A 56,947-nucleotide genomic window follows, 5' to 3' on the forward strand; every position below is an offset into this window, starting at 1 on the left:
ATCTTCAGCTATTAGTTGATACCATGTGGAGTAAATCAAAATGGCCAAAGACTACCAGTTGTGATGGTAGGGACCTCAGGAAGAGTTCAAGATGGATCAGCCACTCATGCCATTGATTATCACAATATTTACAACAAATGCCAACTATTTCCAAGTTCTCTTTTTCTCCCCCTTGTGTTTGGCTCCAAATTCCTCACTAAGATCTAACTCTGTATTCATTTGACAACACTCCACAGCAAGCGGAGTGTGATCAGAATTTAAGCAAAGTTTCACAGGTCATTATAACTCTCAGGTCAAATATACAATATAATTTCTCTGGTTGTATAATATTACTGAAGGGTTTTAACAAATCTAATAAATGATTAGATGTGCTGCAAGACGTAAACAAATTCAGTCAAAGTAGGATAGGCAGTTTTACTTCACATTTTCTCTGCAATGAATGCAGTTACAGTAAACCAGGCTGCTTTTCAGAACTGAAATTACAAGTTTTAGACAATGCATTAAAAATAAAACCATGTCTCCTGTATTATAATCAGAAACTTGATCTTAGTTCCACAAGACATAATGCATCTTAATGTAGTACTCAATAACAGATGCTCGTCAAAGAAATTACAATATTCCAGCAATTTGACTGTCTAAATTAATCGGTACCAAGCAAACTTGAAGTTAAAGAAATAATTCCTGATATTCCATTCAAAAATACAGCGCTGGACTTCTCATTTACTAGTTTATTTTGGCAGCAAGATGAACTTGTGTGCTCACTGATGTGAGGAAGGATAGTAGTTGTGACGAAAATACTTTTCCACTTTGAACACCCAGGAATTAATCTCAGGTTTAGCAGTCAGGCACAATATAAAAGCTGCTTTTATTTGTTTTTTACTCTTGCCTCATCCCAACTCCTAGCCATTCCTTAAAAAAAAATTAGAGTACCCAATTACCTTTTTCAATGCAGGGCAATTTAGCGTGGCCAATCCACCTACTCTGCACATCTTTGGGTTGTGAGCCACGCAGACACTGGGACCCCAGCCACTCCTGTGATCAGCCTGAGACTGTCACATTAATGCAAATTATGGTTGGTTTTGGGCCATTAGCTGGGTACAACTACTTAAATTCACATAATATAGGAACCACAGCTAGAGAGGGAGCTTTGGCTCATTAATCAAGTGTTCAGTTCAGAAGTGGAGAGACAGACTCCATTGTTTCACCCAGTCCCAGTGACCTTTGCAGCAGAGTGGTCATTTTATTGGGTTCAAGGATACATTGCAGGAAAAGGGGCAGATTATTCTCTACTTCCAGCCCCCCATTTGCACACAAAAATATATTCAGGATTGTATTTTCAAACACTGCAGAAGTATTTGAAGTGCCTCATCCAGGAACATTCCTTAATTTACAAAAAGAAAATGTATTGTAACAAGGCTCCATCAATCATTACCAACCTAGGAATGACTTAAAGCTTAATGGTAACAAAGATCTTAATATATGACATTTTCATTTATATCTAAATTGTTTTATAAAATTAATAAACCTCTTTTGAAATCAGCAATTCCCAGGTAAAGAATGTTGTACAATAATTGTCCCCTTAATAACAGTCACATATTTATCTATCATTATGTCAGCCATTCTGCCATACTAAGGCCTCACATAAGTTTTATAAAACTGCTTTTAAAATTTGGCAGCCCTTTTTGTGTCTTTTATTTAGAGTAAAAAAATAAAAAGCATATTTCTTTTCTCTTCTATGAAGCTCTACTGCAATTTCATTGTTGCATTGTTTTTTAAAAAAAAACTTTATTGCAGTGGTCTCTTCACAGGCTGCCCCTGTTCAAAATCAACCTGAGAACATAGAGTTTGGCTTTCAAGTTATAAAACTGAATAGTCAAGAAGTTAAATGGAGAAGAATACTGCAGTTCCAATTACAACAAATTAAGGCATAGAAATTAATCTGCTATTATTAGCCCATCATAACAACTTGCATTTATTTTAACCCGGTAGCCTGGAATATCTATTTAGCTTTCAAAATACACATACCTCCTAATTGATAATTTCACTTTCAAAATCATTTCCCTTAAGTGTCAGTAACAACTTTGAACAATATTTATAGATTCTTGGAGAATGCGACAATGTTTCTCAATTTATAGCATTTAAAATTAGAATTTAGGTGACGTGGAGTTGTAATACAATTTGTAATTGGGAAAAATAACTTCCTTTGGGTTGGAATGGTTTCCAAAATATAGCCCAGCACACACCACAGGTGAAAATAAGTGGAATGTTAAAAATAATAATTTGATTTTTCATATGGTGTCCTTGCCTGAATTCTACCTCTGCAGTCCATCAGTTTAGCGTGATGTTTGCAAAATATTTATTATTTTATTGGTAAATAGCACCTGTCACTTCCCATTAAAATAGCTTCTGGCACTCTCAATGGGCAGATCACAGCAACTTGGGGTCCTTCGCAATGTCTGTAGATGTGTCCCTGCGAGTGCCACTCCTCACAGGGAGAGCCAGATTGCTGATGTAAATTGATCAAAGTTTCAGCAGAAGAGTTTTTTTCCTCCGACACATTGGCACAATCATGTTTCTTACTAGCACAGAAATCCTTAGTTGTGCAAGCAGTCCTCCATGCAGAAAGCCATCAATCACACTGTCTCCTGAAGTTCAATAGAAAAATAAATCAGGGAGTGTGGCTCTCCAATGAGTCACAACAGAGCTGTCCAAACATGAGAAACAACACAATAGGTTAGGAAGGCTGAACCCTAGCTATCATGTGGTTTCTCAAGGATAGCAGCTCTGTGCCAGATCAAGATCAGTTTTGAATTGCTTCCCCTCCATATGTTCTATGGTGCTGCTCTTTAAGGCAAGATCTTACTAAAATGTCAAAAATAAAAGGATCTGTTCAAGCTACTATTTCTTTCTATAAAACAGGGGAATTATTTGAATAATGAATGAGCTCCCAACCTCAGCTATTCTTTCCCTTCAGCCTTATTGGATTTTAAATGCACAGCATTACACAAATACTTAGAAGTAAATGTTGCTTGTTGCAGTGAATTAAATAACAATTAAGGGGAATTGTTAAAGGGGAAACAAATGATGAAACTGGCAATTTATGTACCGATGTAGTCTAACTTTCAAGAAGATTTGACTTTTCTTGCATGTGGAGAGTCTCTATCTTCAGAAGTGACGATCCCGTTTACTCCATTAGCTGTAAAACAGGAAGACCAGTTAGAATTGTTTTTTTCCTGTGGAGATCAGGGATTGAAAAATGATATTTGCAATTTCAAACAATTACAGTTCTGGACTGCATCAATGGGGAATACAAATAGAAATCTGATCCAGTATAAAGTGGTAATGAAATACAGGCTAAACAACGCAGGGCAGGACTTTCGACTTCAATGGGAACAAATTGGCGGTATCAGATGGAATCAACATCAAGGTGAATAATGGGCAGCCGATCAGACATCGCAAGCTTACTCTTCAACTGAAGTCCTGCTACAAATTAGAATGGTTCAAATAAGAAACTAAGCTGCAAGGGGGAAAAAAAGAGAGATCTTAGAACACATTTCAGAAATAGCATGGTATCATTGGATAAGAAATTGGCTGAGTGACAGGAAACAGGAGTCATGATAAATGGTTGATTTTCAGATTGGAGGAAGGTTTGCAGTGGAGTTCCCAAGGGTAGTGTTGACACCCTAGCTCTTCCAGATATGTATTAATAACCTGGACGGTGTTGTTCAAGACATGATTTCAAAATTTGCAGATGATACGAAGTTTGGAAATGTTGTCAACTGTGGCGAAGTCTTTTTGAAAAAATAAACAATTTTATTGAGGTATATGTGGCATATAAAACAATGACATTGTATAGTACCGTACAAAAAGAAAAGCAAATAACGCATAGTGCAAACCACTCCTCCATTCTCGCAAGGACCTGCCTAAACCACCCCCTACTCTACTCTCTCCTAGCCCTCTTCCCCCCGACGATTAATTCTCCGCAAAGAAGTTAATGAATGGCTGCCACCTCTGGGCGAACCCCGATAGTGAACCTCTCAAGGCGAACTTAACTTTCTCTAGACCGAGAAAGCTCGCCATGTACAATAGCCATGCTTCGATCTTCGGGGGCTTTGTGTCCCTCCATGACAAAAGTATTCGTCGCCGGGCTACCAGGGAAGCAAAGGCCAAGGCGTTGGCCTTCTTCTCCTCCTGGACTCTCAGGTCCTCCGACACCTCGAGACTCATTACCACCCCAGTTTTCAATACCCGGGACATGATGTCCGCGAATCCCTGCCAGTACCCCCTGAGTTTAGGGCACAACCAGAACAGGTGCACATGATTAGCCGGCCAACCGGCGCATCTGGCACACTTGTCCCCCAGCCCGAAAAATTTACTCATCCGGGCCACCGTCCTGTGGGCCCGATGCATGACCTGAAACTGGATCAAACTGAGCCTGGCGCATGTTGCGGTCGTGTTTACACTGCTCAGAGCTTCTGCCCAAATAACATCCCCCCCCGGCCGAGCTCAGTCTGTGTTTCCTCTGCTCCCATTAGTTCTTTGTAAATATCTGAGACTCTACCCTCACCGTATCAGCCTCCCCGGACAGGTGCCGGAATGTGGCGACTAGGGGCTTTTCACAGTAACTTCATTGAAGCCTACTCGTGACAATAAGCGTTTTTCATTTTACCTACCTCTTCCATCAATACTACCCTGTCCTACCTCCCCTTTGGCAGGAGGTGCGGGAAGAACGGCACCAGCCTGCGCATAAAATCTCGCACCTGTAAGTATCAAAAGTCATTCCCTCCCGCCAGCCCGAACGTCTCCTCCAATGCCCTCATGCTCGCGAAGCTCCTTTCCAAGAACAGATCACCCAACTTCGCAATCCCCGCCCTCCGCCACAGTCGATACCCACCGTCCATTTTCCCCGGGGCAAATCGGTGATTGCCGCAGATTGGAGTCCACACCGATGCTCTCACTTCCCCTATATGCCACCTCCACTGGCCCCAGATCCGAAGAGGTGCTACCACTAAAGGGTCGGTGGAGTACCGCGCCGGTGCAAGTGGCAGAGGCGCCGTAACCAGGTCTGCCAAACTAGTGCCCCTGCACAAAGCAGCCTCCATCCGCTCCCAAACCGACCCCGTACCCACCACCCATTTCCTTATCATCGCAATGTTGGCCGCCCAGTCGTAGCAGCGGCGAGGTAGCAGCGGCAACGGTCTGGGAGGCTCTGAAGGCAGTTGTCAGAGGGGAACTCATCTCAATTCGATCCCATAGGGAAAAAAGAGAAAGAGTCAAGAGGTGGAGGAGATACTCCGAGTGGACAGGAGATACGCGGAGGCCCCCCCAAGGCCACGAAAAGAAACAAGAAAAACACATCGCAACCAAAATACATCAACCTAAAAAGGTCGAAAAAATGAAAAGAACGGATCTAAGCATGCAGGCATCCCTCACAGAGAGAGAGAAACAAAATAGACTTAAAAGTTCTACCATGAGTCCAAGAGTCCTCAGCTCAGGGCCGGCCCTTGCTCCTTAACAAAGTCCATCACCTCCTCGGGTTCCTTGAAATAGTGGTGCTGGCTCTCATACGTAACCTACAGTCGTGCCGGAAAAAGCAGCCCAAACTTCACCTTGTTCTTGTACAAAATCTCCTTCTGTAGCCTCCCCTCCTCCTGGCCACTTCAGCACTCGGGTCTTGGTAAACACGCAGGGTGGTATTGTCCCAGGTACAGCTTTGTGTGCTCTTGGCACATTGCAGAACCCGCTCCTTGTCCAGGTACCTGTGGAACCGGACCACCATCGCTCATGTGGGGACCCCCCTCGTCGCGGCTGCCTCACGTGCGCTCTGTGTGCCCCGTCCACCACCGGCGGGCGAGGGAACACCTCGTTACCCAGCAGCTTCTGAAACATACCCTCCACATACGCGGCAGCATCCAGCCCCCTCCGGGAGGCCACGATTCTTACATTCTGCAGGCGAGATCTGTTGTCCAGGTCCTCCAACCTTTCCAGGAGCATTTTCTGCTGATCCCTCGACCTCCGAATCTCCACGTCTGCCACCATTTGAAAGTCTCCCTGCTCCACCACCGTCTTGTCCAGCTTCTGTAGCTTCTCAGCCTGATCATCCAGCCTTTTTTCCCCCCAATCGGTCAATCGACTTCTGGAGCGGCTCCAAATTATCGCGCTTCAGAGCTAAAAAGCCCTCCTGCATGGCCTGTAGCAGCTGCTCCATTGTAGGCTGGGCTGTCGGCGCCTTGCTCTGGACACCGGCCATATTTGTCTCTCTCACAGCCTCCACCGTGCTCTTGCTTGACCACTTCTGCTGTTTATGGTCTCTCCGGCTTCTTAAGCCCACACAACTCTGTATGGGTTCAGCGCCCAAGTACTATTGCTTTCCAGTTCCGCGCTCAAAAGCGCAAAAAAGTCAGGGGAAAGGTCCAAAAGTCTGACCGAAAGGGGAGCCACCAAATGAGCGACCTACTCCCTCATAGCCGCCACCGGAAGTCCGGCGAAGAAAATCTTGAACTTCAAAAGGATGTAGACATGTTGATGGATTGGGCGGACAAAGTTTAATGCAGAGAAGTGTGAGGTGCTTCATTTTGGCAAGATGAATATGGAGAGACAGTAGGAAACAAAGGGCCTCACGGTAGCATGGTGGTTAGCATCAATGCTTCACAGCTCCAGGGTCCCAGGTTCGATTCCCTGCTGGGTCACTGTCTGTGTGGAGTCTGCACGTCCTCCCCGTGTGTGCGTGGGTTTCCTCCGGGTGCTCCGGTTTCCTCCCACAGTCCAAAGATGTGCGGGTTAGGTGGATTGGCCATGCTAAATTGCCAGTAGTGTAAGGTTAATGGGGGGATTGTTGGGTTACGGGTATACGGGTTACGTGGGTTTAAGTAGGGTGATCATTGCTCGGCACAACATCGAGGGCCGAAGGGCCTGTTCTTTGCTGTACTGTTCTATGTTCTAAAGGAAGAAACTCTAGAGGTGGTGCAGCAACAAAGGGACCTAGATGTATATGCACACAAGTCATTGAAGATGGTGGGGCAGGTTGAGAGAGCAGTTAATAAGCATCTTAGGCTTGGTGGGGGCAGGTTCGATCAAGGGAATTGGATTGCTACCTGGAAAAAAAGAATGTACTAGATTATAAAAATTAAGCAGGATGAGATAGAATGCTCTTTCAGAGAGCCAGTGCAGACTCAATGGCTTTCTCCTGCACTGTAAAGATGTGGTGATTATTCTTAATAAAGTTGCAGTCAGAGTCAAGATGAGAATACAGTTGCCCATAAAAGTACATATGGTGCCTAACTAGGAATAGACTAAAGAAAAGATAGGGCAGGACAGAGGCTATAAAAAAACCCTCAACAGTGGTGCAGATCTGATATGAAAACATATAATTCTGTAAATTTGCTGACCAGTCAGTATCTGTAAGAGAAATAATAGATAAAGGAGCTCGACCCAAAACATACATCTATCTTTTCCCTTGCACATGCCAATTGATTGGCTATGAATTTCTATTTTCACCACAGTGAGAGAACCATTGCAACATGTTAGAGAGACAAAATTCAACAGGTTAAACATTACAGCATCATTTGCATTTCTAGTGTGGTATCAATATTTGCATTGTTTTAAATGAATGAACTAACCTTTATTTTCGCCTTTTTTAGCTGCTTTGCTCTTTGTATTGGTAGCTTTCTTTTTTAGAGCCTGAATTTGTGCATGCTCTTTCCACCTCTTAAGCTGGAAATTAATGAATTTCCACATCATATATGCTTGTGTCAGGCAAATGGTAGCCAGGGCACTAATTCTGTAATCAATGGTAGAATTATATTTGTGGTTAAATTGCTTCAGCTTTAATTTTATAAGTTTCATATAAAATGGGCAGAACTCTCCCAAAAAAATGACTAAGTGTTATTCTGGGCAAGAAAAATCGGCGTGAATTGCACAGGCTGTTCTGATGTGATCTTCCTGCACTTAATCACTCTTGGGAGGGGGCATGATTTGCATTGGCACTGAGAGGGGCAGGGTCTAAACACACCAGCAAGCCAAAAGGCACCCTGATCTCAAAGTGACAGTAAAGCCCCCCACCTCAGATCACTGGCATCAGTTCCCTCCCAATGAGTCTTCATTCAGACCATCCACTCCCACCCCTGGCATCAGGCCACCCTCCCAAATGTCAGTACCAGTGGCCCCACCCTTCCAGGTGAGCAATATGTTATGGGTTCACCAAATGCTCCCCCTTCATACCACACCCTCACTCAGAGAGGGTGTGAAACAGGTTAGATCAGCTGCAGTGGGCCGGCGCAAATCTCATTTAGAGGCATGTGCAGGGTGGGTGAATTGGCCACACTAAATTGCCTCTTAATTGGAAAAAAATAATTGGGTACTCTAAATTTATTTTTTTAAAAATCCATTTAGGGTCTCCTGCTGTTCTCCCTACATTGTGTGATTTATGCTGGGCACAACATAATAATAAAAATTAAAAAAAAAAAGAGTACCCAATTATTTTTTCCAATTAAGGGGAAATTTAGCGTGTCCAATACACCTACCCCTGCACATCTTTGGGTTGTGGGAGCGAAACCCACGCAGACACAGGGAGAATGTGCAAACTCCACAGAGACAGTGACCTGGAGCCAGGATCGAACCTGGGACCTCAGCACCGTAAGGCAGCAGTACTAACCACTGCACCACCATGCTGCCCAGCTGCCCATGCGTAAAATAATAATCTTTATTATTGGATTAAGTAGGCTTACATTAACACTGCAATGAAGTTATTGTGAAATGAAGTTACTGTGAAAAGCCCCTGGTCGCCACACGTCTTTTGGGACTTGATGGAATAAACTGGAGCCCCCAGAGGAAACCCACACAGACACGGTGAGTAACGTGCAGACTCCGCATAGACAGTGACGCAAGCAGGAATAAAACCTGGGACCCTGATGCTGTGAAGCGACAGTGCTAACCACTGTGCTACCGTGCCATACAGAGATTCGTCCCCATTGTTTACTAAAAACAAAAGTCTGACTGACACACATGCGCATGAGTATATTCATTTACTGGTATACAATCTGTGACTCAAACAACTTTAAAAGTCACTAATTTTCTTCCCTCCTGCTCATAAAATCTGCTGTTCCTGCTGGAGCGCAGTTCCAAAGGTAAGCCAGTACTTATCTCTTCATGCCTGAGCCTGTTGAACTACAGAAGGCATCACAGTTGGTTCTATTTTGACGTGGTATACATACAAATCCACAGCCAAGGACGTGAACTCTGGTTGGTTGTTGTTTTTTTTTAAAAAAAGAGAGCTGTGTCCAATTTTACAAGAGCAGCTCATCTAAAAATATATTGGCATAAGCTCCTAACATAGCTCTGGCTTTGCATTAGCAGGTAACACAGATAATTCAACATTTGGTTAGCAGTTATAGGCAAGTGTTGTTTCAGCATTTGAAAAGGTTTAAAATGGACTTGAAATATGTCACTCTTTGCCAAGGCTCAAAAGTTGGTGTGTGGAAGCAGTATTGGGCACAAATGGATTTGGATGGATTTGTTTGTCACGTGTACAGAGGTACAGTGAAAACTACGTTTCTGCGAGCAGCTCAACAGATCATTAAGTACATGAAAATAAAGTAAAAAATAGAACACAAGGTACAAAATGTAACTATAACGGAATCGGGTGAAGCATACAGGGGTGTAGTGTTAATCAGGTCACTCCATAAAGAGGGTTATTTAGGAGTCTGGTAACAGCGGGGAAGAAGCTGTTTTTGAGTCTGTTTGTGCGTGTTCTCAGACTTCTGTATCTCCTGCCCGATGGAAGAAGTCCTGCCCGATGAAAGAAGTTTGGCAAAATGAAGTGATAAAAAGTTCTGTTGAAGTATAACAGAGTCTATGGGTAAGTGACCAAGTGGGGAAGCGCTGGCAATGTGAACTTGCTATACGAGATGGATCAGGAGTCCAACCCTGTTTGGCAATTCAGGACACACTTCTCAGTGCATAATTCCCGTTAGACAGCGAGCCAGATGGAACGATCTGTCCGATGTGTGGGTCAGCAATGTGTACTCCCACAATCACAGCACTTGGGGAAATGTTCTGTAACCGCTGAAACAGATGCCTATTTTTCGAAGAGAAGGGGTAATTGTATTGCCTCTTGAAAGGAGGCTTCCTTCACTTAATTGATGCACCAGGGACAAAGACTGACTGATTGGAATAAGTCATCAGTTATAATTTGGAAGCTTCAACTAGGAAGGATCTGCTGAATTCGAAATGTAATTCATACTCAGATAGCACGCTCTTCCTAAGTAGGCTGCAGGTAGCTTCCAAGAGTCAGCATAATAGTACATCAAGTAAATGCACTAAAAAAAAGTCTCCCTCGTGTCTAGACTAGTAAACGTAGGTATATATAAAACTAATGAAGTACTATCAACATTTCCTGTGTTCACCTTGTAAGTATTATTTATTGTGAACATTTTCTGTATGTTTCTCCCTACTTCAACGGGTACAGAACATTTCCGAGTGCTGGGATTCTGGGAGTACACATTGTTGACCCACATATCGTACACATCGTTCCATCTGGCTCGCTGTCTAACTTCTTTAAGAGGTACCAGGACTGACTGTGATAATAGTTATAATCACAGACAGAACTCCAGTACCCTGTGCAACTAGTAGTTTTTCTTGTACGTGCTTACAAAGGGAGAGTTGGTTGGTTATTAATGCTGTACCAATTTCTGATTGGTGGGCATCAGAATTGTAGTCTGATTCAATCCTCATCCAACATCCACACAGTCTCCTTCTTAGATGAGGGATGGTGAAAGTGTCCAAACACACACCAACCAGGATCAGCTGGCTCAACACAGGCCAATTGGACAGACCCTTGACCACATGGCACTTTGACACTGTTGTTGCTTCAGAGCGCCAGGGACCCGGGTTTGATTCCGGGCTTAGGTCACTGTCTGTGCAGAGTCTGCACGTTCTCCCTGTGTCTGCATGGGTTTCCTCCGGGTGCTCTGGTTTCCTCCCACAAGTCCCGAAAGTTGTGCTTGTTAGGTGAATTGGACATTCTGAATTCTCCCTCGTGTCCCCAAACAGGCGCCGGAGTGTGGCGACTAGGCTTTAACTTCATTGCACAGTAACTTCATTGCAGTGTTAATGTAAGCCTACTTGTGACACTAATAAAGATTATTATTAAAATGCAATTATCCAGAAAGTCGTGAGGGAGCTATGGAGGAAGACAGCATTTCTGGCACAGTCGCACCAGCTTAACACTGAAACATTCTTCCATGTTAAATGACACCATCTAAATCTCTCACTGCCATTAATTGCATTGCTGAATTTGATACAAACGCCCACCACGGGCCCTTACCAGTGCCAGATACCAGAGACACACACACACAAAGTACCGTTGATTGAGGCACATAAATCGACTTTTGAAGAATTGGAAAATTCTTGCAAAAACAGGGGTGACTTATATGGCAAGTAGAAAGTGTGAACCACAGGTGTTGGTGTAGGCATTTGCCATTTTAAAATGAGAAACAAAATGTAATGCTGGTAATTCAAATTAAACCAATGTGACATGGTTTTATTTAATTAATTGATTAATTCAACAAGATACCTTTATCCAAAAAAAAGGGGCTGGTTTTAGCACACTGGGCTAAATCGCTGGCTTTTAAAGCAGACCAAGGCAGGCCAGCAGCACGGTTCAATTCCCGTACCAGCCTCCCCGAACAGGCGCCGGAATGTGGCGACTAGGGGCTTTTCGCAGTAACTTCATTGAAGCCTACTCGTGACAATAAGCGATTTTCATTTCATTCACAAAAAAAATAATTATTGCATAGATGCACCTGTCACTGCCCAGGGGAGCATTTTTTGCCCATCTCTAATTGCCCTTGAACGGAGTCTCTTGCTGGAGCATTTCAGAGAGCAATTAAAAGTCAATCACATTCTGGACAAGGTGAAAATAGATAAGTCCCCGGGGCCTGATGGGATTTATCCTAGGATTCTCTGGGAAGCCAGGGAAGAGATTGCTGAGCCTTTGGCGTTGATTTTTATGTCATCATTGGCTACAGGAATAGTGCCAGAGGACTGGAGGATAGCAAATGTGGTCCCTTTGTTCAAGAAGGGGAGTAGAAATAACCCCGGTAACTATAGGCCGGTGAGCCTCACGTCTGTTGTGGGTAAAGTCTTGGAGAGGATTATAAGAGATACGATTTATAATCATCTAGATAGGAATAATATGATTAGGGATAGTCAGCATGGTTTTGTGAAGGGTAGGTCATGCCTCACATACCATATCGAGTTCTTTGAGAAGGTGACTGAACAGGTAGACGAGGGTAGAGCAGTTGATGTGGTGTATATGGATTTCAGTAAAGCGTTTGATAAGGTTCCCCACGGTCGGCTATTGCAGAAAATACGGAGGCTGGGGATTGAGGGTGATTTAGAGATGTGGATCAGAAATTGGCTAGTTGAAAGAAGACAGAGGGTGGTGGTTGATGGCAAATGTTCAGAATGGAGTTCAGTTATGAGTGGCGTACCACAAGGATCTGTTCTGGGGCCGTTGCTGTTTGTCATTTTTATAAATGACCTAGAGGAGGGCACAGAAGGTTGGGTGAGTAAATTTGCAGACGACACTAAAGTCGGTGGAGTTGTAGACAGTGTGGAAGGATGCTGCAGGTTACAGAGGGACATAGATAAGCTGCACAGCTGGGCTGAGAGGTGGCAAATGGAGTTTAATGTAGAGAAGTGTGAGGTGATTCACTTTGGAAAGAATAACAGGAATGCGGACTATTTGGCTAATGGTAAAATTATTGGTAGTGTGGATGAACAGAGGGATCTCGGTGTCCATGTACATAGATCCCTGAAAGTTGCCACCCAGGTTGATAGGGTTGTGAAGAAGACCTATGGTGTGTTGGCCTTTATTGGTAGAGGGATCGAGTTCCAGAGCCATGAGGTCATGTTGCAGCTGTACAAAACTCTGGTACGGCCGCATTTGGAGTATTGCGTACAGTTCTGGTCGCCTCATTATAGGAAGGACGTGGAAGCTTTGGAACGGGTGCAGAGGAGATTTACCAGGATGTTGCCTGGTATGGAGGGAAAATCTTATGAGGAAAGGCTGATGGACTTGAGGTTGTTTTCGTTAGAGAGAAGAAGGTTAAGAGGTGACTTAATAGAGGCATATAAAATGATCAGAGGGTTAGATAGGGTGGACAGTGAGAGCCTTCTCCCGCGGATGGAGGTGGCTAGCACGAGGGGACATAGCCTTAAATTGAGGGGTAATAGATATAGGACAGAGGTCAGAGGTAGGTTTTTTACGCAAAGAGTGGTGAGGCCGTGGAATGCCCTACCTGCAACAGTAGTGCACTCGCCAACATTGAGGGCATTTAAAAGTTTATTGGATAAGCATATGGATGATAATGGCATAGTGTAGGTTAGATGGCCTTTAGTTTTTGACTTCCCATGTCGGTGCAACATCGCGGGCCGAAGGGCCTGTACTGCGCTGTATCGTTCTATGTTCTATGTACTCTTCAGTAGAAGGATGCGAGGGCCCAAGCGTGGAGGCCTGGGTCAACGATATGGCGGGGTTTATTAAATTGGAGAGGGTCAAATTTGCCCTGAGAGGATCAATACAAGGGTTCTATAAACAATGGCAGCCTTTTCTGGACTTCCTTTCTCAAAGATAGGTATCTTGGTCAATAGCAGCAGCAACCCAGGGAAGGGGGGGGAGAAGAGGGTAGGGGGGGGGGGGGGGGGGTGTTCCTTATTGTAGTTTCTATTATGTAACTCAAAATTGTGTTAATTTGCGCTGTTGTTAATATGCTGTGTTGTTCATGGAGGTGGGGTGAATGTTTATGATTGCTAATATTATTGTTATTTTTGGTATTTTATTATGGTTCGTTGTTGTTGTATAAATTCAAAAATTTTCAATAAAAATTATTTAAAAAAAAGGAATATGGAGGCAACTTTCTTCTAAAATATGTCAGTTTTATTTTCCATGTTCTATCTCTGATGGATCATGATTCTCTTTTCGTATTTATCTCCCTTGTTTGGAACAATTCAGGTAAAAGGTTGAACAGTAAGTGAAATCAAACGGACATGCAAAGATCAGTTTTGGTACATTTGTATTTAAAAATTATCCAAAAATGCCAAGTAAAACCTATTCTTCTATCTTGACCAACAAAAGTTCAAGGGAACAATATATTTTTCAATACAAATAGATGCAAAATGTTTACCTGACAGCCAGTATGTTAAAATTCCCTGAAGCTAAATCCAGACTTTGATTTTGAGCTCCGGCAAGGCCAAATCCAAAGGTGAGGACTGACAGGGAGAGAGTAAGCAGTCGTGCCACTACAAACAAGAAGGCCCAAAGGGTAAATCTAGAATTTAAAAAATAGATTAGTGCAAGATATTGAATTCAATATGCAGAACTGAGAAAAAAAAAAGAGTAATGTCAGATGGCTGTAAAATTAATTTTAAAAGTCAAGTGAATTTTAACATGCTTTTATTTCTTCAACATTTTTTTTGCTCCTTTGCATTAAGTTTCCACCTCCCGCTCAAGAGTTTAGAAATAATTTCTATTTATATAGCATCTTTTGTGATCTCAGGACATCCCAATGTATTATACAATTAACGGTTTTTAAAAATGTTTGCGTATTCAAATTCGTTCATAATAATCAACATAAACCAGAACAAAAGAGAATACAAGTAAACACAAGCCAACATAAAAGTAGGAAGAACAAAACCCACAATACAAACTCAATTTTGATTAACTCAAAAACTAAAGTTAAACTCAACCCTCACAACAACTGACGGTGATTAACTCTTTAAAAAAGGAAATAAATGGTTGCCATCTCAGGTAGAATCTCTCCACCGACCCCCCTGATGGTGAATTTGACTTTCTCCAAGTGTAGGAATAACATTAAGTCACCCAACCAAGCAGAGGCACTGGGCGGAGTTGGCACCTCTAACCAAGCAATATCCACATCCGCACTATCAACGAGGCAAAGGCGACAACACCCACAGACTGAATCCACAGGAGAATCCACCACCCCAAATATGGCCAACAACGGACACTGGTCTAAATCCACATGGTGTTTCTCAGACATGATGCTAAAGAAGGAAGTCTAGAAGCCTACAGGTTTGGGCAGGACCAGAACATGTACATGTGGTTAGCCGGGCCAAGAAAACAGCGATCACACCTATCCTCAACATTTGGGAAAAACCCATTCAATTCTTGGCCTAGTTACATGCATCCTGTGTAACACCCTAAACTGAGGCTCATCGCAGCACACGAGGACATGGAGTTGACCCCACGAAAGGCCACACTCCTGACCTTACCAGTAAGAATGGGACCCAAACTAATTTTCCCACCTCGCCTTCACACCGCTTAACGGAGCAGTGAAAGAATATGGTCATATAAATCTGAAATAAACCCCTCACCAGGGACAGAATCCAACTCATCAAAGGAGGTAGCGCCAAACAAAGGAAGAAAAAGCCTTTTGCAAGAACTTGAAAACTGGAATGAAAAATCTACCCAAGACACACCTTGCACAACCACGTCTGATCCCTGACATGCAAAAGGGTCTCCTGCAAAATTACATTGGAATTTAAGCTAGAGATGGACAAATGCCCTCGACCACTTCAGTGGGCCGTTCAAACCCCTAACGTTCCAGGTGACCAAACAAATACTAGGTCTTCCACCACCTCTTAATCTGGAGTCAGCCATTCCCACAAAGAGAGATCAACCAACCGACACTGAAAAGGCAAAGCAAAATGATTCACCTGTGGTGAACTTTGGGAGGTGACTTCAGGATAGAAAGTGTAGTGTTCACAAACTTGAAGCTATGTTCATCAACAAAGCTAAATTTATTTACACTACTTAAATTAAAGTTCAACAAGTAAACAAATAGATTATATTAAACTAACGCTATCTCTATACTCTAACTATATTCAACCTCACAAGCTCTACTGTGCACTCCATTCCAGTCTCTCTATTCCACTCTCCACCAGAAGCCCAAGAGCCAATGCCTTATAGTTCTGCCCCTCGCTGCATCTAGGTGGCTAATTGTAACATTTTAAAAAAAATTCAGAGTATCCAATTCATTTTTTTTCCAATTAAGGGGCAATTTAGCATGGCCAATCCACCTACTTTGCACATCTTTAGGTTGTGGGGGCGAAACCCACGCAAACACAGGGGGATGTGCGAACTCCACACGGGCAGTGACCCAAAGCCGGGATCGGTGCCGTGAGGCAACAGGGTTAACCCACTGCGCCACTGAGCTGTCTCCAACCCCCACCCAAAAATGCCAACGCATTGACTGTGACCATACCTCAAAGCAAATAAAAGCGAGGCAAACAAAGATTTATCCGAAAACTAAAACCTGCCTTTAACAAAACCAAACAAAACAAAAACTCTTAAGCTCGTGTAAAAAACTACTATATTGAGCTGCAGCAAACCCTCCAAATCCACTCCCTTTAACTCACTCCTGAGTTAGCAGGGACACTCCTAACTAGAGAAAGAGAAAATTAGATAAAGTAAAAAAAAAGAAACCCCATTTAACTTGTGCACCCTACTAGTGACTAAAAGTTGCTCCGAACAAGGTTGAAAAAAAAGAAAGGAAACTATATATTAATATAAAGAACCCCATATAGTAGGGAACCTCAAATCTAATCCAAAGCAGTAAGATCACAATCCCAACAAGAACAAAAAAAAAGAAATACAAACAATACATGCCCATCAACGGAGCCATAATCCAAATTACACTGCGCACAACTTGTGCCTTTTAACAAAAGAGTCTGTATGTCCCAACATGTCGAATAAGTAGTCCTTTTCCTCAAAAGGTGACCAAGACGAGCTGGATAGACCATCCCGAATCTGACTTCACTCAACAATGATTCACAGACACCAAAGTGGTGGTCAGTCGGACAAATGAAACACTCTCCATTTACATTTTAAATCGTTTTTCTGTAACTCAGATAATTGACTGTACAGCGAGTTTATATCAGCACAGATTAGGGCTATTCCAAATGCAGTACCATCCAAATATAGTTTCCTTAATTCCCCCTTCACATGAATGTTGGTGTGAACACTTTAATCACAGAAAATATTTTTGGTGTTGCATTTTAGGTGGATTCTGGAATAAAAGTTGACGCAACTGCAAGAAGGGTTGAAGCGTCATGAAACTAATCTCAAATTGTTTTGTGTTTTATGTAGATGACGGAAATATCTGGTTGGATTGGTGTTGATGCTGCAAATGGGTCTCATTGCTCTACGTCAGACTCCTATTTATTGACTACCGCTCCCCCTTCAACACCCTAATCCTAACCAAGCTCATATCAAAACTCCAAAAGTTAACTTGTATATGAACTTTTAATCCAAGAAACAGAACTTTATGATGCTTTGGATAATTAGACATTTAGTGTCAAAACTAAAGTGTTTACCAAACCTATCCATTAATCATTCAGCAATTGAAAATACTAGATGTACTCACCCCCTTTCATTCTTTTCATTGTTGAAGTAAAACAGACGAGAAATGTGAAACAAAAGTTCCACAAAATAATGCAGCACCAGAAGAACTAGGCCAAAACGGTTCAGGCTAGAAATAAACAAGGTAAAGTCATTCACTTTTTTAAAAATAAATTTAAAGCACCCAATTAATTTTTTCCAATTAAGGGGCAATTTAGCTTGGCCAATTCACCTACCCTGCACATATTTGGGTTGTGGGGCCAAAACCAACACAAATACGGGGAGAATGTGCAAACTCCACACAGACAGTGGCCCAGAGCCAGGTTCGAATCTGGGACCTTGACGCTGTGAGGCAGCAGTGCTAACCACTGCGCCAGCATGCTGGCCCAGATAAAGTCAATTCACAGAAATGTTGGTTATGTTAGCAGCTAATGGGCAATGAAGTTATCCCATTCACAGCAAAGGCTAAAAGATCAGCTTTGAGGAGCCTGATTCTCAATAGTTAATCATAATATGTACAAGTGAAAGCAGTCCAATAACATAAATATTGGTGTAGCAGTGTGCTCTCTCTCCAGATTAGGAAAACATCCAAATACAAATTTACAGTGCCCTAAATTCCTAGTCTCAGCATCCGAAGCTCCTTTAAAAAGTATATGGATGGATAAAAATTTGACTGCTGTAAATAACATTCACAGAAGGCTATTTGCAAGATGCTTGCCTCCTCACCAGTTGGAGAAATGAAAATGAATAAAACTAGATTTTTAAAAAACACTTACTTTAGTAGATAAGCTCCAGCAATGTGAAAAACATACAAACTGGTATACACAAGCTGTCGAGGAATATCCTCCTGAAAGCAGAAAATGTCGCAAGTGATTAGAAACTAGGAACAGCACAATACAGTTCAAATGGTCATTTTACAATTCTTTGAATTCAAACGATCTTGCTGGAATGCATAGAATCACTCCAAGGCACTGTTTAGCAATATGTCTAATCAACAAACTGCAATAATTTAAACAGCTGGCATATTATCAGGCCATGTTACAGCATTTGTACACCAGCCATTTAGTTCTTTTAAATATCAATGACAACCTTGCAAACAGTTAGTAAGGGACCCGTGAGAAGACAATCCCCCCGCAAACATTTTACGAACCCCCTCCCCATCTTCAACTAAGCCTCCGAGTGGCCTTGTTTTAAAGTCCCAATCCAACTCATCTTTACCAAGGGTGGCTCCTACAATAAAATTAGCAGACCTCCTGGAGTAGGCTAGAAATCCTGGTGGTGCTGCTGGTACTGGAGAGCTGCCAGCCTCTGACCAGCATGAGTTGGGACACCCGCCCAGCATCATGAACTGCAGTAGAGAATTGCCCCCGAGGGAGCCAGGAACCGACGGAGGCCAACAGACCACCAAATTGGGAAATAATCCCGGCAGGACCCAGAATTGGCTGCGTTGTTCCAGCTGGTGGACAGGCCCAGCGCCACAACCACTAAATTCCACCCTGTGCCGGAGAGAGCCGTGGCATTGTACTTTAGGCTATTCTACAACTGGAGGGGGGAGGGGGGGAATGTGGAAAGGTGGTATGAGAGCCAAGTGTGGCAATCTCCTCACCCAATGGTCACACACGCACCATTTTATTGAAATCAGAAATCAAAACTCTGACAGTTTTTGTTCCCTTCCCTAGCCCAGAGGCTTTAAGACAAACTTCAGCTGCATGCTTGTTGCCGAGCTGCGAAAAGTGCAGAAGCACAAAACAGTACTTAGACCAGAGGCCTCTTGTCTGTATAACTTTGCCAAACAATGGCTTTGCTCTCTCAGCCACAAGGGAAACACGATTGATATCACATAGGCTTAACTATTGGAGGTAATTTAGCAAAAGTCCATCATGGTGCTTTCCGCTAGTCATTAGTGTGGGTTGGAAAATCAGATCTACAACTGTTCTGCCACCATGTTTGCTGATCGCGACCCTCCACTGGGAGTGTCCTAATATTTTTAATGAATTTTCCTTGTTAAAACATTCATCCCTCCCAGCTGCTGTTGCAAAGGTATGCACAACCATCTTTCTGAAAACAGAGCATTCATGCTCACCTTCCGGGTTTTCTGAAAATAAAGTTCTGGCAAGGCATGAAACCAATAAGCCAACTGTGCAATATAGAAAAACTTCACCTGAAATCTAAAAGGATAACAAAAACTATTAGAAAAAGTATACAAGAGAATGTGACAATTTAGAACAAAATAACGTGCTGTATAGTCCCATACCAAAATCAAAAATTGTACACAAAATAGTTGAAATATACACTGCTAACACAGATATACACTGATATAAAATCAGCAGTACAATATTTTGAAAATCTCAACATTACTATAAGACATGGAACTCCAGGCATCCTGGTGATTCTACATTATCCATTACCATCAAATAAAACCTCTGCTCCAGCTCTGATCTAAGTTATTGCTGACAGCAAATAGAACAATTTTGTTCTCTTTGAGACGATCGCTTCTCTTTCCTACATTCATTCTGACAGGACAACTGTGATTGATAGTATATTTTACCTGGGATAGCCGCAATAATGGCAAACTAAGTAACTAAGAGTGATTAAATAGCATCATAGTCCACCTCTTGCAAAAATGTTACTACTGATCAGCATTGGGTACGCTTTGGAAATTAACCCTAATTTTAATAATTGTTCTGAGCTTCTGAAATAGGACATTATAATTCTGACTCAAGATTCTGTAAATATAATTAAGCAAAAAGTGTGACAATTAAAATTGGGGTTAGTCATAATCTCACAGCACATGGAAAACCTGACATCATGTCCAGTAAGTTTATCATCGATGCCCAGGTTGGAAGCTGGTTTGGCCCCTCCGTTTCCTCAAAGCATTTTCTGAAGGCATTCCACTCTAGTGCATCACACAAATTACATGTTTTTAATGTAGTAGTCTGGATAAAGACCGTCAGCATGATATTAGATTATAGGATCAGTGAAACTATGGTGTGGGGCATCAACTGGAAAAGGTTGAGGGTGTGGTTGGAGTGGAGAAAGACAATGCCCTCATTTGATAACTGTTTAAATAAAAGTTATCACGATAAGCTGGGAGAGCTCAGAAATGTTTACTTTGGAAAAACATAGACTTTGAAGTAACTTTTTTTAAAAATTGAGTACCCAATTATTTTTTTTTCCCCAATTAAGGAGCAATTCAGCGTGGCCAATCCACCTAACCTGCACATCTTTGGGTTGTGGGGGTGAAACCCACGCAGACACGGGGAGAACGTGCAAACTCCACACAGACAGTGACCCAGGGCCGGGATTCGAACTCGGGCCCTCAGCGTCTTGGTCCTTTGAAGAAATAATTATAGATAACCTGGATGAGACAGGCTAAATGCACCAGTCGATTTAAAAAAAGTGTTCATGGGATGTGAATGTCAATGGCTAGGCTGGTGTTTACTGCCCATTCCTAATTGCCCATGAAGGTGGTGGTGAGCTGCCTTCTCAAACTGTTGCAGTCCATGGGGTGTAGATGCACTCAAGTGCTGTTAAGGGAAGAAATTCCAGGATTTTGACCCAGCGACAGAGAAGGAACGTCAATATATTTCTGAGTCAAGATGGTGAGTGGCTTGGAGGAAAAACTTCCAGGCAGTGGTGTTTCTGTGCATCTTATGCCTTTGTCTTTATAGATGGTAGTGGTTATGGATTTGGAAGGTGCTGACTAAGGTTCCTGCAGTGTATCTTATGGATGGTAGACACTGCTGCCACGGTGGTGGAGGGAGTGAATGTTGTGGAAGGGGTGCCAAGGGCAGCTTTGTCCCAGGTGGCATCGAGCTTCTGGATTCTTCACTAGAGTCGATTCTGTAGTCCTGAACACACAGCAAGGAGCTGCACTGTACAGGGATCATAGGATAAAACAAAACATACAACATTATAGCCTCAATACTTTGAGCCATACCCCCTGCAAGCACACCTTTGTGAATGCACAATCACACCATATATGCCAGTATATATGCCAGTGCTTCAGATAAGGAAGAGAACAGTTAAAAACCCCATAAGGAAACTATTTTTCAAAAGACTTGAGTTTAATGTGGCACAATTTGTGCTACTTTTACTTGCAGGAATTTTAAGAAGGACTCACGGCATCTGTGTGTGGGGATAGCTCTCCCATAAATTTGTTGGATTTGTTGCATAATTTTCCTATAAAATAAAGAAGTGTTCATTTAGGTCATGTGGTAACACACTGTATTTAATGGAAATAATAACCATATAAAATAAATACTATACTTACAGAGGCTAGAATGCACATTCCCCAGATAAAAGACACCAGGTAAAAGACGCCGAGTTGTCCAGATTCATTGAATTTGCTGTGCTTTGTTTTTGAAAAGTGCATTCGCCTGTTGATTTTCTGAAATGAAAGTTCATGGTCATTTTATAGCTGGAGAAATGCATCACCTTCGAGATTCAAAAAGATGTCACTATACTCACATCAAGCACGTACTCTTGCAAGATGGCATGGAGAATAATAGCAACCAACGTGTAAAAGAAAACTGTGGCCAAGTCTTTCGAACCATAATGGTAAAGAATAAATTGTTCAGTCTTTTCATCTAAGAAAATAAACAAATAATTAATCACTTATTGATACTCAAGGCTCAAATTTTATATATTAAATAAAAGCACAAATAGGTCTAATATAGGTGATTGTTTCTGGGAATAAACGCGTGCAAATTGTGGAAGAAAATGGAAAAGGAAATTTACAGGATCATAAGAGGTGTGATCCAACATTATATTTGGGGAGGTTTTTAATATGATCATTTTAACAACTGAATATAGCACTTTTCATGATTACTAGATGTCTCAAAAAGCACTTTACAACAAATGAAGTAGTTTGAAATGTAGGAAACATAACAGCCAATTTGCACACAGCAAGATCCCACAAGCAGCATTGTGACAGTGACCAGATAATCTTTTTTGTGGTGTTGATTGCGGGGATAAATATTGGTCAGGACATCAAGGATAACTACCCGGCTCTTCTTTGAAATTATGTAATTGAATTGTCTGCAGATTTTGGGGGAGGGGGTGAAAGAGAGAAGCAGGGTTAATCGGGCTTTAAGAGGGTTTGTGTTGCTAGACCTCATGGAATAACCAAATGTGAGTATCTTGAGAATAATGGTCACAATATGGTATGGTCTAAGATTCAACCATTAGGGGAAGATATCACTACAAAAGCTGGAACACTAGATTGGATTAGAACAGATTTCAGAGGGCAGCACGGTGGTACAGTGGATAGCACTGGGACTACGGCGCTGAGGACCTGGGTTCAAATCCCAGCCCTGGGTCACTGTCAGTGTGGAGTTTGCACATTCTCCCCGTGCCTGCGTGGGTTTCACCCCCACAACCCAAAAGATGTGCAGGTTATGTGGATTGGCTATGCTAAATTGCCCTTAAAAAATAATAATTGGATACTCTAAAATTAAAAAAAAAAAAGAAAAGATTTCAGAAAGATCAGCTTCAAGCTGGCTCAGACCAGGTAGCACAGGGAATTGGCACACAATTGGTATATTCAATTAAATGGAAACAGCAAAGAGGTTTAAGATGCCACGGATATGGTTAGAGATTAGAAACCAATGAAAATTGAAGAAAGCCTAGAAGAGTTGTAAGAATAATAAACAAAAAACAAGAGCAAGACAAGGAACGCTAAATTCAACTTCTATTTATGCAGCACAGGTTAATGTAATAAAATGTCCAAAGGCACTTCACTGGAGCATTAGAAAACATGTCACTGAGCCACATAAAAAAGATATTAGGTCAAGTGAGTAAAAGCTTGGCCAATGAGTTTTATATCTGCAAAGAGAAAAGACCAATGAGATAGCTGAAAGCAAGAGGCGGAGCAGACTCGATGGGCTGAGTAGCCTAATTCTGCTCCTACATCTTATGGTATGATATTATGGGCAAAAATAAACTTTTCAATTTGTTAGTTAGGCTAAAGGAAGATAAAGCACAAAAGCCAACAAGCTCCATTCTCGGATCCTGAGGGAGATGAAAGAGGAAATTGCTGAAGGCAATTATGGAGGTAATTTTAACCTCTCCAAGGTGGGGATTATGGTGATATGCCTGTAGATAATATTACATGTACTCAGCAGTGTGACCTCCCACCTACAGGTGGCCATGTACTCAGCAGTATGGACTCCCACTAGTAGGTGGCATCAGATATCAGTCAGGAGACATCCGGCTACCGGGAAAAGGTTGTAAGTGATACATGAGGCGAGTCGCACATTAGATTGGATTTGTTTATTGTCACGTGTACCAAGGTACAGTGAAAAGTATTTTTCTGCAAGCAGCTCAAAAGGTCATTCAGTACATGGAAGAAAAGGGAATTAAACAAAATTCAAGAAAATACATGAGAATACATTATAGGGCAACACAAGATTTTTAAAAGGTTAGAACGAGTATAAGTTACCAAAGTGGATCTGTTGGGGAAAGCTTGCAGAGAGTCGCCTCGCTCCGGCGTCATCAGATACAAACCAATTTGTATAATTTACATTAGACTCCTGGAACTATAAGGGTAGTTCCAGGAGTCTAATGTAAATTACACAAATTGGTTTGTATCTGATTGTTACCTTACCACGTGCACATTAATAAATCCTAGTTCAGGCTAAGTCGCCAGCAGTTCTGTAGATTCATTGCTAGACAAGAACACAAAACACAACAGGGGTAGTCAGTGGGCCAGTGTTGGGGGCTGAGGGTAAACTGTAAAAAATGGAAACCAGACTCAAATTTGCTGTGGAAAGACCAATTGATAATTATAAGATTTAAATGGAGGATGTCTGTTTCAGATTTTATCAATTTGAATTTCATAGTTGTGGATCTAGTTTCCTAAAGCTCTGGAAACCCAGATATCCTATATGTTTCAATGCGATCACTCCTCGTGCTTCTAAACTCAAATGAGTAGAGTCCCAACCTGTTTAACCGTTGCTCATAAGACAATTTCTCCATACCAGGGATCATCCTAGTGAACCTTTTCTGAACTGTCTCCAATGAAACAATATATTTCCTTAAATAAAGGGGACCTAAACTGCTCTCAGTACTCCAGATGTAAACTCACCAGTACCTTGTATAGTTGCAGCAAGACTTTCCACTCTTGTATGCCAACCCTCTTGAAATAAGGGCCAATATTCCATTACCCTGCATGACTACCTGCTGCACCTGTGTGCTAACTTTCTGTGTTTTGTGCACAAGTACCCCCAAGTCCCTTCGTGTTGCAGCTTTCTTTATTTAAATAATCTGTTCTTTTGTTCTCCCTTCCAAAATGAACAACGTCACACATTTTCTACATTATACTCAATTTGCCAACTTATTTAACCTATCAATATCTTTTTGCAAACCGTTTGTATTCCTCTCGCAACTTACCTTGCCATTTGTGTTGTCTGCAAATGTGGCTAAGTACATTTGCTTCCTTCCTCCAAGTCATTAACATATATCGTAAACAGTTGCGGTCCCAGCTCGGAGGCCTGTGGAATCCCACTGGTTACAGGCCGCCAATTTGAAAAAGAACTCCATATCCCTGCTCGCTGGTTCCTTCCTATTAGCCAATTCGCTATCCATGCCAATATACTATCTCCAACACCATGGACTCTTATCTTATGACTTAACCTTTTGTGAGGTGCCTTGTTGAACACTTTCAGGAAGTCCAAATACAGCACGTCTACTGGTTCCCCTCTATCCACTCACATTGAGGCTTCGTCAAAAAACTCTAACAAATTAGTCAGGCATGAGTTCCCTTTCATAAAGCCATGCTGACTCTGCTTGATTAGATTAGGATTTTCCAAATGTGCTGCTATTACTCACTAAAAAAGAATTCCAACATTTTTCTCAACAATAAATGCTAGGCTAATCGGCTTATAGTTACCTGCCTTTTGCCTTCCCCTCTTTTTGAATAGGGGTGTCACAACGGCAGTTTTCAACTCCTCCGGCACTTTTCCAGAATCCAAATTGTTTTTGGAAAATTACACCCAATGCATCCACCACCTCTGTAGACAAGGACAGGAGGGGTCCGAAAGGAAGAGTGCTGAATTGGGGAAAGGCAGAGTATAACAAAATTCAGCAGGAGCTAGGGAATGTGGATTGGAAGCAGCTGTTTAAGGGTAAATCCACATTTGAAATGTGGAAGTCTTTTAAGGAAAGGTTGATTAGAGTGCAGGACAGACATGATCCTGTGAAAATGAAAGATAGAAATGGCAAGATTGGGGAACCATGGATGACGGGTGAAATTGTGAAACTAGCTAAAATGAAAAAGGAAGCATACATAGGATCGAGGGAACTCAAAACTGATGAAGCTTTGGAGGAATATCGGGAAAGTAGGACGAATCTCAAACGCGCAATAAAGAGGGCTAAAAGGGGTCATGAAATATCTTTGGCTAACAGGGTTAAGGAAAATCCTAAAGCATTTTATTTGTATGTAAGGAGCAAGAGGGTAACTAGAGAAAGGATTGGCCCACTTAAAGACAAAAGAGGAAATTTATGCGTGGACTCAGAGGAAATGGGTGAGATTCTTAATGAGTACTTTGCATCGGTATTCACAAAGGAGAGGGACAAGACGGATGTTGAGGCTAGGGATGGATGTTTAAATACTCTCGGTCAAGTTGTCATACGGAAGGGGGAAGTTTTGGGTATTCTAAAAGACATTAAGGTGGACAAGTCCCCAGGACCGGATGGGATCTATCCCAGGTTACTGAGGGAAGCGAGGGTCGAAATAGCTGGGGCCTTAACAGATATCTTTGCAGCATCCTTGAGCACGGGTGAGGTCCCGGAGGACTGGAGAATTGCTAATGTTGTCCCTTTGTTTAAGAAGGGTAGCAGGGATAATCCAGGGAATTACAGACCTGTGAGCTTGACTTCAGTGGTAGGCAAACTGTTGGAGAAGATACTGAGGGATATGATCTATTCACATCTGGAAGAAAATAGACTTATCAGTGATAGGCAGCATGGTTTTGTGCAGGGAAGGTCATGTCTTACAAACCTAATAGAATTCTTTGAGGAAGTGACAAAGTTAATTGATGAGGGAAGGGCTGTAGATGCCGTATACATGGACTTTAGTAAGGCGTTTGATAAGGTTTCCCATGGCAGGTTGATGGAAAAAGTGAAGTCGTATGGGGTTCAGGGTGTACTAGCTAGATGGATAAAGAACTGGCTGGGCAACAGGAGACAGAGAGTAGTGGTGGAAGGGAGTGTCTCAAAATGGAGAAGGGTGACTAGTGGTGTTCCACAGGGATCTGTGCTCGGACCACTGTTGTTTGTGATCTACATAAATGACCTGGAGGAAGGTATAGGTGGTCTGATTAGCAAGTTTGCAGATGATACTAAGATTGGTGGAGTTGCAGATAGCGAGGAGGATTGTCAGAGAACACAACAAAATATAGATGGATTGGAGAGTTGGGCAGAGAAATGGCAGGTGGAGTTCAATCCAGGCAAATGCGAGGTGATGCATTTTGGAAGATCAATTTCAAGAGCGGACTATATGGTCAATGGAAGGGTCTTGGGGAAAATTGATGTGCAGAGAGATCTGGGAGTTCAGGTCCATTGTACCCTGAAGGTGGCAACGCAGGTTGATAGAGTGGTCAAAAAGGCATACAGTATGCTTGCCTTCATTGGACGGGGTATTGAGTACAAGAATTCGCAGGTCATGTTACAGTTGTATAGGACTTTGGTTCGGCCACATTTGGAATACTGCGTGCAGTTCTGGTCGCCACATTACCAGAAGGATGTGGATGCCTTGGAGAGGGTGCAGAGGGGGTTCACCAGGATGTTGCCTGGTATGGAAGGTGCTAGCTATGAAGAAAGGTTGAGTAGATTAGGATTGTTTTCGTTGGAAAGACGGAGGTTGAGGGGGGACCTGATTGAGGTCTACAAAATTATGAGAGGTATGGACAGGGTGGATAGCAACAAGCTTTTCCCAAGATTGGGGGTGTCAGTTACAAGGGGTCATGATTTCAAAGTGAGAGGGGGAAAGTTTAAGGGAGATGTGCGTGGAAAGTTTTTTACGCAGAGGGTGGTGGGTGTCTGGAACGCTTTACCAGCAGAGGTGGTAGAGGCGGGCACGATAGCATCATTTAAGAAGCATCTAGACAGGTATATGAATGGGCGGGAACAGAGGGAAGTAGACCTTGGAAAATAGGAGACAGGTTTAGATAAAGGATCGGCGCAGGCTGGGAGGGCCGAAGGGCCTGTTCCTGTGCTGTAATTTTCTTTGTTCTTTTAGGGTCTTAGGATTCAAGCCATCAGGGCCAGGGGACGTAGCTGCCTTTAGCCCCATTAGTTTGCCTAATATTATTTCTCCAGGTGATGGTGTTGGTAATCAATTCCTCCCCCGTATTCTTTAGTATTAATGGGTTGTTCAAGTATCTTCCACCTTAAAGACGGATTCAAAATACCTGTTTAGCTCCTCTGCCATATTCTTGTTCCCCATAACAATGGTTAGCACTGCTCCCTCAGTGCCAGGGACCTGGGTTCAATTCCGGCCGTGGGTCCCTGCCTGTGTGGTGTTTGAACGTTCTCCTCTCGTCTTCATAGGTCTCCTCTGGGTGCTCCAGTTTCCTCCCACAGCCAAAGATGTGCAAGTTAGGTGGATTGACCATGCTAAATTACTCCTTAGTGGGGAATAGGGGAAGTGGGCATGGGTAGAGTGCTCATTCGAAGGGTCGATGTAAACCTGGGCTGAATGGCCTCCTTATGCCTTGCAGGGATTCTACGATTCTATAACTATCTCCCCAGATTCATTTTCTAAGGAGCCTACCTTCACTTTGAAATCTCTCTTTCATTTTATGTATTGAAAGCTCTTAATTTTTTATATTCCTCACTAATTTGCCCTTAGATTATTTCCCCCCTCTTTATTATCTTTTCAGTCCTCCTTTGCGGGATTCTGAATTTATCTCAATCTTTGCCTCCTTATATGCTTTTTCTTTCAACTTAATGCTCGCCATAACTTCTTGGATTAGCCATGGCTGGTTTATCCTTTTAGAATCTTCCCTCCTTACTGGGATACATTTTTGCAGAGAGTTACGAATTACCTTCTGGAATGGCCATCACTGCCACTGCTTGGTTTACTGTCTTTCCTGCTAATCTATCCGCCCAGTCCATTTTAGCTAACTCTACCCTTATTTCATTGTAATTCCCTTTATTTAAGTTAAACAGTTGTTTCTGACCCAGGTTTCTCATTCTAAAACTGAATATTAAATTCTATCATGTTATGATCACTACTTCTTAGGGGATCTTTTACTCTGAGGTCACTTATTAAAGTTGCCTCATTACCCATTACCAGATTCAAGATAGCCTGCTCCCTGGTTGGCTCCATGACATATTTGGCTCCATGACATATTGCTCCAGGAAACTATCACTAATTTGCATTCTCTGGATTTGTTATTGTAGCTACCTGTACCAACCCAAATAACATGAAAATTAAATTCAGCCATTATTTCTCTATTCATTTTACATGCACCTATTATTTGTTGATTAGTACCTTTTCCGACAATGTGGCTACTGTTGGAGGGTCTATACACTATTCCTACCAATGTCTTCTTTCCCTTGCAGCTTTTTACCTCCACCCAAATGAACTCTACATCATCCGAGACAAGATCCTCTCTCACAACTGTCCTCATTTCTTATTAAGATTGTTACCCCACCAACTTTTCCTTTCCTCCTGTCCTTCCGAAAGGACAAATATCCCTTAAGTTCCCAGTTTTGATCTCCTTGTAGCCATGAGATCATATCCATTTATCTCGATTTGTGATGTCAGTTCGGCCTATTCTGAATGATTTGTGCATTACGATGGCAAGCCTATTTTTACTATTTTTAATTATCTTAACTTTTCTTTGTACTGTGGCCCTACTTGCCTCTTGCCCTTGATTACCCTGCTACCGTTTTTGCATCTTATTATTCTTTAGTTTATTCCTGCCCTGGTTTCTCTTTCCCTTGTCACCCTGCTTAGGTTGCTATCCCCCTGCCATTCTAGCAACCACACTAGCAAACAGTCCCCTCGGACATCAGCCCCAATCTGCCGTGGTGTAACCACAGTTTGTACTGGTCCCACCTCCTTCAGTGCCTATACCAATGTCCCAAGAATGTGAAACCCTCCCACTTCCACCATCTTTCCAGCCACATATTTATTCGATATATCCTATTTCCACTCTGACCAGCATGTGGCACTGGTAGTAATCCTGAGATCACCCAGAATTGGGCAATCTCCATCTGGGGCCTAATCATTGACTCAAAGGTTTAAAATATCTTCCCTGCTCCTGTACTCTACATGTCCATCTGTAAAGTGCACTATCTTCCCCAATTTACCCTGCATCCTTCAAGGCCCACATATATACACTCTCATGTAGAACATAGAACAGTACAGCACAGAACAGGCCCTTCGGCCCTCGATGTTGTGCCGAGCCATGATCACCCTACTCAAACCCACGTATCCACCCTACACCCGTAACCCAACAACCCCCCCCCCCCCCCCCCCCCCCCCCTTAACCTTACTTTTTAGGACACTACGGGCAAGTTAGCATGGCCAATCCACCTAACCCGCACATCTTTGGACTGTGGGAGGAAACCGGAGCACCCGGAGGAAACACACGCACACACGGGGAGGACGTGCAGACTCCGCACAGACAGTGACCCAGCCGGGAATCGAACCTGGGACCCTCTCAGTTCTCCTACACTCCCATGTTTCTCAGTTCTCCTACACTCCCATGTCTCTCAGTTCTCCTACACTCCCATGTCTCTCAGTTCTCCTACACTCCCATGTCTCTCAGTTCTCTTAAGGTGTTAAGACAGGGAGCAGCAGAACCTTTTCTGAAAAGGAGTTTATACGACACATACATCATTCCCTTTATCCAATTTGTCACTTCTTCAAAACAAAACTATTACACGGTCAAATACACCTTGCCTTTAACTAATCTCTGCTGCCACGTTTAGGGTAAGGGAGGAGACAGTCAGCCAGGACACATGCTCTTGATTACCATCCAGTGTATTCTGCTCAATATCAAGCAACCAGTAGAATTACCACTGGTAGATACCAGTGAGGACAGGTTGGTTTGGGTATGCTGCTTGCCACAATCCGTCAAGGCTCTCACAGGAAGAAATGGCACTCAAATGAAGCACTGGCAGTGTCTCAGAAAGCCAATGCCTTCGAGAGAGAAAAGCGATAGGAAGGGAGAACTAGACCTTCCAAATGATTGCTTTGCGATTAAAATTAAGTACTACTGAACAATGATTTTGCAATTCTCCATTGGGAAGCCTCTATTAATATTAGAACCCTTAATAAATAATCACTAATCTACAACAAATGAAGACACAAACCTATATATAAATACTGTGCAATAATCAATCACATCCTTTTCTCTTCTTGCTAGGATCAAAAGGAAGAGGGATGGAAAATGCATTAAATTAAAAAGGTAAAAATTGGAACTTTGTTTCAATAGAAAATACCCTCATAAAGTAAGTTTATTTAATTATTAAAATTGAGACACATTTTGAAATAGTACTTGCCTCACTTTTGGGTAACTTAGCACCTTTGAGAAAAGTCAGAAAACGTTTTGTGTTGCATCCATATTTAAAAAGCAACCCAATGAACTGGGCAATATTAAAGCAATACTGAAGTTGGCCCAAGTTCTCTTAGGAAGAGGGGCAAATCAACCAACTCTCCAGTTCCTGATTGCTATCAATCCCTGCTGAAAACGTACATGGGGTTGACAAGATGAAGCTCAGCTGACTTACATCACTGCCTCTGCCCAGTCAAATAACATCCGCCATGCACATTCATAAGTACAAAATACATGTTAGAACATTACAGCACAGTACAGGCCCTTTGGCCCTCGATGTTGCACCGACCTGTGAAACCAATCTGAAGCCCATCTACGCTATTCCATTATCATGGAAGATCTAACAGGGGAGATCTAATAGAAACTTACAAGATAATGAATGGCTTGGATAGGATGGACGTAGGGAAGTTGTTTCCATTAGCAGGGGAGACTAGGACGCGGGGGCACAGCCTTAGAATAAAAGGGAGTCACTTTAGAACAGAGATGAGGAGAAATTTCTTCAGCCAGAGAGTGGTAGGTCTGTGGAATTCATTGCCACAGAGGGCGGTGGAGGCCGGGACGTTGAGTGTCTTTAAGACAGAAATTGATAAATTCTTGATTTCTCGAGGAATTAAGGGCTATGGGGAGAGAGCGGGTAAATGCAGTTGAAATCAACCATGATTGAATGGTGGAGTGGACTCGATGGGCCGAATGGCCTTACTTCCGCTCCTATGTCTTATGGTCTTATCATCCATATGTTTATCCAATGACCATTTAAATGCCCTTAATGTTGGCGAGTCCACTACTGTTGCAGGCAAGGCATTCCATGCCCCTACTACTCGGAGTAAAGAACCTACCTCTGACATTTATCCTATATCTATCTCCCCTCAATTTAAAGCTATGCCCCCTCGTGCTAGCCACCATCCGAGGAAAAAGGCTCTCGCTGTCCACCCTATTTAATCCTCTGATCATCTTGTATGCCTCAATTAAGTCATCTCTTAACCTTCTTCTCTCCAACAAAAACAGCCTCAAGTCCCTCAGCCTTTCCTCATAAGATCTTCCCTCCATACCAGGCAACATCCTGGTAAATCTCCTCTGCACCCTTTCCAATGCTTCCACATCCTTCCTATAATGCGGCGACCAGAATTGCACGCAATACTCCAAATGCGGCCGCACCAGAGTTTTGTGCAGCTGCAACATGACCTCATGGTTCCAAAACTCAATCCCTCTACCAATAAAAGCTAAGACACCGTACACCTTCTTAACAGCCCTATCAACCTGGGTGACAACTTTCAGGGATCTATGTACATGGACACTGAGATCTCTCTGCTCATCCACACTACCAAGAATCTTACCATTAGCCCAGTACTCTGTATTCCTGTTACTCCTTCCAAAATGAATCACATCACATTTTTCTGCATTAAACTCCATTTGCCACTTCTCAGCCCAGCTCTGCAGCTTATCGATGTCCCTCTGTAACCTGCAACATCCTTCCGCACTGTCCACAACTTCACCGACTTTAGTGTCATCTGCAAATTTACTCACCCATCCTTCAGGTCATTTATAAAAATAACAAACAGCAGTGGCCCCAAAACAGATCCTTGTGGTATACCACTAGTAACTGGACTCCAGGCTGAACATTTCCCATCAACCACCACCCTCTGTCTTCTAACAGCTAGCCAATTTCTGATCCAAACCACTAAATCACCCCCAATCCCATGCCTCCGTATTTTTTGCAATAGCCTACCGTGGGGAACCTTATCAAACACTTTACTGAAATCCATATACACCACAGCAACTGCTTTACCCTCATCCACCTGTTTGGTCACCTTCTCAAAGAAATCAATAAGGTTTGTAAGAATGCCCACATTCAACCAAGGAAGCAATAGACTTAGAAGAGGATGCAAACGGGAGAAAATTGGCAAGGAAATACAACCATCATTAAAATGTACAACCCTGACATGAAGGCCAGTGGCCCACAGTAGCAATTCTTCTCCTCAATGTCTTTTTTGCTTCTCAACGCACCTATTTCAAAGCTCTCAAAACCTTGCACCTTCCATAAATTTGAGGTCATCCAAAACTTTGCTGCATTAAAAATTGCACCAAGATCTGAGCAGTTGTCATCCCTGTGCTCACCGGACCCACACTGACTCCCGGTCCGGTAATGCATCAATTTTAAAATGCTTGTTCATCTTTTCAAATCCCTCCTTAACACCGCCCCTCCCAATCATTATAAACTCCTCCAATTTTCCGAGATCTCTGCACCGCTTCAATTCTAGCCTTTTCTGCATTCTTCATCTTAAGCGCTCCACCACTGACGGTCATACCTGCTCTTCCCTAATGCTCTGAAATTCCTTCCTAAACCTTTCCACCTCTATCTCGCTTTCCTCCTTTAAGATGCTCTTTAAAACCTACCTCCGCCTAATATCTCCTTATTCAACTCTGCCAAATTTTTCTTGCTAGCGTTTCTGAGAAAAGCCTAGGGACATTTTATTATGTTAAAGGCAGTATATAAATGCAAGTTATTATTGTAAGAAATAATTTAAAAAGGTGAAAAAACATACCTGCTGCATGGAATGTAACATTATATTGAAGAGTGACAAAAGAAACAGCCATCTTAGCGGTCATCTGCAAAACAGGAAAGTTGAGCAACAGCTCAGCTACCATAAATAAGAAACAATAACTTAACAATTAGAAAATGTACCCAATCTGCAAGCACCCAATATAACATAAATTCAACACCCGACCTCCACCTCCTTTGCAATGGCTATGAAGCAAGTCCAAGAAGATGAAAACAAAGCAGGTCTTGGAGTTCAGCTGCTATTCTAACCTTTGCTTTAACTTCTCCCTCCAGACTTTCCAATCAACAGTGCAGTAATTAAATTATTATGGATTACATGCACTACAATGGTTGCAAAACAATATTATTCTTTTACAATTTTTTAATGTATGTGCTTGTGTATGAACAAAATTGTGTTTTGATCAGTAAGCCAGAATTGGAAGGAAGTATTTAAGTTATCATCTCAATCTGATCAGAGCAGCGCTTGAGGTACAATAATTTCCCGAGGCCGCAAAAGAGCATTCACAGTCCACAGACTGATCACTATCTGCTCATGTGCATGTTTTGGCGAGGGGTGAAATGAGAATTAGACTCTGCAGTCAAATGTTGATGAAATGAAAATCGCTTATTGTCACGAGTAGGCTTCAATGAAGTTACTGTGAAAAGCCCCTAGTCGCCACATTCTGGCACCTGTTCGGGGAGGCTGGTACGGGAATCTGAACAGTTTGGACTCGCATGTGAATTAATGGTAACCAATGGTGAACTAACAGGGTTGAAAGAGCATGTGGAATCATATCCGACACCTTCCAAAGAATAGGGGAAAGGATTTTCGGGGACAAAACTTCAACTCTTTCAAACTCTCAAATGTATGCAGAGAAAAAAAAACCTATTAAAAATCCATATTGGTACAACTTACATTACTACTGCAGTTATTAATAATCTTTATTGTCACAAGTAGGCTTACATTGCAATGAAGTTACTGTGAAAAGCCAGTAGTCACCACATTCTGGCACCTGTTCGGGTACACAGAGGGAGAATTCAGAATGCCCAAATTACCTAACAGCTCGTCTCGTCTTTCGGGACTAGTGAGAGGAAACCGGAGCACCTGGAGGAAACCCACGCAGACACGGGGAGAATGCACACAGACAGTGACCCAGCCAGGAATCGAACCCTGGTGCTGTGAAGCCACAGTGCTAACCTCTGTGCTACCATGCTGAAGGAACAACAACAATTTGTACCTATACAGCACCGTGAACATAGGAAGATATCTCAAGGTAATTCATAATGGCATAATCCCTTTGATGCGGGCTATGACCAACAGCTTGGTCAAAGAAGGGATCTGAATGAGAGGTGGAGAGGCAGTGAAATTTAAGGACATAATGCCCTGATTAACTGAGAGACAGCTATGAACACTGGGGCAAAGGGTGCACAAAACGTGGCAGAGGTGGTGGAGCTTAGTGGAATGGTGGGTTGTAGGATTGGAAAATGTTACAGAGACAGGAGGGGAAAGGTTATGAAGGGATTCAAATGTGCAGATGAGACTTTAAGTCACTACAGGAGAGTGACCATATCTAGATCAGCGTGTATAGGGTGAATGGAATGGCACTTGGAATTGGATAGAGCGTGGACAGCAGAATCTTTAATGTTCTGTAGCCTTCGGAAAGTGGAAGACAGCTAGGAGTGAATTCAAATAGTTTTAAAAATCTCTTTTAAGAGTGCCCAATTCATTTTTTCCAATCAAGGGGCAATTTTAGCGTGGTCAATCCACCTACCCTGCATGTCTTTGGGTTGTGGGGGCGAAACCCACGCAAACACGGTGAGAATGTGCAAACTCCACACGGACGCTGACCTAGAGCCGGGATGGAAACTGGGACCTCGGCGCCATGAAGCAGCAGTGCTAGCCACTGTGCTGCCCTGAGAATTTAAATAGTCGATTGTGGAATTTACAAAAAGCAAGGATGAGGATTTCAGTAAGAGGAAGGCTGAGGAAGGAGCTGAGTTTGGTGACATTATGTAGCTGGATGTAGGAAAAATGTTTGATGGGTAAAATACAGAATTGGAATTTGAGCTCAATGTTAGAGAGGATGCTAGAATTGCATTATGCCTGATGAAACATGAGACAATGGAACAAAATTCCCAATGTTTAATCAGAGGAAATTGTAGCTTATTCAAGGCTGATTTGTTCAAGTAGGAAGACAATGGGCAGCACAGTGGCGCAGTAGTTAGCATTGCTACCTCACAGAGTCGAGGTCCCAGGTTCGATCCCAGCTTTAGGTCACTTTCCTTGTGGAGTTTGCACATTTTCCCTGTGTTTGCGTGGTTTTTACACCCACCCACAACCCAAAAATGTGCAGGTTAGGTGGATTGGTCACACTAAATTGCCCCTTAATTGGAAAAAATGAATTCGTACTCTAAAATATAAAAAAAAGTCAGAAGACAACAGAGGCAGAGCAGCAGGTACGTGGAACCAGACTAAATATATTGTACATTAGGAAGAGGAATTATCCTTAGGGGACTCCAGAACAATAGTTTACGAGGCAGGAAGAGAAGTTATCATTAACTGGAGATGGTCTTTCTATATTGGAGTAGTAAGATTAGAATTGGATGTGGTAGTTTCACTAAGCTGCACACTGGAAGAGGTGTTGGATGGAGCAGGTTGTTATTGACAAGTGTATGTGCTTCAGAGGTCAAGAAGGGATAATATACCATGATTATAGAGGCTGGAATGTGTGACTGAAGGAAGACTTTCAATGTCAAGGAAGAAGCATGAAACCAAGTTAAGAGTTTCAAATGTATAGTTGCGGGAAAGAGGAGTATGGGAGGTGACAACATGTTCAAGAAGAGGAAAGAGTCAGAAATGGACAAATACAGCCCCACCCCACCCCACCCACACGCCTGTCCATCACCTACAAGTCACGGGTCAGGAGTGTAATGGAATACTTGCCTGGATGAGTCCATCTCTAACAACACTCAAGAAGCTAGACACCATTCAGGACAAAGCAACCTGCTTGATTGCTACCCCTTCTGCAAACATTCAATCACTCCACCAACGAGGAACAGTGGCAGCCACATGTACCATCTACAAGATGCACTGCAGGAACTCACAAAGATTCTTTAAGCAGCACCTTCCAAACCCACATCCACGTGTCCAAATCACACTAAAGGATCTCTGCATTGTCCTGACATTTCACCCTCCCACCATGCAATTATAAAAGAGTGAGTATTTGCATCGGAGAACAATGAAGTGGACCAGCAAAGGCTTTAGAAGTCTGTTCTGTTCCTACGCTAAGTGTGGTAAACATACAGGGCCTGCCCCTGAGATTCTGTACAAATTTTCTACATCAGCCAGGCATTTAGGAAAAGCATACAGCAATATTTGTCGGCTGTCTCCAGTCAAACTTCTCAAATGGAACAAGGGGAAAGTGACACAAAGTTATTATAGTGTAACGCTGCATTAGGGTCAGATTGCATTATCCTTTGACCCAGTTCTGAAGAAGTCAGCTTTGACTCAAAACGTTAACGCTGATTTCTCTTTCTCTCTCTACAGATATTGAAGACCAGATTATTTCTAGCACATTGTTTTTATTGCCCTTTTAATACCTTTTGCTTGTATTTAAAACAAGTGCAGGATATCTATGAATCCAGATATCTACATATGAATGTTGCAAACTCGGAGTGAACATAAAGCAGAAAGCTGGGGAAGGTCCTGGCTCACAATTGTACACGTCAACACAACCAGCCTGAGAGCGAAGCCCTCCGCGCACGGAACACTGGGGATTGTAGTCCACAAAGCCACACTGCCAAAGCCGTGACATCACTACTGCACTACATCTCCCAGAATGCTTAACTGCAATGGCCCGACTTTGGGTGAGGGGGAAGCCCGGTGTGGACATAGCTCTCGGTATGGCCGAGGCGGCTCCGGCAACTTTTACAGCCTGGGAGTACTGTGTCCCGGGCAGGGGCGGCACTGCCGTAGACCGGCCCTGGTTAGCCGGCCACACAGTGAGGAGAGCAGAATGCCACGTAATGTCGGGCCCGGCCCACCGAGTAGCCCCGCGCCAGCTCGGCTCATCCCCGCCCAAACCCTGGTCCCATCCCCGCCGCTCACCTCGAACATGAGTCCGAGCAGGAAGACCATGGCGACGCACGACACGATGTCGGCGTGGTTCTGGATGATGAATTCATGGCTGAGCACCGGCGGGTTCTTGCTTTTCTTGCGCAGACCCATGGCAGCGGCTTCCCAGCCCTCAGCAACACTGGCAAGTAGCGCTGCGACCCCGAGCCGCAGGCAGGACCGGTACCACGTCTACAGGAGCCGGTTTAGCTCCACCCCCCGGAATAGGGAGGCGGGCCAGGCTGGGCCCTCCCGCTACAGCGCCCCTGTATACACCTCCAGGTCATGTAGAGTAAAGGGAGTGCACACGGGGCACAACTGGTCGGCACTCACTGGTCAGGCTCACTTACAGCCGAAGAACAGCAATTTCACCTGAAGGGCTTTTGATGTTAGCGATTGACTGAAGCTGGTCTCCTTACTGTTCTGTAGCCTTCGGAAAGTGGGAAGGGCTGAGGATTTGGAGAAATATAATTGCTGGGACAAAATTAGAACACAGAAACTTGTGACAAAACCACAAAGCAAGGTACAGGAACAAGGAGATATCATGTTGCAGCACAGGTTGGGAAGTAGACATATTAATGTGACTAAAGGACAGGGCAAGCTATTAGTTGATAGGTTTCAACGCAGGTTGAAAGTAGGTTTTTAGTGCCGGGTCGGAAAATACGGCAGTACTGAAATAAACTGTTGTTGAAGAAGACGTTCATGTTACGTTTACGATAGGCACGGAAACGGACTGAGGAAATAGTTCTGTCTACAATAAAGTATCTTTAAAGGCTTCCAACATCACAATTGAATAAAATCAAAACATAAAATCCTGCCAACGAAGTGCCTCTTGAATTATTCCAGTTTTGCCTCTACTGTCCTATCTCAAACATAATTTCAGACAAATTAGCCACACTTTGCATGAATAAGGGCTTCCTTCATGCAAAGATGACTTGTGTCCTACAGTATTATCCTACAATTATAGTTTGATCTACAAAGTGTTCTGAATTCAAAAATAGTAAATACTTAATCTCAGCAGGTGGAGAGAAGAGAGCTAACGTTTCGAGTCTGGATGCCTCTTTGTCAGTGCTCTGATTTCACCCTTGGTATTCTGATTAGTTTTTTTCATATATTTCTCGAAATATTGATTAAACAAAAGCAAAATACCAGACTCCCATGTATTTCGTGAAATTTTAAATAAATACAGGATAAATCTTTCCAAAGTATATTTAGAATGTCACTCCAAAAACAAAGTGTGTTTATCAGACAGGATATTGGGCAGCACAGTGGTGCAGTGGTTAGCACTGCTGTCTCACAGCGCTGAGGACCCGGGTTCGATCCCGACTCAGGGTCACTATCCATGTGGAGTTTGCACATTCTCCCCGTGCTTGCGTGGGTTTTGCCCCTACAATCCAAAGATGTGCAGGCTAGATGGATTGACCACGCTAAATTGCCCCTTAATTGGAAAAAATGAATTGGTACTCTAAATTTTAAAAAAAATTCACTGGGAAGCTAAACTCAGAGAGTGGGCCGCCATTTTGAAAGGGTGCCCCGATCTCCAAGGTAGCTTGTAAGACCCCCACCCATTTGCAATGTGTCACACCCCACTCATATGGGCACAACCCCACACCCCCAAAGTGAGGGCACATTGCTATGTAGTCCCTGTCCTCCCCCCACACCCTCTTACAGGCCCTCCCTTCCAGGACCACCACCCTTCACCCCCCCAACTTCCTTGAGGCCCTTTCTTACCTGCCCTGCACCCCCCCCCCCCACCCTCCATTCATTGGCATGGTGCCCTTGGGCCCTTGCCAGTGCCACCCAGGCACCTTGGTAGTACCTGAGTGAAAGTGCCAACAACCGTTGGGGGGGGGGGGGGGGTTGGGCCAGGGGGCTACCCTGCCATAGCCATATCTATTCTGGGGCTAAACAGCTGGCCTGTAATGCAGAACAATACCCGCAGCGCGGGTTCAATTCTCATACTAGCCTCCTCGAACAGGTGCCGGAATGTGGTGACTAGGGGCTTTTCACAGTAACTTAATTGAAGCCTACTTGTGGCAATAAGCGATTATTATTCTTAATATGACCACCCCAGGGCCTCCAATTGCCAGGGAGATGCCCTGGTCCATGTTTGAGTGGACAAATACTGAACGTTGCCCAGCTGAGGCCTCCCTGTGGAGGCCGGTAGTTCGCGGGTAAGCACTCTTAAATAGGTTTAAAACCTACTTAAGCCCGCCCGGCCCAGCCCATTGTGGACGGGATTCTACTTTAGTAGGTTTCACAAGGTGTCGTGGATCCTGGAAAGCCGGCGTGGGACTTCACCTGGCATCTACTGGCCAAATTGTGTTCCCGAGTGGGCGCGACGTAGCTGGTAGATTGTGCCCATAGAATAAGAATACAGGCCTAGGCAGAGTAGAATATAGACGTGAGCAACAGAGCCTTCCACAGGGCAGGGATAAGTCCCAGAAGTCACTGTGTGACAGGAGCAGGTGCACCCACAAGGAGCATAGCAACAAAATTTAGGCTTGGAATTTTCTCCAACGTATATATTGTAAAAACATGCAATGGATTCAATACTAATACTTTGGGATTTTAGTAGGGAAAGATTGCCTTATAATAAGTCTCAATCTTTCAGTTCTTACATGTGTTGCTAGCTCACGCTCTGTGCAGAGACCCATCGGGCCTGGGCAGGTGAAGAGCATCTCTGGAGTCAGGGTTAGAATAATCTGAGGATGGAGAACAGGTCGTGGAACCAAGGTGATATGAATACATGAATGAAAGATGCCACATGCGAGTCTAGAGTGCAGGGAAGTGCTTGTCGTCAAGTCTCCTCTATTTTGGTGTTAGATGTAGCCCATTGGTATCTTTCAGAGAGAGGTGGCAGTGCAGTGGTGTTGTGACCAGACCAGTAAACCAGAGACCCAGGGTAATGCTCTCGGGACCTGGGTTCGAATCCTACCACGCCAGATGATGGAAATTAAATTCAATAAAACATCTGGAAACCATTATGAAACGATTGTTGTAAAAATCCATTCACTAACCGGTTCACTAACTTCCTATAGGAAAGGATATATTTTACATTTTTCTTTGTTCATGTTCCAATTATTTTGCCTCTGAAATATCTACTTATCACACAAGCAGCAACGCTATGCATTGCCAGGCATAGGTCAGTTTTCTGGGTCTAGAAAATAATAGATTGCTTTCAACATTTTGATAATATATGGAGAGCTGATATTTTATTTGAAGCTCAGTAAATTCGAAAAAACAAGGGCGGGATTCTCTACCCCGCCGGCCGGTCAATGGGGTTTCCCATTGTGGGGCAGCCCCTCGCCGTCGGGAAACCCCTGGCAAAACGGAGCATCCTGCCCATATATACATACTTAGAAGAACCTATAAATTGATTTCCTAATATTGATTGAAAAATGATTTTAGTAACAGATATAAAAGTAAATATTTACTGATAACTTTCTTAAACAGACTTGGCACTGTGTTGTGGTTTTGCAAGTGCAGTACATTTTCACCATCACAACCTGGGCATAGGAGATCACTTGCCCATTATAGTACATGGAATTAGGTCACACCTCGGCCATGGTCTCATTGAATAGCGAATTACACTCAAGGGGCTAAATAGCCTACTCCTGGTTTTACATTTGTGAGATTTTCATCCCATTGATTGGAATTAAATAAAAGTAGCTGGATTCTATAATAGGCAAGCAATTCTTTCCCAAGCAGTTAATATTCCTGAATGTCTTAACAGCGATACCTGGATCTGGATTTGAATCCTGCCTAGATTTTTAGGATTAATAACTCCTTTTTAAGTACTTATTGAGAACTGACTCTGGGAATTCAGAATCCAGGTTTTAGTGGAGCTAGTGTAAATTTGGACAAAGTTGCAATCTCATTTAGAAAAAGCCTGGATGCTAACTAGTCAGGGCCCTGGAACATTTAGTACAAGCTTCCTTTTTCATGTTGTCATTAGGTATGTTACTGGGGCAAAATAGGGAAACCTTTACCTCACGTTTGGCTGTGCTATTCTTAACTGGGTTTTGTTTGATGTTGTCACGAGGTACAGTGTTTAATTCTCCAGTATTAACATTTACTTCGATAACTATTAACTATTTCAAAAACTTATTATTTGTAAGGTGAAGTATTTGAAATATCAAATCATAGATGTGATATGTTGTAGCTCAAGGAAAGTCTCATAATTAATATTTATAAGAAATATTTTTCCAATAAAGGCTGCAATTTACTGTTATCAATCCAAAATTTACCCACTATTATTTAATTAAAAATATCAAAAGGTTTCTTGTTATGAAACTATAAAATATAGATAAATGCAAGAAGTTAAAAGGAGAAGCAATATAAAAAAATCATTAAAATAATATTATTATATTATTATGTTAACTTACTGTACAAGAACATAAATATTTAGATTGTTACTGGGTAATGTGAATTTCTCAATTATCTATACACAGAAGTTACTTTATAATATTACTTTACAATCAATGGGCTGTCAAATGATGCATTTGCATTATTTTTCTGACTAGGTTTCTGATGTTGCCTGTGGAAAGTCCTTGCTGGGAAATGTTTCAGTGAGTATTGATTGCCTTCACGTACCACACTCAAAGAGCTATTCTTCATGTATCAGCCTGCAGAATGGTGTCACTGAATTAACTGTTGAGTGGAATCACAGGATCCTCTCCTCCCCTAATATTCATACATACATTACTTCTAGCATTTGTCATGAATGGTGATCAGAAGCAGGAACACTGTTGGACTTTCCGGTTTTTAGCTTGGATACTGAAGTCAACTGCTAATTTATCAAATCAGCTAGCCCAGTACAAACAAGATTAAACTGAAGATATTCCTGGACTGTTTGGCTCACCTATATGCCCAGCTTTCAAGGCATCTCTAAAGTTAAATGTCTAATATCGCTATATGAGTAATTGGACGAACCATTCTTTTGAATATGCTACATCTGGGTTTTATTTCTGAATTTTATATAAAATTAGAGTTAAATTGGATACAGAAGATGGAGAATATTGTTATATTGCCCCTGGTTAGTCAGTTTCAATAATTTTAAAGACCAGAGTGAAGACTCCATGTGAACACTCCTCTATATAACATTACGATTTTGAACAAGCTTTACTAAGCAAAACGTGGTAAAAACATAGCTGAAGCTTTTTTTCTATATTTGTGGTTTTATCAGTTTATCAAAGTAAACACCGATGTCGGAGTTTCCATTTGAGGCAGGGTGAATGATTAAACACAGGAAATGGGAGGCAGTTGCATTGTCGCTGGACTAGTAATACAGAGTCCCAGGGGAATGGTCTGGGGACCATGACAGATGGTGAAATTTGAATTCAATAAAAATCTGGAATTAAAGGACTAACGACGACCATGAAACCATTGCTGATTGTTGTAAACACCCAGCTGGTTCACCACTAATTCAGCTTCCATTTGGGTAAGGAAATCTATCATCCTTACCTGGTCTGGCCTACATATGATTCCAGCAATATGGTTGACTCTTAAATGCCCTCAGGGATGGGTAATAAATGCTGGCCCAGTTAGTGATGCCCACATCCCATGAACGAATAAAAACAAAAATGAGGGCCTGAAATTCTACAAGGGTGCCTGGAGACTCTGGAGACCAATGGGATCCCAAGGAAAGAGCATTTGTGGCAATTTTCAGCTATTTAGTCATTTTCTGGAGGGATGCAACTATTCTCCCGCCAGAGATACAGCAGGGTACCAGTCGAACTCTTGCTGAATTTTAGGGTTAGATTTATTGCTGATTTTCATTAGTTTCGAATTTGCTTTGTGCTTTATCTCATACATTAGAAGGGAACATTTGTGCAGATGAAAATTTACATATCCCATGCTACCTCACGGTAGCATGGTGGTTAGCATCAATGCTTCACAGCTCCAGGGTCCCAGGTTCGATTCCCGGCTGGGTCACTGTCTGTGTGGAGTCTGCACGTCCTCCCCGTGTGTGCGTGGGTTTCCTCCGGGTGCTCCGGTTTCCTCCCACAGTCCAAAGATGTGCGGGTTAGGTGGATTGGCCATGCTAAATTGCCCGTAGTGTAAGGTTAATGGGGGGATTGTTGGGTTACGGGTATACGCGTTACGTGGGTTTAGGTAGGGTGATCATTGCTCGGCACAACATCGAGGGCCGAAGGGCCTGTTCTGTGCTGTACTGTTCTATGTTCTATATGATAGTGTTTTCATTTGGAGTGATTGCTCTGTTGAGTCCTGTTTACCTTTTTTTACAGTTATGGAAGAGGAATCAACATTTTGGATTCTTTGAGAATATTCAGTTTTTCCAAAATGTTTCTTGATGTCGTCGGTCAATTAATTTAGATGTTTTAAGACCTGGACTCAAGTAAGTACAAGTACTAACATTTATTATTGCTGTGAGAATAACAAATATTCCTATAAACTTTAACAAAAATAAAAAAATAAATACATTTAGAGTACCTAATTCTTTTTATTTCCAATTAAGGGGTAATTTAGTGTGGCCAATCCACATACCCAGCACATCTTTTTGGGTTGTGGGGGTGAGACCCACGCAGACATGGGGAAAATGTGCAAAGTCCACACAGACAATCCAGCAGAGGGCAGCAGAGCAGAGCTTCTGATTGGCTGTTCCGGGGAGATTTGCATACGTGCTGTGCGGTCAGCGTAAGTTGAAGGTGTACCTGCGCAAGTGACCCGAGGAGGTCGAGTGAAGGCAAGCATCCAGAAAAGGGCAGCAGAGCAGAGATTCTGATTGGCTGTTCCGGGGAGTTTTGCATACGTGCAGTACGGTCAGCGTAAGTTGAAGGTGGTTTGTGAAGGGGCTGTTCTCGAGTGACAGAGTTGTTATCTCTGGGTTGTTACCCGTGCCACGTGCTAGCGAAGTGAGAAATAAGGAGAGAGAGGAGTTGAACACGTGGCTACAGGGATGGTGCAGGAGGGAGGGTTTTGGTTTCCTGGATAATTGGGGCTCATTCTGGGGTAGGTGGGACCTCTACAAACAGGATGGTCTTCACCTGAACCAGAGGGGTACCAATATCCTGGGGGGGAGATTTGCTAGTGTTTTTTGGGGGGGTTTAAACTAATTCAGCAGGGGGATGGGAACCTAGATTGTAGTCCCAGTGTACAGGATGTTGAGAGTAGTGAGGTCATGGATAGGGTTAAAAGTTCGAAAGAGGGCACTGGCAAGCAAGACGCTGGTTTGAAGTGTGTCTACTTCAACGCCAGGAGCATCCGGAATAAGGTGGGTGAGCTTGCAGCATGGGTTGGTACCTGGGATCTCGATGTTGTGGCGATTTCGGAGACATGGGTAGAGCAGGGACAGGAATGGTTGTTGCAGGTTCCAGGATTTAGTTGTTTCTGTAAGAACAGAGAAGATGGTAAAAGAGGGGGGGGGGGGGGGTGGCATTGTTAATCAAGGAAAGTATTACGGCGGTAGAAAGGACGTTTGAGGACTCGTCTACTGAGGTAGTATGGGCCGAGGTTAGGAACAGGAGAGGAGAGGTCACCCTGTTGGGAGTTGTCTATAGACCTCCGAATAGTTCCAGAGATGTAGAGGAAAGGATTGCAAAGATGATTCTCGACAGGAGCGAGAGTAACAGGGTAGTTGTTATGGGGGACTTTAACTTTCCAAATATTGACTGGAAATACTATAGTTCAAGTACTATAGCTGGGTCAGTTTTTGTGCAGTGTGTGCAGGAGGGTTTTCTGACACATTGGATCTGGTACTAGGTAATGAACCCGGCCAGGTGTTAGATTTAGATGTAGGTGAGCACTTTGGTGATAGTGATCACAATTCGGTTATGTTTACTTTAGCAATGGGCAGGGATAGGTATATACCGCAAGGCAAGAATTATAGCTGGGGGAAAGGCAATCATGATGCTATTCGGCAAGATTTAGGATGTATAGGATGGGGAAGGAAACTGCAGGGGCTGGGTACAATCGAAATGTGGAGCTTTTTCAAGGAACAGCTACTGCGTGTCCTTGATAAGTATGTACCTGTCAGGCAGGGAGGAAGTTGTCAAGCAAGGGAACCGTGGTTTACTAAGGAAGTTGAAGCACTTGTCAAGAGGAAGAAGAAGGCATATGTTAGGATGAGACATGAAGGCTCAGTTAGGGCACTTGAGAGTTACAAGTTAGCCAGGAAGGACCTAAAGGGAGAGTTAAGAAGAGCGAGGAGAGGACACGAAAAGTCGTTGGCGGATAGGATCAAGGAAAACCCTAAGGCTTTCTATAGGTATATCAGGAACAAAAGAATGACTAGAGTAAGATTAGGGCCAATCAAGGATTGTAGTGGAAAGTTGTGTGTGGAATCAGAGGAGATAGGGGAAGCATTAAATGGATATTTTTCGTCAGTGTTTACACTGGAGAAAGACAATATTGTCGAGGAGAATACTCAGGTTCAGTCGACCAGGCTAGATGGAATTGAGGTTCACAAGGAGGAGGTGTTAGTAATTTTGGAAAGTGTAAAAATAGATAAGTCCCCTGGGCCAGATGGGATTTATCCTAGGATTCTCTGGGAAGCCAGGGAGGAGATTGCAGAGCCTTTGTCCTTGATCTTTATGTCGTCTTTGTCAACAGGAATAGTGCCAGAAGACTGGAGGATAGCAAATGTTGCCCCCTTGTTTAAGAAGGGGAGTAGAGACAACCCTGGTAATTATAGACCTGTGAGCCTTACTTTGGTTGTGGGTAAAATGTTGGAAAAGGTTATAAGAGATAGGGTTTATAATCATCTTGAAAAGAACAAGTTGATTAGCGATAGTCAACACGGTTTTGTGAAGGGTAGGTCATGCCTCACAAACCTTATTGAGTTTTTTGAGAAGGTGACCAAACAGGTGGATGAGGGTAAAGTGGTTGATGTGGTGTATATGGATTTCAGTAAGGCGTTTGATAAGGTTCCCTACGGTAGGCTATTGCAGAAAATACGGAAGTATGGGATTGTAGGTGATTTAGCGGTTTGGATCAGTAATTGGCTAGCTGAAAGAAGACAGAGGGTGGTGGTTGATGGCAAATGTTCATCCTGGAGTTCAGTTACTAGTGGTGTGCCGCAAGGATCTGTTTTGGGGCCACTGCTGTTTGTCATTTTTATAAATGACCTGGAAGAGGGTGTAGAAGGATGGGTTAGTAAATTTGCAGATGACACGAAGGTCGGTGGAGTTGTGGATAGTGCTGAAGGATGTTATAGGATACAGAGGGACATAGATAAGCTGCAGAGCTGGGCTGAGAGGTGGCAGATGGAGTTTAATGCGAAAAAGTGTGAGGTGGTTCACTTTGGAAGGAGCAACAGGAATGCAGAGTACTGGGCTAATGGCAAGATTCTTGGTAGTGTAGATGAACAGAGAGATCTCGGCATCCAGGTACATAAATCCCTGAAAGTTGCCACCCAGGTTAATAGGGCTGTTAAGAAGGCATATGGTGCGCTAGCCTTTATCAGTAGGGGGATTGCATTTCGGAGCCACAAGGTCATGCTGCAGCTGTACATAACTCTGGTGCGGCCGCTCTTGGAGTACTGCGTGCAGTTCCGGTCACCACATTATAGGAAGGATGTGGAAGCTTTGGAAAGGGTTCAGAGGAGATTTACTAGGATGTTGCCTGGTATGGAGGGAAGGTCTTATGAGGAAAGGCTCAGGGACTTGAGGTTGTTTTCGTTAGAGAGGAGAAGGCTGAGAGGTGACTTAATAGAGACATATAAGATAGTCAGAGGGTTAGATAGGGTGGGCAGTGAGAGTCTCTTTCCTCGGATGGTGATGACCAACATGAGGGGACATAGCTTTAAATTGAGGGGTAGTAGATATAGGACAGTTGTCAGAGGCAGTTTCTTTACTCAGAGAGTAGTAGGGGTGTGGAACGCCCCGCCTGCAACAGTAGTAGACTCGCCAACTTTAAGGGCATTTAAGTGGTCGCTGGATAGACATATGGATGAAAATGGAATAGTGTAGGTCAGATAGGCTTCAGATGGTTTCACAGGTCGGCGCAACATCGAGGACCGAAGGGCCCGTACTGCGCTGTAATGTTCTATGTTCTAATATCCCGGGGCCGGGATCAAACCCGGGTCCTCAGCGCCGTGTGAGGCAGCAGTGCTAACCACTGTGCCAACGTGCTGCCCCCTTTAACAAACAATTTGTAATGGGAGATGGGTAACACAATTACTGTTTACCATTAGTCCTTGGACTTGAATCCACCCAGTGCTATGACATTTAGGGACAACCGTTCTCTGTTGGCCTTAAACCCGAAATGTATTTTGGTGGTCTTGATTCAAATTGTAGTGGGTGTGAGCTGCTTAACACAAGACTGCCCCCAAGTTAGCATTAAATGTTCAGTCTGATCTGAGAACTCACTTGCATGGCCCGTGTAGGAAATAGAAATGGAACACATTGTTTTCTCCTAAGGCTCAAGTTAAGCACATTGCTGGAATAATGTAGGGTGTAACCTTAGGGGATACGTTATACCTTTCCTTCAGACTGAATGACCTAAATAGAAAAAGTTTGATTTCTAGCATTATGTTATGAAAAGGGAGGAGACTCTTGTTTTAGAACGTTATCAACTGTGTTCCCATACTCGGAAGTGGAAAGGGAAAATAAATAGCCAGGGCTACTGATCCAATCCAGTGAGCTCCAGCAGAAAGCGCACCTCTCATTTAAAATTCTGGTTCTTTACCACCTGCCTAAGTACCATGCCAGTTTTTTCAATGATCTTCTTCACCAATTTCCCCCCTTCAGTTTCTGTATTAAGTGCCACTTCATCAAACTTCATATGCTCTCTCCACTCTGAGTTCACACCCTCTCTAAATCTCTCTCTCCGTATAAACTCCCCAACTCATGATCACGGCCAAATGCTTAACTGTGTCATTTCATGTGGCCTTGCTATTCCAATAGTATCCATCACAGATAAGGCCATTTCTAATCACTTCTTTGTATCATTTGCCACCCACATTGCATTCCCTCCTCCAAACCCTACTTCTTTCTGTATCTACCCCAAGAAAAAGGTTTTACCAAAATGTACTTACAACTGCACTATTCCAAACTGTCTAGCCTTTGGCCTTCCGTTCACCCCAACATTTCTGCACCTACCGATCTGTTTAATCACACTCTCATCTCCAGCTTTGATGCTTTTTTTTTTTTTTTAAATTTTAGAGTACCCAATTATTTTTTCCAATTAAGGGGCAATTTAAAGTGGCCAATCCACCTATCCTGCACATCTTTGGGTTGTGGGGGCGAAACCCACGCAGACACGGGGAGAATGTGCAAACTCCTCACGGACAGTGACCCAGGGCCGGGATTCGAACCCAGGTCCTCAGCGCCGTAGGCAGCAATGCTAACCACTGTGCCACCGTGCTGCCCCCAGCTTTGATGCTTTAATTCCCATTAGTAATGACATAAGAATTGGAACAGGAGTAGGCCATTTGATCCTGATCCTGTTCCGCCACTCAAAAAGATCATGACTGATTTCCGTGACCGCAATCCACTTTCCCCCTACCTCCATAAACCTTAGACTCCCTTGTAGATAGAAATCTGTCCAACTCTCTGGAGTAGAGAATTCTTTGGATTTAAAGATCCCCTGAGAGAAGAAATCCTCTCGTCTCCATATTAAACGGGAGCTCCTATTTAAACTTGAATGGATGTGGCAGATAGCTGGTTTAGCCATTCACAGCTGGATTTGGCTGACCACATAAAACACCCTTGGGTCCTGCCATCGTCCGCTAAAACTGCTCATTATTCCAGAATCATTTTCGAATGCACAGATAGAATGCAAGTATGCCCCTTGGGGCGGTCATGGCATATAGAAAAGGGAGGGAAGAGTGTGAGAGCCCCGGTCCAAATGGTAACATAGAATGTGCGGGCGCTGGGTAGACTGGTGAAGTGGGTGAGAGTCTTTTCGTATTTGAAGAGCTTGTGAGCCGATGTGATGCTGTTTCAGGCGATCCATTTGAGGGTGAAAGACCAGGTAAGGCTGGTCTTTCACATTCTCCCCATGTCTGCGTGGGTCTCACCCCCACAATCCAAAAAGATGTGCGGGGTATGTGGATTGGCCACACTAAATTACCCCTTAATTGGAAATAAAAAGGCTTTGTAAAGGTTGGGTGAGCCAGGTGCTTCACTCGGGCTTTGATAGCGGGGTCCGGGGTCGCAATACTAGTAGGTAAGAGAGTTAGGTTCCAGATGGAGAAGGTGGTAGCAGATTAGGGGGCCAGATAAATTATAGTTACGGGCGTTTTGGAGGGGAGGATGGTGGTGTTGGTTAGTGCGCAAGCCCCGAATTGGGACGATGTGGGGATCATGAAGAAGATGTTAGCGGCTATTCCGGACCTAGACACGCACCAGCTCATTTTGGGTGGGGACTTAAACACAGTGTTGAATCCAAAAGTGGATCGAGCTAAGCCGTGTTCATTGACCCCTTTGGAGGAAGCGAAGGCATTAGCGGCATTCATGAAGGAGATGGGGGAAGTGGACACGTTGAAGTTCTTGCATCCAGGGGGTAGAGAATATTCCTTTTTCTCGCCAGTGCATAAGGTATAGTCAAGGATTGATTTCCTTATTATGGGGCGGTCATTGTTGTCAGACGTGAGGAAAGTGGAATATTCGACGATCGTTATATAAGACTACTCTCCGCACCTGGTGGATGTGGTCCTCGAGAGGGGGCCAGGACGGATGTGGCATAGAGGATGGATATGGGGTTGCTTTTTGCGTGAGGGTGGCGAGGGTGATTGACGGGGTTTAATTAAAATGGAATGGTCTTGCCATCAGTGATATGGGAGGCATTGAAAGCGGTGGTGAGGGGTGAGATTATCTTGCATGAAGCACAGGTTGACAAGGAGGTAAGAGAGGAGCGCCAGCGGCTGGTGGACAAAATTCTGATAGGGAGTAAGTGGAGGATCTCACTCCAGAACTGTTGGCCAGTAGAAAGGAACCGCAGACACAGTTTGACCGTTAGTCCACAGGGAAAGCGGTACACCAGTTGAGGTGGGCAATGGGTGCAGTGTATGAGTATGGGGAGAAAGCAAGTTGCTTGTTGGCAGGCCAGCTCAGATGACAAACAGCCTCCTGGGAGATTGTTCAGGTTCGGGATGGGGTGAGGTGCTGGTGACTGTGCTGGAGCAGGTGAATAGAGCATTTGAAGAATTTTATAAGTTGCATAGATTGTAGCCCCCGGAGGACAAGTCGGGTATGAGGGAAATTTTGGAGGGGTTGGCATGTCCCACAGTGGAAGCGGAGGATAAGGCAGGGTTGGAGGAGCCAGTGCGGGTCAAGGAGGTTCGGACGGCGATTGGGAAAATACAAATGGGTAAGGCACCTGGGCCGGATGGGTTAGCGGTAGAATTTTATTAGAGGCTTATGGACAGGCTGGTGGAGATGTTCAAGAATGGGGGAGCAATGGGGGCGTTTCCGGAGACAATGGTTAGGCATCTATTTTGCTTTTGTTAAAGAAAGATAAGGGCCATTGGAGTGTGGGTCTTATTGACTAATATCCTTGCTAAATGTAGATGCCAAGACCCTTGCCAAAGTGTGGTGGGGAAGATCACACAGGATTTGTAAAGGGTAGGCGGTTGTCCTTGAATCCTTCAAGGACAGGCGGTTGTCCTTGGTGCTTGCTAAACGTGATGCTCTTCCCGTCAGAAAGGGAGAGCAGGAGGTGTTGGTAGTGTTGAATGCGGAGAAGGCTTTTGATTAGGCAGAGTGGAGTTATTTGTTTACAGTGTCGGAATGGTTTGGGATTGGGCCCAAGATGGTGGCGTGGGTCAAATTGTTATAAGGATCTGAAGGCGAGTGTTTGTACAAATGAGATTAACTCTGGATACTTTCAGCTAAACAGGCAAAAGAGACGGGTTTCCCATGTCCCCACTCTTGTTTGCGCTGTTGATAGAAACCTTGTCCATTGCGCTGAGGAGCTTGGATAAGTGGAGGGGGATAGTGATTGTGTGTGTGTGTGTGTGCGTGGGGGGGGGGGGGGGGGGGGGGGGGGTGGAATGGAACATAGGTGTCTTTATATGCTGATGACCTTCTTTTGTATATTTTGGACCCGGTCCCCATGGTGTGGGTATAATGGGGCTGGGGCTGTTTAAGTGATTTGGGGTGTTTTCGGGATACAAATTGAACTTGGAAAAGAGCGAGTGTTTTTTGGTCTCGCCAGAGAATGGAGCTTTGGGGGGGATCGCATTTAGTGTGGCAACTACTCACTTCAGGTATCTGGGGGTGCAGGTGGCTCTTGATTGGGCCTGGCTCTGTAAATTGAACTTTCCGAGCCTGGTGGGAAGGGTCAAGGCGGATCTGCAGAGGTGGGCAGCCTCCCTCTATCATTGGTAGGCCGGGTACAATCGTGAAAGATGAATATTTTGCCACAGTTTTTATTTTTATTCCAATGCTTATCGGTCTTCTTGCTGAAACCATTTTTCATGGGAGTAGAACAGTTGATTTTGTCATTTATCAGGGTAGGCAAGATAGCTAGGATTTGTAGAATGGTGCTTCAGAGATGGTGGCAGTCAGGGGGTTTGGCCCGACCAAATTTGATGTATTATTATTGGGAGGCGAACGCCGAGAAGGTGCAGGGAGCCAGAAACAAGTTGGGTGAGGAGGGAGGCAGGTTCTTGTAAGGGGTCAGGGTTGCGGGCCCTGGCAACGGTGCCACCACCATTTGCTGTAGGGAAATATTGGGTTATCCGGTGGTGGTGGCCACACTGAAAATATGGAGACAGCTTTGGCAGCAATTTAAATTAGGGGCGGGTTCAAAGCTGATGCTGATCCGAGCGAATCATTTGTTTGAGCCAGTGAGATTGGATGCGACGTTTTGTGTGGAGGTATTAAAGGATTATTTCTGGAAGGGCTATTCGCGAGCTTGGAGGAGTTGGTGGAGAGGTTTGGGGTCCCATGAACGGAGGCCTTTAGGTACATGCAGGTGCAGAACTTTGCAAGGCTTTTCCGACTTTGGTGATAGTGCCTTGGTGAGGGGGGTGTTGTCAGTAATGGGGTTGGATGGGAGTATTTGCATTAATTAGTTTGTGTAGATTAACTGGTGAATCAGATTTTTAAAAAAATACCTTGTTGAGAACTAAAACACTGCTTTCTATAGCTGAAATATTGAGCTAATAATCTGGTTGTTTCGACATTAGCACAAGCAGAGGGGTGGCAGGAAATGCTGCTTTGATTTCTAATGAGTCCAAATATTATACTGGAAATAAGTAAAAACGTACTCGCCTCACATGACATCAGTGATAAACTGGTATCACTAAGTGGTTTCCTTTGCCTCAACTATTGATGCACTTATCAGATGTTACTTGTAGCCATGACACATGTGGAGCTAGATTTTAACTCTAGTCACTCAGCAGGAACAGGGTAAGCATGCCCACAAAATTGTTTCTTTCCTGCTCCAGTCCTGCCTGCTGCCATTTTCTCAGTGATCCCCTTGTGGATATCCTAAACACCAAATTGTTTCAGGCAGGGGCCTAACTGTAAAATGCTAATCAAAGCCTTATGTGGGAGGTTGGAGCAGTTTCCGGCTTTGTGCAGCTCAATCAGCAATCCTTAAAGGACCCACTGCAGAATGCAGTTCAAACTGTGAAGTTTGTTTTCAAAAAATATATTTTTCTGGAGTCAGAAGAAGGATGATTGTAGGGCAGCACGGCGGAGCAGTGGTTAGCACTGCTGCCTCATGGTGCCGAGGATCCGGGTTCGATCCCGGCCCCGGGTCACTGTCTATGTGGAGTTTGCACATTCTCCCTGTGTCTTCATGGGTCTCACTCCCACAACCCAAAAAGATGTGGAGGGTAGGTGAATTGGCTACACTAAATTATAATAATCTTTATTGTCGCAAGTAGGCTTACATTAATACTGCAATGAAGTTACTGTGAAATTGCCCCTTAATTGGAAAATGAATTGGGTACTCTAAATTTTAATTTTAAAAAAGGGATGATTGTTCCACCTGGGCCACCAAATAATCATAACCCTCCCACCCCAACAGCAGGTAAAACCTTTTGGGATTGGCTTCATGGAGAAACTGCTGGATTATTCACTCGTTCTGATCAGTAAACTGCCTGTGGCCTAAATCAGCATTTACAGGTCACTGATAAAATATAAATGTGGGCTCGCCTTTAAAATGGGTCAGACTTCATGCAAATGATCAGGCGGGTATGGCACTTCCCACCTGATGTTCACTTGGTTTTAAATCAACCCCATCCTCTAGATCATAAATTATGTCATATTACACAGAAATGAAAGGGGATAAGTTGACAGCAACTTTTTAAGATGTATTCTTCCATGGCACTTGGTCATCCAGCATTTGTTACTCATTGCTAATGATAGATTTTAAAATGGAACTATTTTCACACAAGGCGGCAGATATTTTGAGTATTTGCTAATCATGAGTGGGTATAGCAAAAAGGACAGTGAGATCAGGATTCAGAAAATCTATCCTCGAGTCTTTTTGTATTCATTTGTGGGATTAGAGCATTGCTAGTAATGTTAGCATTTAGTGCCATGTCTAATTGCCTGTGAGAAATGGTGGCGAGCCACCTTTTTGCGAGTCTATAGTGATTAGTTTTAGAACATAACAATTATTACCCCTCAAGGTTTAGTTGCAAAGTCCAGCACCCGGTATGGTACAAAGTCACACACAATTAGGCCTCATTCAGTTCTTTGTAATAAATTAGTCGATCGTAGTTGGGGTGCTGCAAATAGCGTCAGACCTTCTGCTGTTAGAGAAATATTAGATTGGGTTCATATTGGGTTGTAATGCTCCCATATTCAAACTATCTGTTACTATTGTACAGGCTAACACGTGAGCAAAAAAAGCCATTGAGCTGCTGCAAGCTCTCAGAATTGCATTTTGCAAATGATTCTAAAAATAACTACGGCAGACATCCTGTGTATTGAATCTGCAGCTCCACACATTGACAGTTAACATTACTAGTATACTGAGATCCAGTAACATCACAATACATAGAATTGACAGCACAGAAACAGCCCATTTAGTAGACTATTTTTTCAGACTGTTCCTGCCCCACTGAACTAATTTTTCCAATTTCAACACAATTCTTTTCTCCCCTTTTCCGGTCTATTCCCACCTACACCCGTGACTCTTCCAATGCCCTCCATCATTTTAACAGTTTACTGGCTCTACCTATCTCCTGTTAAATATGGATGTCCAATAACCCTAAATCCCCCCCCGCCCAATACCAGAATGTTCTGAGGACTCAGTGCTTTTTTTCTGAACGAAGACCGACCCATCTCCATCTACCACCACCTTCCTCTGCCTGGCTGAACTTGTTCTCACATTAAACAATTTTTCCTTTAACTCCACTCATTTCCTCCAACTAAAGATGTTGCTTTGGATACTGTGTTGGTCCTAGTTGTACCTGCTTTTTGTCAGATATGTGGAACATTCCCTGCTCCAGTGGTGTTCAGGGTGCCTCATCCCTTTTACTGGTTTTTGTGAGGACCATGAAGAATCCAGAATGAGTTTGTAGAATCAAAAGAAATAACTTTATTTACAATTACATAGATACAATAGGAGCAGTACTCCCTTACTGCTCACTCCTCTCTGCTGGTTCCACACTGGCCAGCTCTATTTATGCAAGTGACTGCTAATGATTTCTCCACCTTGGGGGAGCTCATACTCATTAAGGATTTTGAAGTGGGTGCAGCTACTCTCTCTGCCTCTGTTGCTGCTACTGTTTCCAGTGTTGAGTTGCATGGAGGAATGAGAGAGAAGAGGAGAGGAGGAGGGGGAGCTGGATCGGATTTGCTGCTGGAAATGGCAGACCGGGGTCGGAAGGACGGACAGAACTCTCACTCCTCCAGGTCAGGTTTGCAGTTCCCGGTTAGCCGGGTGAATCGGCTGTTCAAGAGGGGTAACCATGTGATGGAACCATCAATTCTACGGACACGTGCTTGTAGGATTAGAATAGCGGTTTTAATATACTTACAACAGAGCCAGCCTGTTAGCCGTTGAACTTTCGGTGAACTGGCTGGCTGACTCTGTGGCACGGATCTTTATACAGCAGCTCCAGGGGGAGGAGTTCTGGGCGGAGCCAAGGGGGGAGCCCAGTACAAACGCTCGAGTACTCCCAGAGCTACTCCCCCTCGTGGTCAGGTAGTGCAACTGCACGTACAATATTGATACATATATATACTTGGAACAGAGTGACATTGGTAACTATAATACCGTGTGAATCTCATTCACCACACCATGCGGAGAGACTCGGGGCCGGGGCGGTGGTTTACTTGGCGGTTGTACTGGAATGTCTGTTGGCCGACAACCATAAAGTTCGGATCACGCCCCGCCACCTGCAACTCGCGGTAAGGAATAATAGCGAGCTGCTGCTGCTCCTGGGAGACTATGGAAGGAGTTCCCTCTCTCTTCTGCTGTGTCCTGTATCGGTTGCCCTTTTCCGGTGGTCTGTGCTGCTCATTTGGGCATCTTTCCACCGATGTGGGGCTCCCATTGGGGCAGGGCGTTGGTGTGTCGTTTTTCGGTGGTCTGTGCTGCTCATTTGGGCATCTTTCTACCGATGTGGGGCCACCAGGCAGGGGTGGGAGAGGGGGGGGGGGGGGGAAGAGAGAGAGAGAGAGAGAGGTGAGAGAAGTGGCCATTTGCCGGCTTTGTAGCTAGCTGCCTGGGACTGTTGTTTCAGATTGAACTGGGGGCCCCTTCATGTGAGTGGAGGGGTTTATCCTCCCTCTCTCTCTCTCATGCAGTGCCGTATGGCGGTGTGTCCTTTTCCGGTGGTCTGTGCTGCTCGTTGGGCACCTTTCCGCCCATGTGGGGCTGTCATTGGCACAGGGCGTCGGTCTGTCCTTTTCTGGTGGTCTCATCCTCCTTGTTTGGGGCGATGTATCTACCGACGTGGGGCCACCGGGGGGAGAGAAAAGTGGCCATGTGCTGGCTTTGTAGCCGGTGGCCTGTTTCAAGGAGTGTTGTTTTGTATTGAACAGGGCCCCTTTGTGGGAGGGGAGGGATTTTTCCAATCTCTCTCTCACACTGTGCCCTATGTTTCTGTGTCCTTTGCCACCATTTTGTTTTTCTTTTCTTTGCAGGTTTTGGTTTTAATGTTTTAGTTTCCCCTTTCTTTGTTTTCAGTTGGCAGCAGTTCACCCTTTGACATTCACATCACCTCTCAACACATCTTTTGTTTATTTACTTGTCACACGACCACTTCTTTTGGCCTTGCACAACCAACCCTTTTGTCATTTAATCTTTCCTACCTTCCACCCCATCGTACTTTCCCTTTTGTTGATTTTCCAATCCTCTTCTTTTTCACTTGCATAAAATATACTACATTTCCTGGTTCTGCTGATAGGTGATCAACCTGAAATGTCGAC

General features: G+C 43.6%; 1 protein-coding gene across 1 annotated transcript; it reads right to left on the reverse strand.

Moving 5' to 3' along the window:
• Window positions 1–394: 394 nt before the first annotated feature.
• tram1 (translocation associated membrane protein 1) lies at window positions 395–37,880 on the reverse strand. The gene is made up of 11 exons (XM_038809587.1): window positions 37,638–37,880; window positions 33,534–33,597; window positions 21,890–22,008; window positions 21,693–21,809; window positions 21,543–21,601; window positions 19,503–19,587; window positions 18,196–18,266; window positions 17,445–17,549; window positions 14,187–14,330; window positions 7,620–7,780; window positions 395–3,196 (listed from the first exon to the last, which is right to left on the reverse strand). The coding sequence occupies exons 1-11, from the start codon at window positions 37,755–37,757 to the stop codon at window positions 3,123–3,125; spliced, it is 1,119 nt and encodes a 372-aa protein (XP_038665515.1). The 5' UTR covers window positions 37,758–37,880; the 3' UTR covers window positions 395–3,122.
• Window positions 37,881–56,947: the final 19,067 nt, after the last annotated feature.

This window comes from Scyliorhinus canicula, chromosome 10 (assembly GCF_902713615.1).
Source record: "Scyliorhinus canicula chromosome 10, sScyCan1.1, whole genome shotgun sequence".
In the NCBI taxonomy this organism is placed as follows: Eukaryota; Metazoa; Chordata; class Chondrichthyes; order Carcharhiniformes; family Scyliorhinidae; genus Scyliorhinus; species Scyliorhinus canicula.

What these genes read in the sequence shown, in the direction of transcription:
- tram1 (XM_038809587.1), bottom strand. Translation starts at nt 37,757, where the DNA reads ATGGGTCTGCGCAAGAAAAGCAAGAACCCGCCGGTGCTCAGCCATGAA. An exon ending in ATTTTCAGAAAACCCGGAAG is followed by an intron (nt 18,267 to 19,502) that starts GTGAGCATGAAT and finishes TTCTGCTTTCAG; the next exon opens with GAGGATATTCCTCGACAGCT. An exon ending in AATGAAAAGAATGAAAGGGG is followed by an intron (nt 14,331 to 17,444) that starts GTGAGTACATCT and finishes TTTAAATTCTAG; the next exon opens with ATTTACCCTTTGGGCCTTCT.